At 50.2% G+C, this 71,272-nt stretch overlaps 1 protein-coding gene across 1 annotated transcript; it reads right to left on the reverse strand.

Moving 5' to 3' along the window:
- Nucleotides 1–9,480: 9,480 nt before the first annotated feature.
- Nucleotides 9,481–47,703, reverse strand: FAM78B (family with sequence similarity 78 member B). The gene is made up of 4 exons (XM_035009588.1): nucleotides 47,669–47,703; nucleotides 46,088–46,186; nucleotides 22,317–23,247; nucleotides 9,481–13,003 (listed from the first exon to the last, which is right to left on the reverse strand). Exons 1-3 carry the CDS (start codon nucleotides 47,701–47,703, stop codon nucleotides 22,725–22,727), a joined length of 657 nt encoding a protein of 218 aa, XP_034865479.1. The 3' UTR covers nucleotides 9,481–13,003; nucleotides 22,317–22,724.
- Nucleotides 47,704–71,272: the final 23,569 nt, after the last annotated feature.

Consider the following 71,272-nt stretch of genomic DNA (forward strand, 5'->3'; position numbering starts at 1 on the left):
CTGTGCGTGGAGCCTGCTTGAGATTCTCTCTCTCCCTCCCTCCCTCTGCCCCTCCCCCCCATGCATGCATGTGTGTGCGTGCATGTGTTCTCTCTCTCACTCTCAGAAAAAAAAAAAAAGAAAGAAAAAAGATGCAGAAAGGGGTCATGGACTGGAGGCAGACTGAAGCAATGAGGGAGCACAAGGCTTGGTGGAAAGAAGAGACCAGGGCAGACAAGGTTCATGACACCTACACCCCCCCAGTGAGTCAAGGCAGGGAGGTGGTCTGGATCAAGTGCGTTCTATCCTGGTGGCGGGGGGGTCGGGTGAGCAACACTAGTACTAGACGTTCGATGCTATCTGCCAGCAAACTGTCATAAAAATATAAAAAATCCCCTAGGATTATGATGTAAATGGCACCCCCAGAGCTATGTAGTATAGAGTATACAGCAGGCCCAGGGGAGTTGGGGAGGGGGCTTGTCACTTCTGCTGCAGGCTGCCCTTCCAGGGGCAAGTGTATTTGAATAGGATCAAAGCCTCATGCAAAAGGAAATCATGGCATTGCCCACTGATGGTAGGGACTAGGTATTTTTAGGGGGTCTCTTAGTCTGCTCTAACAAATTACTACAGGCTGGGTGGCTTATAAACAATAGTATTTATTTCTCATAGGTGGCTGGAAAGTCCCAGATCAGGGTGCTGGCAGACTCGGTGTCTGATGAGGGCTGATTCCTGCTTTATAGATAGCCATCTTGCTGTGGCCTCCCATCGTGGAAAGGACCAAGGAGCTCTGGGGGCCCCTTTCATAAGAGGACAGATCCTGCTCATGAGGCTCCACCCTCATGACCTAATTACCTCCCAAAGGCCCTAGCTCTTTTTCTTTTTTTAAGATTTATTTATTTATTTTAGAGAGAGAGCACAAGTGGGAGGGGCAGAGGGAGAGGGAGAGAGAATCTCAAGCAGACTCCCTGCTGAGCACAGAGCTCAATGTGGGGTTCGATCTCATGACCCTGAGATCACGATCTGAGCCAAAACCAAGAGTCGGATGCTTAACCAACTATGCACCCAGGTGCCCTGGCCCTACCTCTTAATACCATCACTTTGGGAGTTAGGATTTCAACATATGAATTTTGGGAGGATATAGACATTCCATCTATAGAGCAGGGAGTGGGGGTGTGTGTATGCTAACAGTGGGGTTCCCTGAGGCCCCTAAAGAAGACCGTGAATGTCACTAGGTGCCACCCACACAAGAATACAGCTGGGGGGATAGAGGTCTTTACTGGTGATCCAGTTCATTCATGCTGCTCATTGGACCAAGGGTCAATGCCAGTCTCTGAGTCTCAGTGTAGAACCAACATTCTGGTGTGAGAGTGTTGATTTCAAAGTGGGTATAGAACTCTGTGTGTGTATGTGTGTGTGTGTGTGTGTGAGAGAGAGAGAGAGAGAGAGAGAGAAGGAGAGAGAGAAAGAGGAATTGTGGTTGTAGCCTTGAATTAAGAGACACTTGAGCACCAAGGAGCTCATAGGAGGTGAGAATAGCTAATTGCTGTCTTGTCCACACAGTCTGGGAGACAACACTGAGCTCGTTATTGCTGAGACTTAGGAGAGGCAAACACCCCAGAAAAGGCAAGTTGGGAAAGAAAAAAATGTTTCCAGGCCAGAGGAGGGAGGAGATGTCCATTTCCTCATCATGCCTCTCAGCCAGTGTTCAACAGAACACCCTTCCTCCGGAGCTTTCTCCGCCATCCTTCAGGACGGGTACAGCAGGCAAGAAGGTGGCCCGGCCCACCCTGCAGTCAGATGGCTGTGAGTCCGGGGTGCGTTGCTCAGTGCCAGTGAGCCTTAGCTTCCTTGCCTGTAAAGTGGTCATTCCGTTACCTGGCGGGGTTGTCGTGAAGGCGAAATAAGGGGTGTCTCAGCACTCGGCACCTGGTGAGTCCACTAAGTGTATTTTTATTTCTTTCTTTTTTTTAAATGTTTTAATTATTTATTCATGAGAGTCAGAGAGAGAGAGAGAGAGAGACAGAGGCAGAGGGAGAAGCAGGCTCCCCGCCTAGCAGGGAGCCCGATGCGGGACTCGATCCCAGGACCCTGGGATCATGACCTGAGCCGAAGGCAGACGCCTAACCATCTGAGCCACCCAGGCGCCCGACTAAGTGTATTTTTCAATGCTTCTTGAAAAGGAAATACATAGCGATTGGATGAATATCAATGTAAAAGGTGGGAAAGTCTCTCTATATTAAATATGATGGATTAAAAACTTTTTGAAAAGCTATTACACATACATAGAAACAAAATAGGGCAAAAGGATATGTTGCAAAAAATAGGTTCCCCTCTTTCCCTCTTCTTAGTTCCCAGGTGCCTTCTCCCAAGAGATGATCAGGTTTCACCCTCTTGTCGAGAGGGCTGTGTTCCAGAGTCCCCTGACTTCCCCCCTTGTGCTTAAATCATCTCAGCCTCCAAGATTTTCTATGCAGCTTCACTTGCCTGGGAGCCAGCTTTGCAGAAAACAGGATTTGAAATGTCTAACACATAAATAAGCGTTCTGCACATTTGCTCTACAAAGGATTTGTTTTCTCACACCCTGGTGCCCTAGACCAATACATCTGCCGCGCTGGCACGGTGAATGGCCACTGGTGTGTTTCTGTGTGATGGCCAAGAGGCGGGAGCCAGCGCACCAGGTGTGGACAAACGCCCCTGGGGTGGAGGGGTGGAGGGGCCGGGAGGCGGGGGGCTGTGGCTACACCCTGGCCGCTGCCCCTTCTCATTGCGTTGTGACCCGCCCTGGGAATTGGTTCCTTCAAAGCAGCCTGTTGTGATGGGGGCATTTGTGGGTAAACCCTGGGCTTTTGAAGCAGTGACTACCACGGCTAAAGTCTCACTTTGGCAAAAAGATAGGCAAGCAAAGCCAGCAAAAATGACCTCTTTCCCCCTGGGCCCCCAAAATGGCATCGATGTAGATTCCTGCTTGGGTTTATCCTCAGGCACTTAGCGCCAGTCCTGGGACCCCCCCTCCCACCGCCCCCTCCCCACCAGGGAAGGGCCATGCCCTGTGACTCCTGCTGGGTCCTCACGAAGACTGGGAGCCAAGACTGGGAGCTGGGCTGTGTTCTGTGGATTCCAGCTCTGGGGAGACTCTGGCCCACCCCAAGGATCTCCAGTCCCAGGCCAATGGCGGATGGGATATGCAGGCCTGTGTGCCAGCTCACCAGCTCACCAGCTCGCAGATGCAGTGGGAGAGTCCGAAAAGGAACGGTTTTGCCCCAGTGTAGATGCTCCCTCCATGAGGCTGCAGTAACTGCCCTCAGAGCACTCGGTTCTAAGGAAGGCAATGATCCTAGAATCTCCTATTAATTCACCCAGTGACCCTCTCTTCTGAGGTCCTGGAATTATGGTATTGCTGCTGACCTCAAGAAACTCACAATAAGCGAACTGCCGAGCAGCCGAGGTGAGTACAGAAGTGCGTACCGGCAGCCGGAACAACTGAGCCCTGCAGCAGGAGCGGCGGCAAGGGGGGATGGGCCCTCGCACAGGGGCAGCTCATGCCCCGTTGCCAAGAGACTAGCAGGACCTGTTCACAGTCCACAGTCTTGCTGCAACCCCACGTGTCCTATACCTGCTTCTCCTTATTTCCTTCCTTCCTTTGCCCAGCACGAACTCACCTCCATCAAAGACCCAGGAACTACTGAAGAATTTTCATGGGGAAATTGGCTACCCAGCCAGGACATCCTCTCCTCTGATGGAAGACCAGTGGGCAGGGCCAGTTCAGACGCAGTAAGGCACTCAGATGAGTTCCTGGCAAGCTGGGTCTCAAAGACAAGGCTCATTCCACTCTAACCCCACTGGGCTTCTGTAGTTTCTCAATCATGTCCACTTCCTGTTCACTCCGGCCTCAGGGCCTTTGCACTGCTGGTTTCCTCTTCCTGATAAGCTCCTTCTCTAGGTATCCGCCTGACACCCACTTCTTTCAAGTCTATGTTTAAATGCTACCTTCTCCTGAACCTTTCCTGACCCTCCTGTTTGAAACCCATCAATCTATATTTTCATTTCCTGCTATATTCTCCTCCAGAGCACAGATCACTAACATAGCCTCTATTTTGGTTACTGATTTTACTATCTATCACTCTGCAGCCTCCAACTAGAATGTAAGCAGAGGTTTGCCTGCCTTGTTCACCACTGGGTCTCCCACCCCTAAAACAGTGCCTGGCACCAAGCAGGTGTGCCCGACATGTTTGTTGAGTAAATAATGAAGGAATGGGTATTTCTGGGGGCTGAATAATTGGACTGAAGGGAGGCTCATCTTGCACCTCTGCTGAGGGGTGCTGCCTGGCCCTTCCCTGGTTGTGGGCCACAGGAGAAATCACTGGGAAACTCCGCTGCTTGGTTTCCAAGCCCCTGCTCCCTGGACTCTGGGACCCCTGTCCTCTTTCATAGCAGATTCACGTCCCCCTACCAGACTCCAGTCACAGGCTTCCTCGTGGGCTCATCTGGGGGCTTGGTACTCAAGAGGTAGTGTCCTGCTCCTCTTCCCATCCCCCACATAGTAGGTACTCCTAGGAGGTTTGTTCAACTGAATGGGCCCCCTCCACTCCCTGTTTCTGAGGGGCCGCCTCATCACATGCAGTAGTTCCCTAGCATGAGTTGGCAACAGAGGTGTTCAACAGGGATATAAGAATGTCCTTGTTCACAGCCTCTGGTTTCTGCCTCTGTGAACTCACCAGCAGGGAGATCTCTCCCTAGAGGGGAGGAGGCAGTGCGGAGTTGGGGTCCCTAGTCGGCTTTGGTGCTGTTTCTTCCACTGCTTTGGGCGATGGCCTCCCTGCCCCTGGGATCCCAGGCTGTGTGGTTACTGAGCGACTCAGGGCCCCAGACCCATCACCCCCAACTTCTAATTCCTACTAAGGGGCACTGCTCCTCCTGGGGTGGGGGAAGCTCTCTTAAAGACATGGGATTTGGGGGGCGGTCCTTATAACCATCAATTTAATACACTGGAATTCAGAAGAAATAGCCCAAGTCAACTCAGAAATGCTCAGGGACAAACTCTCCAGCCTGCAGTGTTTGCTGCTGCCTTGTGGACCCCTCTGTTTGGGGTGGGAGAGGCATGTTAGGAAGGAAAGAATAGCTCCCCACCAAAGACCATTTTTCACTCTCTCAGAATCTTTTTTTTTTTTAAGATTTTATTTATTTATTTGAGAGAGTGAGAGAGAGAAAAAGAGTACATGAGAGGGAGGAGGGTCAGAGGGAGAAGCAGACTCCCCGCCGAGCAGGGAGCCCGATGCGGGACTCGATCCAGGGACTCCAGGATCATGACCTGAGCCGAAGGCAGTCGCTTAACCAACTGAGCCACCCGGGCGCCCCTCTCTCAGAATCTTAACAGAAGATCCCTACAGCTTCGGTTGGAGCCCATTTCTCTGTCTTTCCTCAGTGATAGGAAAATAATTGGTTCCCATCATCTTCAGTGTAGATGCTCTCACTAGAGTGAACAATTGCTACACCTCAGACGGCGCTGCTGGGTGGAGACACAGACACATTCCTGAACTTTGCGGATAGATTCTATTTAAACTATTTTGTGTCTTTGTCAAGCTATGCACATGAAGTTTTAGTTTGGAAACTATGACCATCGTGGTTCTAGCTTCTCCCACATGCTTCTTGCTTATTCCGGGATTTGTTTCATTTTCTGTCTTGGTTCATTCTCTATCCTTCCCTATGAAAATGAGGCTTGCCCGCTTCCTTCATGTTGACCCTGGGCTTATCAAGTATCTTTGTGTTTTGGGTGGTTTTGTCCCACTTCCCTTGGCATCTTGACAGTGAGGAACTGCAGAAGCAGGGAAGGGACACTTCTGCACACCCTCCAAGCTGGGAGGATGGCTGAAGAGGCTACTTACTGTCTTCCCTTGTTGTTCTAAAGTCTCTCACCCTGACCGTGGGGAGAGGAGAGCAGGCAACCTCTGGCAGCTCTACGAACCATTTCGGAAAAGAGAGTATGCTTCTTGTCTTAGTCAGTTGGGACTGCTATGAGAACACCATAAATTGGATTGCTTGACCAACAGACATTTCCTTCTCACAGTTCTGGAGGCTGGAAGTCCAAGATCAGGTGGCCGCATGGTGTGGTTCTAGTGAGGGAGCTCTTCCTGGTTTCCTCACTTGGGGGAGAAAGAGAGCGAACGAGTGAGAGCGAGAGCAAGAGAGCACAAGTGAGTGAGCTAGGGTCTTTTCATCCCTTTATAAGGGCACCACGCCCACCATGGAGGCTCCTTCCCCATGACCTCATCCAAACCTGATCACCTCTCCAAGACTAAAATACCCCCCAAACCTAATTACCTCCCAGTCTCCAAATACCATCACTGTGGGTGATATGCTTTCAACATAGGCATTTTGGGGGACACGCTCAGTGCATAGCAACTTCCTGCCTATAGTTTTTATCTTCTAAGCTTTCCCAGAAGCTGAATTCATTCTTACTTACTAGGTTAGACTGATGGGCGCAGGACCAGCTGCCTTTCAGACCAGCATGACACTTCTTTCTGCTCCATGGTGAGCATCCTCCAATGGCTGAGATAACAAAGGGAAGCCAGAGGCCTGGGATGGGACAATAAATCCAACTGCTTGTTTGTCGCCACACCCACACCCCTGGGATCCGTCACATGAATGTCCTTTTCTCCACACACAGGGCTCAGAAGCTCCTGGCAAGGACCATGTCCCAGTGCTTCTTCAGCACATTTTGTGTAGTTATGTGCATGCTTTCGTAGAGTACCTGCAAGTGGGCTTGCTCTGAATCCAGTTGGAATCAGATAATTAGTTTACAGACAGAAAATATATACTGTTTTAATTTTCCCAACTTGAGTAAGGATTGCTTTGGGAGTTGTGTGCAGCATGCTGTAAAAATAACTCTTTTTAATTATATTTATTTACTTAATGAATCACACCAATAGCAGGTAAGTGGGGTGTTGAGGCAGCCCGCGGAGTTGCCCAAAAGTGTCATTTGTCCCATGCCTTCTGATTTATAATGTAATTTCACATCCAGTCTTATCTTCTGTTTGCAGGGAACTTTTCTAGGTTGCGTACACCTAGTAAGAGGCAATGCTGGGTCTCAGTTTTGAATCTTTGGGCTTCATGTCTTGTGCTCTTTCCACGTTCATTGGGGACATCATACAAGGGAGTCAGGAGAGCCTGACTCTTAGTAGCCATGTGGCCCTCGGGGGCCACTTCACCTTGCTCAGCAGCAGTCAGTGAAGGCTCCACAAGTTGCCCGAGATAGGAGGTGATCAACCTGAGACTGCCTTGGAGAGTGTGAAGTGATCCTTCCGTGGCCCAGGGCACCTCCTGATGCATAGGTTAAATGGGAGAGGGCATGATTACTATTGTTCTTATTAGTAAATGCAATTGGCAGCTGCTTCTTGGCATATGGCCCAGATAGAAAAGCACCTGGAAGCTGATCTTCCTGAACTCTTGATCCCCCTTCTCTGTTCTTGTCCCCTCCCATTGAACCTCTCACCACATAACATACAATTTCCTTATTCATTATGTCTATCGCCTATCTCTCCCTCCACTAGAATGGCAGTTCCAGGAGGGATGGGTTTTTTGTCTGTGTGATCCTGAGGACTGCTCAGCATCTAGAATAGTGTCTGGTACATGCTGGTCACTTAATAAGTATTTGTTGAAATAAATAAATCTCTTGCTCTGCAGATCACTCCAGTGGTCTCCTTATTTATGCAAACAGGGGCTTCAGGGAGAGGGCAAGGCAGAAGTGGATCAGCTTGCCTAGGAGATCTGGGCCTTTCTGTAAGTCAGGGAATGAGACCCAATTCCCTTTCCTAGGTTTGAAGTTGGGACACCCGTGGGGATCTCCAAGGGACCCATACTTGGGCTCAGAGCAGGAAGAGTGCTAAGGTCACTGACTTGGGTGGGCGGACAGGGCTTTAGGTTGTTGAACTGGGTGTAACATAGAGGTTTAGAAAGTTGTGAGGAAGGTGGTTTCAGCACAACATGGGATGGATTTTAGAAGGGCCTCCGGTTCCCAGCACCCTTGGCATCGTTTCTCTTTGAGAACAGTGACTGAGCACAATATGGTGTCCAAAGCCGTACCAAGGTGATAACTTTTGTCCTGGGCATCCCAGCAACAGTGAACTGCTATCTTCCCTCAGCTGGTGGGAAGGGAAGGCAGCAATGGATGAACATGACCGTGTTCTTTCTGTTTGGTGTTTCGGCTCTCTTTGGGATGAGTTCAGGACACAGGGTTACTGAGAAATTGGGGGTGGGTGGGTTGAGGAGCCTCAAGAAGGGATTACTGAACTCTCTGCTAACAGGGCCTAAGAAAGTTCAGGTAATTAATTTGAAAAATAAAGCAAATGTGATCATATTTGTGCCATAAGTTGATTAGGCAGGTTGTACCATTTCTTCACATAGGTAGCAATAAATATATAGTTTTTGTTTGACTATTCTTTGTTCCCCCAAATTTCTTCTTTAAGTGTGTGTGTGTGTGTGTGTGTGTGTGTGTGTGTATATATATATATATTTTTTAAATCAAATACATCATTGTTTCCTCTTCTAAACCATTATGGAGTTTAACATAGAATTTTACAGTTTCTTTTAGCGAGAAAGAAATACCACTTATTTTCAAGTTTGCCTCAACTGTCACTATGTTCCCAACCCTCATTTATACGTTTGAGCTTTATACATGTACACACACAGACACACACACACACACACTCGGTGTGTTCAGCCATCACCAGGGCAGTGTTTATTTCTTAAAATAAATTAATTAGGAAAAAGTGCCAATTGCCCTTTCACACAGGATATACTTCAGATTATGCTTTTTACTGGAGAAGATGCAGGAATCCCATTTCCGAAATGTGCCTCTATGGCTGCTTCCCACAGAACTGTGCATGTCCTGCTTGGCTCACTTGGTGGGGGGGGGGGGGTGTCCTACTTATAAATACATATGTTTAAAACTGTACCGCCCCTCACCCCAGGAGAGGCATGATAGGTAACATTTCTTCCCCCTAGTGGAAACCACTATTTACCATTCTTTGAGTATCTGGGTCTCCTTCTTGCTTTTCCTCTTTTGAATGGTGAGAGAGAGAGAGAGAGAAAGAGAGAACAAATATGAATTTTTGACTCCTAGCCCTCTTAAAACTGCTGACCCCTTAAAAGGGTCCCATTTCTTGTGGCAAATAGCCATGATAGCTCTGAATAAAAGGTCCAATAGAAAGAACAGCTGTTAGCCCGATGACACCAAGCACTTGCCAGCCAGGAGCTTACTTCCAGCAGAAAAGCAGGGTGAGGAGGAGGCGGGAGAGGCAGGGGTGGGGTGCGGGGGTGGGTGCTGTGGCCGGCCAGGGCTGGAGAGCTGTGCTCCCCAGTTCCTTCCCATCTGCAGAGTGTTCAGAATCCACGTGCACGCCAAGATCTCCATCCCAACTACACTTCCCATTGTTGCCCAGATAGGTCTGACCATTAAAACACGTGACTCGAGGGAGAGAAGGCGATATCCCAGAAGCCTTAACTACCTTTGGGAGCTCAGACTCTTCACGTTATCTTGTTTAAGTAGAATCCTAGGTGGCAGGTGTTGAACTAAGGGGAAATCATTTAGCAAAGGCAAAGCAGAAACTGACCAAAGGGTGCTCTAAAGAGGAGTAGTGGTGGGGAGGGGATAAAGGGCAAGGTTTGCCCTCTTCTTTTCTAGAATGTTCTCCCCTCCCCAGTTTCACAGCACTAAGTTGGCCTTAGCCCACCAGTTGTCCTAGTGGGCAGGACTCTTGCATCTGCCCTCTGTACGTCCCAGAGCTGCTTATTCTGAGGCCTCCCCAAGGCTTTAAAAAAACAAAACAAAACAAAACCAGCCGCTGCATCTTTAATGACCAAATTAAAGAGAAAAGATACTTTGTTGTTGTTGAATACATACTGTATTTAACTTTTTTTAATCCCAGAGAAGTGAAATGCAACATCTGTTTGAGTTTATGTAACATCCAAAGACTGACGACTCAGAATTTCCTAATTGAAGTCATTTTTAAGGCACTCTGCAGAGCCAGCTTTCGTCTCTTCCTTGGGTGGCTTTTTCTCCAAACTGCAGCAGAATACCCGGTTTCTCTTTCTTCCAAGCGATACACACATGCTCATGCTTTTCACCTGCTCTTTGTCCAGACAACACCGAAAAACAGCACAATTCCAAACGGGAAACAGTGAAGGAAGGAAATACATCTGTTGGAGGGCACGGGGGGAGGGGGGCACAGAGAGGACACTTTTGAGTAAATTAACTGATGGGGTGGTAGCAGAAAAGAGAAGGAGCAGCAGGGAAATGGAACAGGGTGGGGTGGGCCAGGTGGCTGGCAGCCAGTGAAATATAGGCTACATTTCCCAGTGAGGTTTAAATTAATTTAGCTGTTCCTTCTTCTTTTTCTTCTTCTTCTTCTTTTTTTTTTTCATTTGTAAAATTCGGGCCAATATAAGGGAGGAGTGTCAACATTCTGGAAAGTGTACATAGGTAAGTGTGCTTGCTTGTGCTCATGTACTTATGAAGGGTTGATCTTAGAGATAAGTGTGGTTGGGGGGCTCTAAAAAGCTCCCCTGATAAAAAATAATCTCCCTTACTGGCCCACTGCTGTGCCTGAGATACCCACTGTTAGAGCCACTCCTTCGGATTAAGGCATTATCTGTAGCCCCAATTAAAACATGAATGTCACCTGGGAGGGGTAACCCTCAACTCTTTAGCACCCACTGACTGAACTGTCTGTCACCTATCAGAGAGTAGGACCCTGAGAGATGGGACATAGGGCAGGGACATTCTGACTAATGGGGAAAGAAGGCTTGGTGGTATGGAATGCAGGAGGGGACAGGCTGGGCAACGGAGGGTGTGTGTGAACTAGTACTCGCCCCAGGAAATTACTCAGATGGGGGAGATCAAGTACGAAAAAAACCTCTTCCCACATCCCAGGTTTCCCTGGACTGTGTGTGTGTGTGTGTAACAGTTTGTATATATTACAACATTCTTGTGTATATATCTAATATGGAATTCACCTAGGCCCATTTATGAACATGGTACATCTCTGTGGATCTCGGTTTGTATGCAGCTGATGCACATCACACACATACACACGTACACATCACACACATACACACGCATTTACTCACACTCAGTGGAGATCTTGTAAAGTGTGAAGGGGGAGATGTCTCTTCTCAGCCATTTGGGATTTGGATGCTGCACAACTGTTGGGGAAAGAACTGGCTTGGGGTAATGAGACTCCTTCCTCTGTTACCAGTTGACCCTCATTCAATTCAGGTGGCTCTGCAGAAATAGCCAAGCCTTGGGTTATCAAGACTCAGCACGGGCCTTCCCATCAGGATTGGGATTTGGAGACATAAATGTCACCCAAGTGCCCTTTAAACCTTTGGAGTTGGGGAGTCTGGGGCAGATGAAAAGAGAATCTGGTGGGGAGTGGGTTTCTATTCCTAGAAAAGCTGGACACCGTTTGAGAGCCCCCGGGCTGGGTGTAGGCACCAGCCTCAGGGTGCAAAATGGTGGGACCTGCCAACTCTCCAGGGATCCACTCAGGTTGGTTGACCTGATGGGTAAGGTTGAGTGAGGAGGAGGGGCTGGAGAAATGGGAAGAGAGTTCTCATTCCCCAGTGGCCACTCCCATTCTTGGCAAGGCAGAAAGCTCCGGAAATAGAGGATGAAGGATGTGGATGGGTGGGAGGGACGAAGGGAAAAAACACTAGAAGTGCTTCTCAACCCTAGCCTCACATTAGGATCATCTGGGGGTACTTTTAAAAACACCCATGCCCAGGCTCTATCCCCAGATTCCGCTGTAATGAGTTGGAGAGGGGACCGGGTATGGATGGTTTTTAAGCTCCTCAGGCATCTCTAATGTGCATGTGGACTTCAGAAGGCGGCACCAGAGCAGAAGGAAAAATCTAGATCCGAGGTGGCCAGGCTGCAGCTGACTGGCCCCCCCCCCCTCCCGCTCCGCCCCACGTGCACACAGAGCAGGGGAGGGGTTATGCTGTGAGGGGGAGGGGAGGGCAGGATGCTGGGAGCTTCTACTTGGACAGTTGACCCTCTTTCTGCTGATTCGTATGGCTTTATTGCCTCACTAGAGCTGGTGGTTTCTAACCCCACTTCTGGCTGAAAATCTGGTTGGGGTAGAAGTGTTTGGGCACAGAGAGAGAAATCCCCCCTCTGTTTTTTCTGTGGCTTCAGAGAGGAGTCACTCACTGTGCTCTCCAGGGCCAAGAAGACAGATTCCGGGGCTGGACGCCTCAAAGATGGGAGTGGGTTTTCTGCTGTATAATAAATACATATTTTATAAATGAATCAACCAGTAAGCAAGCCAACCAATAAACCAATAAATAAAACAATGCACACCATTTTTGCCCTCTTAGGGTGGCTCTCCCCTCCCCACATCGATCCTGCTGACATACACTTGCCCTTGGTCACCTGAAGACACCCAGCCTGGTCATGCCAGGGAAGCAGGACTGCTTTGGCCCTAGCTCCAAGGATCAGAGAAATCTCAAGAGCGTATCCACACTGGCCCCCCATGTGGAGAAGGGAGGAAAAGGGGAGATATGCATTCCCGCTGTTTCAGACCCAAAAGCGTAGGGAGGGAAGGCAAGAGTTTGGGAACCAAGGCTGGGCCATGTTAGGTGTCTGAAGTCCAGGCTGACCAGCTCTTCCTCCCTGGGCAGCTTCACTTTAGAGGGTCGGGGATGGACTTGAGATCAGGATGGACCCAATCTTTCCACACAAAAAGATACAGCAGACACAGCTCCCACTTCAGCACAGCCCGCCAAGAGCCGAGCCGAGCCCAGCCAGTCCATGGGGAGTGCTGCATGACCCGTGCTTTGGTAGGAGGGGGTACAGCTCACGGGATGGGAGGATGGCTAGGAGACAGGGAGAATGGCACTCGTTTTAATGGGAAATCAGCTGTCCAGGTCTTCAGCTTCTAGAACCACCAGCCATGGCTCATTTCCTCCTCTTTAGTCTCTGCCATGTGGTTCTGCTTGCTGGACGTGCCTTGTCCTACTAGGTGACCTGTATGTGGACATGGAAACATGTAAATAAGATGGGCATGAAGACAGTGACCAAAGAATGTCATTCCTTAAAAGCAGATGGTTATAATCTGGCTTTATAGATTTCAAGGGGACAACGACCCTGCAATTTTATGTGAAGTTATTGGGACTTATTTACATATGCATTTCTCTGTAAAGATGGTCTATAGTATTTATGTGGGTCTTAAAAAATGATTAAAAACTAAAATAATATTAAGGGATTCCAGATCATCCATAGGTGTTATCCACCAGCAAGGCACAAAGGGATCTAAAGAAATGGGTGGGAATTCCAGACCCCCCACCCCCCTGCCTTGTTTTTCAGCATCTGAAGGCACAAGGAGATTTGCAAGACTCGCTGATTCACCAGAACCCTGTGGCTTACCCCATATTCCTATGCCTGGGCGCACACTCCAACTGCACTAAAATTTCTCGAGTGTAGGTCTATACTACTCAACTTGAAGTTGTCAGTCAGTTTGTCTTTTTAAGACAAACTTGCTGCCACTATTTTTGTGTGTGTGTGGGTATTTGTATATATCACTTTAATAGTTATGGTCCTAAAGAAGGGGGCGAACTGAATCTTTCAAATAAAAAGAGTACTTTTGAATGCATGGAAGGAAGAGTTGCTCCGAGGTAAATCCAAGCACCAGGCATCCTCCTCTTTCTTCCCTGATCATTTTTTCTGCTTTGTGTCTTTGGATTTTTGATATACTGGCTCTGCTTACAGGGATGCACAGCAGAACGAGTTTTTCCAACAACAAATGAACACCATTGCATTTTCAGAATGTCTGCATGGTTTCAATTTCAAGAAGAAAACAAATCCCTGGTTCTTACAGAGGTTGTCAAATAAACTCGTTCCAGTTGTTTGAAGTTTGCAGACAACCACATTGTATGTACAAATGGGGACTTAATAGCCTATAAGCCATTCTAGAAACGGTTCCTCCATACACCCTGTACTCTAGCTGTTGTGCCCTAGTGTACCCAGTGCCTGTCCCCCGCCCCCTGCAGCGAGTGAGTGGTCAGAGGCACTGAGAGTGCTAGGCTCTGCTGGCCCTTGATATCTTGCATGGCACAGAATGACAGACATGGGGGATGATGGCGGAAGTTGGGACGTGACATGGGCACTCATGTGCAGAAGCCTTGAGACAACCTCGGAGGCTGTGCGCTGCTCATGGACCATACTGGAGAGAAGCCTGTGTGCAAATGTCACATCATTGTGACAACTGCTTTATATGACCATTATATTCATTATTATAATGTTCATATCTGTTAACTGTATTCAACTTACTATACAGTAAGGTTGCCTTTGGGTTAGCATAATTTTGGTACAGGAAATATTTTAACTGCATGGTTGAGTTTTATCTCTCAGTTTCCCCCAGGAAACTCTGCCAATGTGTTCTCACAAGCTTAAAAATTTCGGGGGGCTGACTGTGGCACTGAGAACAGGACTTCTTCCCATTTCACAGATGGAAACGTGAAGATGCCTTGCATGAGACCTGCATATTAAGGTCCATTCAAAAGGACCGGTCTCCTGGTCCCTGACACCATCCTGAGCATTTGAAGGAGGGAGCTGGCTTGGGAAGTGCCTCCTTCTTTCCTGAAGAGGAAAGGACAAGATCGTTTTGAATCCAACTGAGTTTAGAGCTGCTTATTTTCTCACAACAAAGGCCCCTATTTCCTTTCTGATGAATGTGCCCAAAAAAGGCATTTTCCTTTGTTTGATTTTGTGAGTGACTCTTGGGAACAGATTTTTTTTTTTTGCTGTTTTCAGAAGACCCATGACATTTTTCAGGTGAGACAGCAGATGAGTGTTCAACCCTAAGGCATGTGTGTATGTACGTGCATGTGCATATGTGTGCGTGTGTATGCATGTGCGTAGGTGTACATGCACATGTGTGTGCACGCAAATGTGCACATGCATGTACACGTGGGGTGTGCGTGTGTACATGCATGTGTGTGTATGTGTGCGTGTGTATGCACACGTGCACTGCACACGAAGAGCTAGGTGGTGTAGAGCCTAAGTCCCCGTTCATCTGATATGCATATGCAGGGCCCTTCTTTCTTTCCTAATTAATTAGAAGTAATAGCTTTCTATAGTTTCTGGTACGTGAGGGAGTGAAGTGGGAAATAATTTAATTGGCTGTCTTGCTTTCAAAGACCAGTTTAATGAAATAGTTCTCAGCCTGAAGTGCATGTATTATCTTTCCTGTTATTTTTCCAATTAACATTTCATTGGATCATGTCTGTGTGGAATATTCTAATTGGTTTGGAGGGTGGGGGTGAGGGGACAAGAGCAGATGGAGAGATAACCAGCTGTTTCTCCCATCACCAGAGCCTGTGTATGTGTGGATGAGGCTGTAGGCTCTCCCTAGTGCCTTTCCTTGGAAGAGATCAAACAACACGACAGAATGCTGCTTGTCTCCTCACCCGTCCTCACCAAGTCCTCGGGCCGGAAAGGCGTCTTCCCCTCACAGGCAGACTAAGGGAGCGCTTGTTAAACTTCTGGGCTTACTTGTGATGTATGGCACCAAAGGAGAGGATGAGTGGTGCCCAGAGCTTCCTGTGAGCATCGTCTCCCTCTGGGCAGGGGCTCTGTTTAGTCTGGCACATAGTAGATGCTCCGTATAAACACTTGCTGGGAGAATGAGTATCCCGAGGGATCTCACGGGAGCCACCCCTACCCTCCCTTCCTGTGAAGAAAGCAGCATGTAGATGGTGGCACAGAGCAGGGCTGGGAGCAGCGTGAGGGAAGCCAGGCATCCAGGGCAGACACCGCAGGGCGTTCGTGCTCAGCAAGTGCAGAGCCAGTCTTTGCACAAACCTGCATCGAGGGCCTTCTGAAATTTTTGCACCCTGGGCGCCTGGTTGGTTCACCCTCATCCTGAGCCGGGCCTGAGGCAAAGTATTCTGCCGTCCTTCCTGTCTCCTCCCTGTTCCCAGAGACATGGGGCATCAGCCAGCCTGAGACCAGCCCCCCATGTAGCCATCTTGCTGTTTGAATGCTTCGCATGCCCTGTCAGAGCCCCCCATGGTCCCCAGGGGTGTCCAAGGGCAGCTGGGCCACTGCTCTGGGTCTCGGCCTTCTCCCCTCAGCGCTGTAATGCCATAGCGTCTATTTTCCCTTCTCTCGGCATTTCTGACCCGCACTCAGCGGCTTTAAGGACTGAGCCACATGTTCTGGGTTAGCTAAGGACCCCTGGGAGCCCGGAGGCAGAGGAGAGGCTCCTGCGTGTGGCCATGTGGACTGCTGCCCAGAGGCCTGGCTTCATATTTATCCCGGTGAGAAGAGCGGGTGGTTTCTCTTCTGGACCACTCCCCAGCTGGGCCAGATTACCTCTCTCCTCAGAGGGCCCATGATGCTGGGTCTGGCTGGGGAGGGGTGCAGTGGGGTATGTGGGGCCAGGGGGCCTTGGGAAGCAGTCCTGAGGCAAGCTGCGTGGCTGGTCCAGGTGGGGCCATGTGGAATGGGGCCACAGCAGGCAGAGTGGGCAGAGAGGGACCATAACCACGTATGCCCGCCATGTGGTGGGACAGCCTGGGGGGTGGAACATTTGAAGAAACATATCCTTTTATTTGCATACTCAGAGCCAGATCTGTAATGCGACCTCCAAACTGTGGTGTCCTAGCCAAGATCTGGGGCATCAGAAACTGTGTAGAGACAGGACAGTGGGAGATCCCCACCCCCAACACTATATATATATTTTCCCCCTCTGTATCAGTGGAAATCCACAGAAAGGTGTATGTGTGTGTGTGTGTGTGTGTGTGTGTGTAAAATTATTATTATCACCATTTACTGCCTCTGTATCTCTTGCCTGAGCTCACAACAGGAAAAGGGCCCCTGCCCCTGGCTGGCTTCTCTAGGTGGCTTAAACCAGGCAAAGTGTGCTGGGATTTCAAGTTTGGCCCAGATCTGATGTTCAGCCTCCTTTCCTTTCCAAAGGCTTCTTGGAGTTGCAGCTACAAATTCTGCCCAGAGCTGCTTCCTACAGGGCTACGTAGTGGTCTCCTTTCTTTTCCTGACTGCCAGGGTCCAGGCCTCTCCAGCAAGGTGTTTGGGGGCAAGGGGGGGTTGGGGAGCTCAAACCCCACCACCCTCCACTGAGGCCAGGCTTACTTGGCGGGCAGAGTGGGTTTCCCTGAAATGGTTTTGGGCTTCCTAGTAGATGGAACTTGAAATCGTGCAATTAGCTCTGGGCCTTGTGATTCTACCAATGTGACAATACCTTACAACAGGCAGCATGTTAGACATTTTGGGAGTGTTTCCAGACATCATCCCCCTGTGTCTTCCTGACTGTGATGTTGGCTGGGTTGTATTAGTGGCTCAGTTAACAGAAGAGCAAATGGAAGCCCAGGTGAATTAAATGATTTGCTCAAGGTCTAGTTCACCAGCTGGATCGCAAGTCACGCTGAAGTCCTGGGCTCTGGCCTCCAACTTCAGAGCACCCAAAAGGGCCTCCCTTCCAATGAGGAATAGGAGAGAAATCACCTGAAGGCACAGAGCCTGGGATAGCTGAACCCAGACTCTTCCGGAGAGCTGATTCTGTCTTAAACTGCATCCAGGGATCAATCAAAAAGGATCAATTTCTGCATTCCTAAAAAGACACCCTCTCCTAGTTAGTCAGCCTTGCCCAAGGAACAGCAGTGGCTGGACAAACAGAGAAAAAATGCTTGCATTGAACGAAGGAGAGAATGTTCCATGAGAATGGAGTGCAGGTATGCAGCCAGAAGACCGAAGCTCAACTCCTCTGTGCACTACTAACATTAGGGTGACCTTGGACAGGTCACTTGACCTTTCTCCTCAAATCCTTCATCTGTAAAATAGGGACATAGGGCAGCTCTTACTGGATCATTGAGACAAAATGACAGAATCTCTGTGTCTGTGCTGTGTAAAGTGTAACATACCAAAGGGGAGTTGTTGTTGTTAATAATAAGGATAGAAAGATTAGGCCAATACTAAGATTTCCTCTCTTCAACAGAACTCTTTTTTACTCTATGTAAAGGACAGGAAAAACCCTTTGTGAACTGTAAAGCATGGTATGCCTGGAAGGAATCGTTAGCAGGACTGAGGTTAGCAGTAGGATGCATCGTGGAGGGAGCACGGCCCTGGCCCTCAGCTCCCCAGACACATTCCTGTAAAAGTGTTTGAGGATGGCCAAATAACCTTGGCTGTCCTCTGGCCACTGAGCTGGCAAGTCTCCTGTAGGCCTTCTAGAGGCAGATGTCCTACTGGGAAAACTGGAACCAGATGTACTCAAGATCTCAAAAGAAATTAATGGCAGTAAGACTCTGGGGTAAAAATATCTGTGTGCACTGAGCTTGCTCACTCAGCTCCCTTTCTATCTGAGGATCATTTAGGCTTAATTATAGAGTTCAGGCGTTCATTGGGTTTTTGATTAATTTTCTTTTCAGCTTGAGGAGTGTGTGAGTGTAGTGGGTCTGTGTGTGTGTGTGTGTGTGTGTGTGTTTACATCTTTCTTTGCAACGCAGTTGGGAGCTGGCTCTGGCAATGCCTAATTGTGCCCTCAGTTCTAACAAGAACGTTCGATGTGCCAACCAGAACTCCGAAAGCCGTTGTTTGCACTGCCTCCGCCCCAGGGGCCGCTCCTGCCACATGGAGGGATGGTGGCCGGCAGGGTCTCGCTCAGCTGGGACCTCAGCTGCGGAATGCATGCTTTCCTCCTCCTTTTGTGCTTATGGGTTGTTGAAGGGGCTCTGAGACCAGGAGAGCCGACTTCCTCCTCTACTAATGACCAGGGCTGTGCTGAGAGCTGCCAGATGACCGCAGCTCCCCCACCCTGCAGCCCCTGACAGGCATTCTTGGGGGGCTAGTCTCCCCGAGGATTACAAGGTTCTCTGCCTAAGAAAACACTGTTCGTCCTCTTATTTTTAATACGTCCACTCAGTAGTTGGTAGGGACTACGTGGCCGTGGAGGGGAACGTGGCATGCTTTCTCCCTTGCTTCCTTCTCTTTGGGTGCCCTCCAGGCAGGGAATGCGTGGGGAGGCTGCACAGTGCCGTGTCCTAGCATGGGATTTGGAGCCAAATGGCCCAGTTCGAATCCTAGCTCCTGACATTTCCTGTTTGTGTGCCCATGGATAAGTCACTTAACCCCTCTGGATCTCAATTTATGGTCTGTAAAATGGAGACAATAATATCAACAGCAAAAGTACACTCCCTGCAAGACTGTCTGGGGATGAGAAGAGGCATGTAGAAGCCTTTGGTAAAATACTCTATAAATCACAGTTCTCTTATTTTACTGCTCAGAATTGCTGCTCAGAATGCGATTTTGCCCTATGCCCTTATTCCTAGCACGAGGAGACGGGGTTGTAAAAAAGCCCAGGGAACGGGAGGTGGAGAGAGGACTAGCCTCCAACCTTCCATGGGCTGTGAACCAAAGCACTGACCTGGGAATACAAAGTCCATGCTGCCAAGGGCCCAGATTAAGAGTTCAATATCAAACAACTGTCATGGGTAAGAGGGAGTCTGGAATATTCATTTTTTTGACATAACAGTAACAAAGATTTCACCCTATTTTTAAAAGGGGAAATTCAATTGCCTCTAGTGCTGGAAGGGTGAATGGTTCAGGGCTAGACGCAGGAGAGGACAGTGGGTCTCAGGTAAGTGTGCCCATCTGTGCTATGAGATTTGGGAGACCCAGGCTCTGCTCTTGGCTCTGTTGCTAATTAGGTCTGTGACCCTGAACAGACGAACTAATTTAACTGGACCTCAATTTCCTTGAGATTGCGGAAGAAAAGATCTCAAAGGTGACTACATTCAAGATCTATTACCTGACAAAATGCTCTTTCCCACACGGAATTAAAAGGTCTTGTGCCACCAGAAACCATTGCATTATGTGTGTGTTCAGAGTTAAGTATAGTCTCTTAAGTATATAAGACCACCCAACTAAAACCTGATCAAGGCACTGAATGAGCCTCTCTAAACTGATGGCCTCTGGCATCAGACCCCAGGGGTTCTCAGGGGAAGAAAAGCCTGGTGGGAGGATGGGGTGACCCCAGTAGAGATTTCAAGGTGAATTCTCTCTTGCTGGAGAGCCTTTCATTTGGCAATATCCTGACTAAGCTGAAAGGTAATGATCTAAGGATCACAGAAAGAAAAGGGATTGTTTCCTTGCAAAACCACTTTAACTTCAAAATAATCAGCTGTGGGGCAATGGAGCATTCTGCCCAGCTCATTCCAGAACCTAGAGACCCAACTGCACAGCTCGCAATAGTATCACCAACAATAATCATAATGTATATTTTGCCCAAGGGATTTTAACTTTTATAAGCACTTTCCTCTCTATTTTTCTCATTATTACATAATTTTCCAGAAAACTGGCCAGGTCACTTCTTTTCAAACTCTGAAAAGTGCAACTTTTCAGCAGGAACAAATCTAACTATGTATGCTGCCCCTTGCTTTCTACAGATATGCCCTTGAAGAAGTTATGCTATACGTAAATGTGATTGTGGAAGTCATATCTTGTTTTAATGGATGGGCAAGGGGAATTTAAAAACAGAAATCTTGTACAGGATTTTGTAATTCAATGATCATTTCTCATTAATCAGTGGTTTGTTGCAATTTTGGAATTTTAAATATCAGGTTTTCTTAGGATAGGGCCACATGGGTTAGATTCCAGGATTGGTGTCCTGGCATCCCATCTAATTCAATCAGAGGGAGAGTTTGTTGTTTCAGATGTCAAAGTGGAAAATAGGCAGGTTTATTTCAGCCATGGAGCTCTTTGGAGCTCCGATAAAAAACAAGGAAGCCTGGGAAGGACAGTGGAATCCAAATGTAACCGCTGAATTATTTTTAAATGGAATGTCTCTAGGTCTTCTGTGAGTCACTGATGTGTCATTAATGTGCTGTTATAAATAGCTCAGTTTGCCATCAATAACTAATCTATAAGAGAATAGCTGGTGGTTGGGTGTGAGGTTAACACTACATGATTTCAAGTGGATCTGTTAACCCTCTCTTGTAAATAAGCACCATCCCCTGGGACTAGAACCTGAAAGAAATTAGACTTAATTGCATTTTAAATAAAAGTAATAAGAAAGTCCTCCTGCTTTTTCTTCTCCACTCTCAGACTGTGGTAGAAGACATCATTGAAGCCAACCATAGGACTGTAATAATTACTCTGAACTTCAACTCTTTCACCTCTGAGATTAGGCTGCCAGTATCCATCCACAAAATCTACAATGACTTTGTGACAGTTTTAAAATTATTTTGCTTGGGGGATTTTGAATGAAGAAACCGTGTGTGTGTGTGTGTGTGTGTGTGTATCACAATTTGCATGATTGAGAATAAAAGGAAAGGCTCTTTTCTGGGTGATGTAAGCTAGAAGAGCTGGGAAAGTCCTTATTGTAAAGACCGGAAACTCTCTAAAACATTTGATATTGGCCTGACTAAAGGAAATATGGTCTCTCATCCTTGATGGTTGGATCTCAGCCATATAGTCTTGCACAATGTGAGCAGCTCAGATTTTCTTTAAAAAGCTCTGAAGTTAAACATTATGAGGCACTTCCTCACAAGTGCTCATGCAGTTAAAGTTGAGCTTCTGTGAAATCAAGCTAAAGTAAACATATATAAAGTATATGTACTGGGCTACAAGGACATATGTAGGGACTGCTGGCACATGTGTTGGTCATGCTATCAGCATCCTGGTGTGTATGCTTGCATGTGTGCATGTATATACATGTGTGCATTCTGTATGTTCACATCATTCAGAAGCTAAAAAGACACCAAAAGAATGAAAATAGTATTCTTATTTGTTAAAATGTTCTCGAAATCCTACATGGATTCCATGGTTTATAAACAATTATGCTTTTGTAAATTTAGGGCTGGTAACAGGAACAGGATAAGCAGCTGTAAACAAAATCACAATTAATGTTTCACCAAAAAACATGGTGAAGTCCCCAAATATCATAGCTTCTGCAGAATACAGGAACTGTCTATCCAAATACTGTGATTAAGGATACTCAGAACAATCAGATTTTGGAAAGAGGTGGGTAGATGGAAGCATCGAGGCACCATCTGTCTGTCCACATCAGAACCCCGGACAGTTCCCAGGAGGCTCCCCTTCAGAATGGAGTGAATATCAATATATCTCTAGTTCTCTAAGTGTACCTTTCATTCCACTGAGTATGTTGAAGATCTGATTGTCTACTAATAAATTCGTAGGTATTAATTTGTAGTAACCACTTATTTCTCCTTCTCCCCATTCTCTTTACCGCCCGACTTTCATTCCACCCCCTTCCCCGAGCACCCTCCAGTCAGACAGTGGGACTCTCTGTCTTACAAACACCTGGTGTAGATGTTTTCACTCCCACTTCTAATTGGTTGGGAAGCAGCATTTGCCACAGGCACTGTTTAATTTTGTTTCCATCCCCTGCATCTCACAGGAAAGAAATGGTCAGTAGTTCAGATAAAAGAATCATCCTGGTCAGCTCCAAAATATGGCTACTTGCATGGTAATCACAGCAAGTCTGTCAAATCAGTGATTTCTTTATTCCTAAAAGGAAGGGACTTTTCCTAAGGATTATGGTTCTACCACCCAAGAAGCAGCCCTACTCTTCATAAGTGGCTGCAAATGCTGGCAAACCAAGTGGTCTGCTTTGGCTCAGAAACTCAGTTTGGCTCCTGCCACCCCTGGCAGCCTCACTGCGTGTCATAGCGTCATGTGCTCCACACACAGTCAGGCCAGTCTGCTTCTACTTAGGAGGGATCACAACCAGAGGTGGTCCTCGCTTGGGCCTCCACATGAGGACCTGGGCATCGTTGGCATTGGGTTTCACTAGTGCATTGGGGGGGATGGGTTCCATCCGGCTCAGGATCCGGGGCTGCTCCTGCTGAGTCCTGCCCACCAGCCGGGCCCTTTGCCCCAAGAGCTGAAGAGGGTCCACCTCAATGTCCACCCTCATCCTCCACTTGATGGTCTGTAGAATGATCTTCTCCTTCGTGGTGGTATTCATGGCCACCAGCCAGGTAGTGAAACTTTGGTCCCTCTTGATCCTTGTGAGCAGTGGCACATTGCTGTCACTCACTGGCACTGCCCACGTCACACTTGGGTAGAAGTTGTCATTCATGCTGACGGAGAACCTGGAGATCTTGTTGGTGGGACCAACCAGGGTCACAGTTTCTGTGGTGTTCCCGTACCAAGGGTAGCTCACCCCATCTGAGTCACTGATGGCTTTTACTCTCCCTTCCCTCAAGTCAGGTAGTTCCCAGCTTGACCTGGCAAAGCAGAAGAGATGCACAAGAAAAGAAGAGGCTGAATGAATTTTTCAAAAGCTGGAGAGGTGCCCACCACTTACTAACACTGTCAACTTGGGCAAAATGAGAAGTTCAGAGGGGAATTCAGGTCAAAGATCTATGCTGTGCTGCTTTGGGATTAAGTAGGGACAAATCAAAACAACACAAAGATTAAAAAGCAATACCAAAACAAGTTAAATAAAATCATAGCTGGTCCAACTGGAAACAGGAAGCTCAGAGAGGCATTTGTGAGCCCCACAGAGGCATCAACTAGTTGAGGTGGTGGAATTGTAATCAGCTGGTTAGAGGCATTCCATTGCAAGAGCCACTTTCTCGGGAAGTATGAGTTTGTAAGGTTTGTTTGTTAGGAAGAGGTGGTGACAATTTGATGTACTTAGAGGGAAGTATCAGGTGGAAAGGAGGGCAAAAGGAGGCAAACTTTCCCAGGAAATCACAGTAGTAGAATTTCTACTCAACAAAGAAAGTTGCTTAAATTCCAGTCATTGGCCAATCTAGCACTTGGCAAACAGACGTAGAAACTGATAACACAAGGAGATCATGGTCACCTTGGAAACCACCTCAATGTAAATGTTGTGCCATAGGCTGGCATACATAGTCTCTAATGTGCTGTTCTCCCACTGACTTCAGGTCCAGCCTGGAAGTCCAATTGCTTAGTTTAGCAAACCTGCCATTCTGGACACTTTGCTACTCCTCCTGGCTGCACCTGACTTTAGCCCATGTCTTAGCCCATGTCTCTCCCCTCTGCTCACCACTAACACCACCACCACCATCATCATCATACTGATACTTATTGAGCACTTGCTCTATTCCAACAGCTGTGCTAAGTACTTTAACTATGTTATCTCAGTTAACGTTCAACATATTCCACAAGATAAATGAATTTCTATTTCCATTTTACACAGGAGAGGGTGGAGTTTTAAAGATGTTAAACACCAAGGGTTCTACAGTTTGTAAGAGGTGGAATTGGGAATCATCTGCCTCCAGAGTCTATGCTTTTGACCACTATATTTTACCACCTCCTGGTTCTGGAGAAAGCCAGAGTGGAGGAGACTCGGGCTGTCCAGTGTGATTGCAGCTCCCAGAACAGCCACGGGGAGCTGGACTGAACCCAAATAGAAGTAGAAGTTTAGTCAGCAGAGCCTGGCTACACATTCTCCATATATCCATTGCTGGGACTGGGAATGAGTCTCAGTGGCAGTGCAGAAGAATTTAATAATTAAAAAAAAAATGAGATGCTCCACTCATCAGCTGAGACGTGGTAGCCTTGTTTGAGATAAAGTTCCTCCTCTTATGAAGTGACAGAAGATCCTACAGGGCTTTATACGAATGGCTTAAGAGAGAGTTGCATTGTCAAGTTGATGCTAAAATGTCTCAGCATCCTTTACCGTCACACGGGGACATGGAGACACTAATTGCTGCCCCTGGCTGGCCTCCACAGCTCCCCCTGTGCTAGTCAGTCCCAGTCTGAAGAGAAGGGAAGGCAGGGCTGCCTGGGGAGGAGGTGGGCCCACAGCTGCAAGAACCTTTTCTCTTGTCTCCATGCCCCTGGTAACTGCTGGGCATAACTGAAATGTATCCCGATTGGCAGAGATGAAGAAGAGGAAATGCCCTCATGTAGAAAGTCAGAGAGAGCCCACTTTGCTGCACATGCTCATTGTAGCTGTGCTGACCAGTAGCTCTCCGTGATAATGCTACAGCTCCCCAATAATGCTACAGCCATTACTTACTGTACAGAGGGGCATAAATGTTGTTTGAGTGGGATATAATCATATATGCATCGGAGGTCAGGTGAGACCCAATCTGCTTGTTGGGTTTATGAAATAGACACACTGGAGTCAGCTTCTTGCCCCCAGCCAAAGTGTGGAGACAATTATTAAGTCACCAGGCATTTACTTTCTGTGTTGCCTCAGCTCTGTTCTCCATTTAGGTTACAGTGACCAGGCCTGCTTTGGGTTCTTTTGGTTCCTTTGTGGGATGGGAGGACAAGCATTCTCAGCAGCAGAAAATTGTACTTGTTCTCCTGTCTAGGACACTGTGCCAACTGAGGCACATTGGTTGGGGAATTTTTCATTCTGGTTGATTCTTGGTTTTTGATTCTGTTGTAACACTGTCCTTTTCAGGACTCGCTATCTTGCTGGTCGATTAAGATATGTTGTCTACAGAGTCTTCACAGTTCATATTTTTGCCCTCACTTTCCTGCCTAGAGTTATGTGAGCAGACTTAAGCCCAGGGTTCTAGAGGTCAGTCATGTGAGAAATTTACAAAGCTTAGTTTGGTCCCAGATTTTCTGCAAACAGAGATAATACAATAAAGTTGCACTCTTGTGCCTGTCTTGGGAGAGAAGGAAGATACCCTTTTCTTGTAGGATTCTGTGGAATAGAGAAATAAAACAAGCTTCTTAATCATCACATCAAAACAAAGGCGCCTGGCTGAGTGTAGCCAATGGGCGTGGTGACCTTGGGAGGCTGTGTACTCATCCATCCACATTGCTGTGACTTCTGACACTGCTCTATTGGAAATCCTTTGGGTCTGAGGCATGTTCTCTCCCACAGCCCCAGGGACTGAAGGACTCCATCATTAAGGGAAGGTTTGATTTTGGGTAGCCCCAAATTCATTATGACGAAGTCTAGTGGATAGGTTTCTTTTTCAAAAATATCCTATCTTTATTTCTTTTTTCTTTCTTTCTTTTTTTTTTTTGCTTTCTAAGGTAGTGGCTCTTTTTCTTTTCCCCCAGGAAGAGTCATGCCTATACAACGCATGACTGGTTTATGTAGCTGATAAACTGGCTTTGGTAATGATTTTCTTTTTTTTTTTTTTTAAGAGTATTTATTTATTTACTTATTTGACACAGAGAGAGAGACAGACAGAGCACAAGCAGTGGGAGCAGCAGAGGGAGAGGGAGAAGCAGGCTCTCTGCTGTGCAGGGAGCCCAATGCAGGGCTCGATCCCAGGACCCTGGGATCATGACCTGAGCTGAAGGCAGACGCTTAACCACTGAGCCACCAGGTGCCCTGGTAATGGTTTTTAAAGAAGTCCCTGATAAATTCCAAGCGTGATAGTACCCTGGAGTCACTCTCTGACCATTTAAGAAGACTACTTTGAATGGGATGCTGGAGGCACTTCAAATTCCATATGTCCCAAAGTGAACGCACCACCTCCAGCATTCACTTGGCCCTTTCCCCCTTCTCTGCCAGGGGTGACCCACTGCTCACCCAGTCTTCTAGGCCAGAAGTAAGGGTTATCTTTGGCTCTTCCTATGCCCTCCCCTAGACTGTTTGAGCTATTGCATCACTGAGTCCTATGAGTTTTGCTCCATAAGTGATGCTTGAATTTATCTCCTTTTCTCCATCCAGCTGTCACTGCCCTCATTTAAAGCCAAGCCCTTAGCATCTCCCACCTGGTCTACAGGGAATGGCATAACTGCCCTCTCTGCTTCCAATCCTGATCCCTTTCAAATTGATCTTTTAGCTGCACTGGTGTTCAAACACACAGACATGATTCTGTCCTTTTTACACCTAACACCCTTCAAAAGCATCATTGGCATCACCCACATGATAGGATTCAAGTTCCTTAATATATGGCCCTCCATGGTCTGGCCTCCCTACCTCCACACACCATGCTGTTTTAACCTCTTCCTTTTTGCTCATGCCATGTCCGCTGCCTAAAGCACTCTTTCCCCTGCTACAGTCTCATTGGATCTAATCACTCATCCTTTGAGAATCATTACATGCATCACCTCCTTCAGGAAGCCTTCTTTTCCATGCTCCCATGGATATATCCAGCTCTTTACAGCTCTCAGGTTATATTATAATTATTTGTTTATATGTCTGTTTTCCCCATTAGATTATGATTTCCTTGAGGCTTGGGATTGTGACTTATTTTTGAATCATTAGTATCTCACACATTGTTGGCATATAGTAGATCTTAATACATTTTTGTTGAAGGAATAAATATTTTATTTGAATCACTTTCATGCCTATCTACCTGGAGCTTGGTAGAGCACAACAAAGTGCTTTATCACAGTTTTACCTTTTATATATTCCCTCACCTTTAAAAAAAGACTAACATCTACTATTCATGTATTCTATTATTAGAATAGCACCATGCTTAACACTGAAAGTTATTTATCCTTGAGGGGGAGGCAGACAAGCCACACACAAATAAAAATGAATGAACTGGTGAATATAAATGTATTTAGTGACTGTTCATGCCATTATATACCTACATACAAAAGTGAACGACACAGACTCCGAGTGATACAGGACGTTGGAGACATGGACATCCATGCTGGCTATAGGGGGAGAGCTTTGTGGAGGAAATGGGATATGAGCTGTGGAGAACAAAGAAAGACACACCCTGGTGGGAGGTTCCACCATGGGCAAACATGTAGCCTTAAGCATGAACATGGAGTGTCCAGGAAAGAGAGGGCACCTGGAAAGTAGAGACAAGGCTGGGTGGGCAGGGCAGAGTCAGTCTGTGAAGTAGCCTTTAATAATGGGCTTAGGCACTGGGCTTCATTCCAGGGGTGGCGGGACTTTTGAGCAGGAGAAGATGTGCCAGGAAGAAGGATGATGTAAGAAGGAGAATTAGAGGGCCAATGGGAGGGAACCTGGATGTTTAGGAGCTTTTGCAACACTGTAGGTGATCTTTAATGAGGCTTCCAGCTAGGCTGGAAGGAATGGAGGGGAGGGGCTACGTATGGGAGATGCTGCAAAAGTAGGTACTCTCTGGCTTGGTAACTGATTGCCTATCAGAGACAAAAAGAAGGGATAAAGTAAAATAACGAGAAGAGCCACATACAGTTGACTGGTGTGTGTGTCTGTGTGTGTGTCTCTGTGTGTGTGTGTAAAATCGTTCTCAGAAGTAACAAGGTGTGGTCTCACTGCTTCTGACATTCCACACCCATCCCTGGACCCACCCACAGTGGTATTTCAGGGTGCAAAGCCCTGACTCCTCCATGAGGGAGTAAAGATGGAGTCATGTTTGTCTTTGCATCTTTCCCCAGAACATGGTGGCTGGCACAGGGAGCACACACGTGACTCCTGTTGCCCCTTTTGTCTCATGAGCTCTTCCTCACCATCCTTTGCTGATTCTGCTTCATTTCGCAACCCTTTACCTTTGGAAGGCGCCAGGTCTCAGTCTTTGGTCCTCTTCTCCTTTCTATCTACTCACATTCCCTTGGTGAATCCAGTCTCATGGCTATTAAGTACCATCTAATCCTGACAACTTCCAAATTTCTATCTCCAATCTGAATTGCTTCCCCGAGCTCCAGATCCATAGACCCAACTGCCCACCTGCCAACAACTTTGGAGTCACTCTTGACCACACTCTCACATTCCACGCACTATTGGCAAATCCTCTTGATGCCATCAAAATCTATCCAGAATTCATCTCCTGGCCATCCATCACCTCCATTGCCACTACCCTGATCCACGCTAGAGATGTCTCTCCTGGATTGCTGCCCTAGCATCCTAGCCAGTCTCCTCCTTGCTAAAAACTCTGTTCTGCTGCCCTGGTCTATTTTCAACATGGCAGTCACAGTGATCTTGTGAAACAAATGTGAAATTATGTCCGTCCTCGACTCAAAATGATTCCACAGCTCCTAAGCCACTCAGGAAAAGCCCAAGTTCCTAAAAGGACCTATGTGGCCCTACATGATCTGGCTGTCCATTTCCTCTAGGCCACCATCAACTTTTCTCTCCTTCTTGCCCATTCTGGCCTCTGTGCTGCTCACTTATCTGAAGCATTCTTCCCTCAGGATCTTCAAGGCTTGCTGTCTTGCCTCCATTATTCCTGGCTCAAGTATCGTGTTCTCAGTGCAACCTTTCTTGTCAACCATATTTAAAATCACAACTTCCTGTCCTGGCACTCCCCATGCCCTGACTCTGCTTTATTTTTCTCCACTGTCTAATACACTATAGTACTTACTTTGCTTATGGTCTCTCTCCCTTCACCCTGCAACTCAAAGGTAACCCCAAAGAAGGCAGGGACTTACTTCCTGGTTTATTCACTGCCATATCTCCAGTACCTAGAACAGTGCCTGGCACATAGAAGGAGTTCAGAATCATTTGTTGAGTAGGTAAGTATTGAAATGATCTTAAGTGAAAGATAGGAAGAGATTGAGTTTCAACTGGGAGGTGCTGCTTTTGTGGAATTGCAGAGTTGGATCGAGAGCTTAGGAGAAAGTCAGGGCTAGAGGTGTAAATTTGGTAACTGTCTGCATGGAGAGGATTGGCTGATGGTGATGGTGAGACCACGGGGGATGAAAGAGACACCTTAGGAGGCTCGTTCAGATAGCCAAGAGACAAAGAGGAACGTACGAAGCAGAAGAGACAGCAAATGGGGACAACTCGCTTCCAGAGTCAAGAGAATTTCAGGAAGCCATCATTGCCAAAAGCCACATGAATTGAAGAAAGTGGGGTTAAGAAAAGACTATGAGATTTATTAATTATCAAGACAGCAGTGAAGATATGCTGGTGGAGGCCATCCTGTAAGGGGTTACGGAGGGAATGAGCAAGCACAAGAAAAAAACGGGAGTTCAGGTAATTCCTTCAAGAAGTTGGGCAACAAAGGGGAGGAGATGGAGAGCTGGTTGGGCAGAGGAGCCGAGAGCAGGATTTCTGGAGCCAGGCTGCCTCAGCTTGTAAACCGAGTGCTACCACCTACTGGCTGTGTCAGTTAGGCAAGTCACTTGCCCACTCTGTACCAGTTCCCCCACCTACAAAATAGGACACAGTGATAGGATTTACTTGATGTACTTGGTGTGGACATTAAATGAGGTAATGAATGCACAGTATGTAGCACTGCATGTGGTACAAGTGAGATCTGACTTTAGGTGTTAGTAAGAAAGAGCAATGGGGGCAGTGTTGGGAAAGAAGGAAACTTAACAGCCACTGATCCTTCCATGGGAAAGCACCCGACAGCAACCGTGTGAGGCAGATCTGATGATACGCAGGTCACACACAAGGAAAAGAAGCTCCAAGCAAACTGTGCAAAGTCCTACCAATGGGAAGGGCAGCACCAGAATCTGAAGTCAGGTCTCTCTGACCCCAAACCCTGCTTTCTCTCCTTCACCACACTTGTGGGAAAGCTCTTTAGTCTTAACCTTAACCTTAAATGAGTTCTTCATCTCATTTTTTCTCTTTGCACTCAGTGGTTTGGGTGTCAGTCCCAAGGTGACAGCTGGCTGGCCTCAGACAAGCTGCTCCTGTCAGCCTCAGGCTCCCCGTGGGTAAAATGGGAAGGAAAATAACTCCAGGCTCCTTACATATCAGAGCTGTTACAAGGATCAACTGGAGTGATGGAATGTGAGCAGACACTTTGTAAACTATAACAGGCTAGATCCACGTTAGTATCTCGTTCCCCTCCTTCTCCCACAACCCTCTCCTCACGGTGATAAACACAATGTTTTTATTTTAGACAATCAGTCTTTGACCCAAAGCTCACAGCTAATGGGCTCACCAATGGGGCTAATAATGAAAACATCGATTATTGCAACCGTCATGCTTTCTGCATCCCATTTTTAGAAGAAAAAGGCAAATCCCATTTAAAGAAGCTCATGTGAAGCATTTCATTCAAATAAGTGGTCCCTGGGTTGAGGTCCAGGTTCCAGCCAGTTCTCCCAGTGCCCACGAGGGGCAGAGCAACCTCTCTGAAGGAGCTGTACTTTGCTCCCCCGAAGCCTTGTGGTCACCAAGGGGATGGGGGGGCCAATAGCAGCATTCTTGAGGGCAGGGATAGGCCAGGTGTTCAGGGGCACTGCTGACACTGATGTCCCCTGATGGATGGGTGGTTTTAAGCCTGTTTCAAGCTCCCGGGGAGGCTTTGGGATCCAAGATGACACTGCCCCTCAGCCCAGGTGAGAGGAGCCCCTGCTTGTCCTTATGCTTTAAGGAACCCACTCTGGTATCTTCTGGCTATGCCATTTCACACTGAGCAAGGGGCCTGTGGGGCTAAGAAGACTTGCCCACCTGAAGGCTGTTCCCCTCCTTTTAGACCACAGTCTGGGTATCTGGGATCTCAGTATTCCCAGCCATATGGCCCCAAACGTGCCTCCAGGGTCAATGCAGGCCTTTTCCCTGTTCTGTCTTTCTAAGGGCAGTCTACTCCACCTGTGTGGGCCAAAGCTTGGCTGTTTGTTGGGGGTGCACATGGAGTTTGGACATATGTGTTAAGCATCCACACGCATATGTGTGATTATCTGTTATCTCTCAATATGGTAACAAGCCAAGGTGGGAAGAGGAGTGGGGCCAGCTGGGGGTCAGCTATTCTTGCGCTGCTACACTCTAGCACAGAATTTTGAGGAGTCCAGGAATTCTAAATCTGAACTTTGCTTTCTAGGTTGTTATAAAGGTGTAGATAGATCAGGGTAGGAGGGCAGAACTGATGTGATTTAGCACTTAGTCTGACTTACACCCTTAGCTTTCCATTAGTTGACTTAGAATTAAAATTAATATTTAGAAATATTTAGAAACTAATTAAAATTAATATGTGGGCCTTCATTTGTGTTCTCTCCTTGGACCCTACAAATGTTGGGGACAGGTGGAGATCTGGAGCCCCATGACTTCGGAACCCTGGACAGCCCCAAATCAGACTTCTCTTTTGGTTTGTGTGCTATTACTCACATCGTTCAGTCTTAACATTTACAAAGTACTCTCAGAAATAGCTTTGCACCCACTTCTTACATCAATCTCATGAAGTGGGTATCATTCTACTTTCCATTACACAATAGGGAACTTGCTCAAGGTCATATAGCTAGCAATGGGCAGAGCTGAGTTGCAAATCGAGGATCAGATTCAAAATCACATGCTTTCCTCACAGTGACTCCCTGGTACTAAATTAGTGGTCCAAAGGCTCTGAAAAAATAATGATAATAGTCATGGGTGATATTAGCTGACAGACACTTGCTATCACCATACCAGTTGTTAAAATATTGAAACATTTTTTTAAACAACTGCTAAACAGACACCCTCCACCCTTCCCTCCTCTCTAGCTATGCAGGTTCCTGCCTAGGGCCCCGGATCTCTCCAAAATCCACCAACCAAAGGGTTAATGCAGGCAGGACAGGGGACCTCGGAGACCCCCGCTCAAGCTCCAAGGCTGGATATCAGCCCTGATCATATCAACGGCACTGCTCTGAGAGTCTGTGGTCTGCCCACCTCGCTGAGCCTGCTCCTACAGGAAATTGGCTGCTGTGTTAACTTCACTGCATTCTGATGCTGAGAAGGGGCTCCCGCCTTCTCTCTTCATCTTCATCGCTCAAACTGATGGCATTACCACTGGGGAGTGTGGAAAATTAAAGAGAATGTCATGTTTTCTGAGGATTCAGGCTTTTCTCCATGTAGTACTGGGACGAGCAATCAGTGCCACATCCCAGAGAGTCTGCGGCTCAGGGTCACTTCTGATTTGGCAAACGCAGTGCCCGGCACCTTCGAGTCCCTGAAGCCCCTCCACACGAGTTGCTGGAAGCAATAGCCCATGGCCGGTGGGTGAAGGGAGATGAGAGGAGGAAGAGAAGCCCCCTTCTAGGAACAGGCAGGGGCAGGGCTCAGGGCTGGGGAGAGGGCTGTGGTGGGTGGTGGGGGGAAACAGGAATTCAAAGCCGCTGCCCTGTGTCACCTGGTGAGTCCGGACGCCCACGGCCTCTAGGCAGCCTCTCAGCCTGTTCAGACACCAATCCCAGCCCTGGTGTGGCTCCCGAGTCTCAGATGGTTTGCACCATGATTACAGAGTAAGTTTTAAAATTAGGTTTTTCCTCATTCTGCACTGTTTATGTCAGACTCCAAGAAGCCTCCCACCTCCTCCTCCGCCCCTTCCTTTCTGACCGCATCCTTTTTTCTTGGCACACAGGGAGGTATTTTTTCCCACAGCAGAAAAGACAATTTCCAGTGTTTTTAAAGAGCCTTCCATGTTGGGAGAGGCTCCATGTTGAAGTGAAAGGCTTCTCTCGCGGCCACACTCATGTTCTGTTTAGACTGGGTTTCACTAGCATTAGAGACGCCTTCTTATTACGTATTTATCCTTCACGACTGGGGAGTCAGTTTCTCTGGCGGACCCCCTAGCCCAGCACGGTTCTCAGAGGCCTCTGCTGGCTTGTTTATATTTGACATGCCTGAGGTCTTGGGTCAGTGGCCAGTTTTCCGGGTCATGTCTGAGGATGGTTCACCTCCGACTCCAATTCTGAGCTTCTCGGAGCAAAGCGCCCTTCCCCACAGACAGCTGCAGACCGGGGCAGCGGAAACAGCGAGTGTCCTCACTCACACGTGTGGGGCAGTCACGCAGGCCCAGGCTGTGTCCCGAGGGAGCACGGTGTCTGCTGTCCGGGCACAGGCTCTGTGCTAGGCCCGGTGGGCGTCTGTGCCCAGCCTCCAGGGGCTCACCACCTACCTGCACTCAGAGGCTCCTCACCTCCTCCTGTCTTTGGAATGAGGGTTCCAATCCTCCTCCCAAAGGCAGCTCTAAGGACACAGCCTTGAGTTGTGCTGTGGTGCTAAGACCATCTGGCTGGTTCACAGGCGCCAAGGTCCAGAGTTGCACAAAGGTCGGTGTGAACCCCCGTCCCCCGCACTGCCTCCCCAGGTCAACGGCAGCCACCCCTCAGCCTACTCAGCTCTGGTCCACAATGCTTCACACTCATGATTTGCAATCCTGTTACGTAACTCATCACTTCTTATTACAGAATAAATACAGTTTTTTTTTTTAAAGTAGTTCTCTACACCCAATGTGGGGCTTGAACTCACACCCCAAGGTCAAGAATCACATGCTTTTCCAACTGAGCCAGCCAGGTGCCCCCCAAATAATTATTTTTTAGAATAAGAACAAAATAAAAATAAAGGGAAAGACCCATAATCTTGTGATCATAGGTAACTACTTTTAACATTTTGGTGTATCCATCCAATATGGATGGATAAAATTTCTCAGTTTTAACAAAGCATCTATCTGTAGTAGCAAAATTCCTAAATGAGAGGAAGAAAACACATGTCCACCTTCCCCCTCCTCTTGTCCCTCATTTATCTGGCTTCTAGGGATGAAAGCAGACGATTCAGTTGACTACCATGGCTGGAGTGTGCAGCCCCACTCCCCCCCCGCCCCAGCACCTGGCCCTTCCAGCCTCTTCCAGTGCCTTGGGGCGGAGCTCATGGACGGTGCTGTCACATGGAGGCACTCGTGCTGATGGCTGGTGGGATTTTCAGGGCCTCAAGGGGGGAAGAAATCTGATTTCAGAAGAAAGAAGTGCAGTGGGTATTCGCTTAGGTTGAGCTGCTCCTCCCAGAACATAGGACCCCACCCAGTAGTTTTCCTGGGCCTCCAAAGACACTGTGAGGACTCAGGCTGGCTGCCCTGGATCTAAGCTGGGCCTGGGGCCCCATTCACTCTCCCCTCTAGGCTTCCGGCATCTTCCTGATTGAGTCTCTGGTACCACCTCCAGCTGGGGAGCCACCACGGCTCCTGACAGGTGGTTCTGATCTGCTGGTTGTCATGCTTCCAACCTGTGCATTTGGGGTGGAAGGAAACGTGGCTCCCGCCTTCACCCCGCCTGGTCCCAGCCCCAAGCCAGCCTTCCCAGGAGCTCCTATGCTCTAGAATCCAGCTCCTGTGGTGATGACAGCCCCCTGACCCTCCCAACTCTTTCTTTGCATTTGTTCCTCCCGTTCTGTCACTGACTGGGGGGAGGCGTGGCTGGCTTATTTCTTTTTGTACTATTCAAGTGAGATTCCTCCTTTGGAATCTTTTGGTGGGTCCCTGGAGGAGGACACCTTGGGGCCCTCCCATTTCCCCAGCCTCGGGGAACGGACCGCTTGGCACTGCATGCTCTGCAGTCTCACTGATTGTTAGCCCAGAACATGTGCAGCTTTTACTGTTGTTTATAAAGACACAGCTGGTTTTCTGGGGGCTGAATCTAATGATGGCACATTCCTCTGATAGAGACGGGGAATCCTGAGGATGGCTGGCGGGGGGCCCCAGGCAGCCCCCAGGAGGAGATAGCCTCTCTGCCGTCCCACACTGACCTCTGGACCTAATGCCGCTGGAGGCTGGGGCCGGAACTCCAGATTCTTCGTATTTGCTGGTCTAGGTAGTAGTTGTGATTTCTTCCCATCTGGTTTGGGAATCATTATGGGGGACAGTTCCTCAAGGTCAAGATCACATGATGGCTAAATCTTCCCCAAGATGAATAGGAAGTCACTAGATACTTACAATTGAATGAATGAATGAATGAATGAATGAACCAGAGCAGGAGTTCGGGGGCACCACCACCCACCAGAGTTGCCTGAGCCTCTCTGATCCCAGCCTGGGGAGGAGAGATTGCCACTTCCCAGTCCTGCCCACCCCATCAGCTAGCCCGACAGAACAGCCTACAGGGCTCAGGCCCCTTTGGGGGACCAGGACTGGGGAGGTAGGTAGAAAGGCCAACAGACCAGGGGAGAGGCTGAAAGACCCTGCTCTGGGCCACCAAGCCAAGGGTGGGACTCAGGAGTGACCCGAGGGTCTGGGTACCACGGGTGGGGGGTGTCAATGCAGGGTCTGGGGTGCAGGCTCCTTGGCCTCAGTGGTCTAGTGACTAGAAAATGAAGTCAAAGGTCTGTTTATTGGAGCAAGAACAAGACCAGAGGAGCCAGGCTGAGTGCAACAGCTATGGTGACAAGGCAGAAATCAAGGCAAACAGAGGGGACTCTCAAAAGTCAAGTATTAATACCTCTATTACCTGCAAGAGCGGCCGGTATTTACTGGGGGCTTCCTGTGTGCCAAACATTCTACTAGATACTTGATACAGCAACCTCAAAGTAGGCACATGTTACTCCCCTCCACTTTTTTTTTTTTAGGGCACTGAGGCTCAGGTTAAATCATTTGGTAAAGTCACCAAGCAAGCAGGCGGCCGACCTGATACGAGCCTGACTCTCCAGCACCTGTATCCACTTGTGGCTCAGAACCCGAGGCTGTTGGCAGCCAGTACTGACCTGAGCGCCCTAACCTGCTTCCCTCTCCCCCGCCCCCCGCAAGGCACCAGTTCTCTGTATGGGCGACACTCCAGCTGAGGCATCGCCCCAGGGAAGGCACGGCGGCAGGGGGAAATGACTGCCGGGTGCCGCCGGCCAGCTGCGGGGAGCACGCGTCTCTCACGGCACCGGGCAGGGTGTGGGAGGGAAGGCAGACAATGGGGACGTGCCCGTGCCCTTTCTCCCAGCTGCCAAGCGCTTCCGCTTCTTCTTCAGGGAGATCCCCATTGCCACCGGGTCATACCCAAGCAGGCAGCAGGGAGGGTGGGGAACGGTCAGGTTCCTGAAGCGCAGCAGAAGAGCGGGGTGCACACAGGGACACAGAAGGGGCGAGGCTGAGGACGGAAGCGGGGTGGGCTAGCGGCACCGACTCTTAAAATCGGAGTTTATTTTTTGCATTAACTTTCCACTGTGTGTTCCTCACAGGCCACATTTCACTGCACACGGAGCCGGGCGGCAGATGGGGGGGGTTACCAGCACAGCTACGCTGGGGGCAGACAACACGCGGCTGCTGCCGGCTCAGCGTGTGTCCTGGCGACAAGGCCATGAAAATGGTTTATTAGACAGGTCCCTGCTTAGCACACAGAAGGGGTGCCTGTCTGCAGGGAAGCGGAGGTGGACACATTTGTGAGCACAGAGGAATTCGCATAGGTATTACCAACCTAGAGGGGCAGAGAGATTCCAGAACGTGTTCCCCCACGCTCGGTCCGGGGGCTGGGAGGATGCCCTGCAGCTCTCAGCGAGGGACGTGCTTCACACACCTGCTCTCACTGCATCTGTAACAACGCTACCAGACGGCTTCTATTATCACCACCCCATTTTGCAGAGGAGGAAACCGAGGCACCGAGAGATGAAGTTACGCCGGGATCAGGCAGCTGGTAAACCATGGAGCCAGGATTCACGGCCCGGTCACCTCTATGGCCCCCAATTCTCCAGAGATGGGAGGAAACTACCATTTCTCAAGCTCCTACTATGCCTGCCATGCTTGGTACTTTCTTACGAGTCAACTCATTTGGTCTTCATCACCTCCTTGGGAAGGAGGCGTCAGCAGCCCTGACTTTCCAAGGTGCAACGCAGACCGAGAAGTCAAGAAGCTTGTCAGTATTCTCCCAGTTGGGAAGTGGCAGACCCCACACTCTTTCCCCTGCCCTGGGTGCCTCCCACTTGACCGTGTTGTGTTTTCAATTTTAAAAAGTTACCTTATTTATCTGCCCCACCCCGTCCCCCCATCTGCTTTCCTCGTTAATCGATTAACTCGTTTAACACATAATTTTTGAAGTTGTTCTGCATCCAAGGCCATGTGTGGGGAGGGGACACACCGCTGGCTGTGGCCTGGCTCCCGGTGTCCGCTATATGCACATGACCTCGGTGCAAGGAGGAAGGTGAGTAGTGCACTCAGGCCAGAGAACGTTCTGGGGTGCTGGGGATGCCGGAGAGCACCTGTTCCTCAGTATTTTAGTCTTTTTGATGCTCTTGTAAAATGGGCTGTTTTCCTAATTTCCTTTTGAGAGCGTTCGATACTCATGCTACCCAGAGACACAGCTCATTTAGGGAGTGCGTGTCAGCTGTCGCGTCCTGAGCTCTGGGGAAGGTGGCTCTGAAGTCAGCCTCCCCCGACGAGGGGTCCAGGCTGCAGACGCTTTGAGCCAAAGCTGCTCAAGCTGTTGGTCACCTCATCAAACCCCCAGGGGCCTGGCTTTTGCCCCTGGATGGATCATCTCTGCTCTGAAGATTCTGGCATCAGTCTGAGAGCCAGCAGGGGAGCTGACTCACAACAGAAAACTCTGGCACCTCACTCTCTTCAGATGTTAAGTTGAAATCTGGAGCTTCATGACTCTTCCTGTCTTTGGGAGCCCATCAGAGCTGTGTGAACTAGAAGGAGCAGTGGATCACCCCTGCACGCCGTGCCCCCCTCTGGTCTCACTCTCTTCCCGGGGGAATTTCCCTCTCCTCCGCAGACCCTGCTGGCGGGGTGTGAAAAGCACTGGACTTGACGTCGGAAGATCCGGGCCTGCATCCCGGTCTGTCCCTCAGCTGCACAAGCCCCCTGAGCAGCACCCTGGCTCCCCTCTCCCTGGGTTGCCTGAGCCATAAAATGCAGATAATAATGCCCCCTCACGGAGCCAGGAGCCACCGTGTGGGTTACACGGGAAGTCTGTGGACCGCTAGGTTTTATGCCCATTACAATTTCCTGGCTTTATCGAGTGACATCCAGCTGTGGCCAAGACATTTCCACCCCACAGTCCTCTGGGAGGTGCTTCTTGACCATCCTAGCGCACCTGGCTTCTGGAGGGCTGTGTCACCTTTTCCCCCAGCCCCCAGCCACCCAGATAGGGGGCAGAGGAGGCAGACCCTGGCTTGGCGGCCTCCCCAGCTTGCGACTGTTCCTATTACAGGTAGAATAAATCCCAAGCCCCTCACTTTCTCCACTCACCCTGCCTAATCCAGCCTCCGGCTCTCCCTGCAGCTTCCTCTCATACCACGCTCCCCTGTTCCATCCCCACGCGCTCCATCCCCACCCGCTTGCCTTGTAGTCCTGAAACATACCAGACTCTGCCCTGCACCAGGACCTTGGCACATGCCATCCAGGAAGCACTTTTCCCCCTATTTACGTGGGTAACTCGGAATAACCCTTAGCTCTAAGTGCCAGTGGTGTTTTCTCTGGGATCTTCCCTGATCTGCACACACCCTCCTTTCCCCAACGCTGAACTAAACTAGGTTTCTCTTCCAGAACCCTGTGCTTTTTCTGATTCACAGAATGTATCACCATTTGCAATTACATAAATGCATGAGTGTGACTGTGCTTTAACGTCCATGTCTTCATGTGGGCTAGAACACGCGGACTCTGGCTACCACCACAGACCGAGTACCTGCCACACTCGGGCACACGGTGGGATTTCATAAGCATGTGGGGTGGGGGGAGTGAATGTCTGCAGGAGGCAAGAGGATGGAGAGTACTAGAGAAGGAGTGGTAGGGCTGACTACTGAGAAGGGAGGAGGAGGAACGTGGTGGGATGGGCAGGGAGAAAGCAGAGGGCTCAAGAGATGAAGGAAGCCTAGTGGGAACACCTGAGAGTGACTGATTGAATTTAAGATTTTGGAAGAGCAGAGTGAAGGATGGTCTGTTTTAGGGCTCCCAGAAGGGGTAGGGGCTGCCTCCAGATGGGGTGCAGCTGGGGCATCCAGAGTGCCCAGGGAGCTAGGAAATGGACCCGGAAGGAGGACAGGGCTCCATGGAGGGGCCCGTGTTGCCCACGTCCCTGTGGCAGGGGTGGCCCTGCGCTCCAGGCGTCTGAGGGATACTTGGAATTTCATTGGATTCATTGAGAGCCCACCTCCTTGCATCAACCCGACCACACCATCGTCCCCTCCCACCTTGTCTTCCCTCACTCTTTTTTTTTTTTAGGATTTATTTATTTTATTTTAGAGAGAACAAGAGAGTGCAAGATGGTGGAGAATCCCTTGGATTCTGCAGGAGGCAGCTCTCTGGGAGGCACGGAGCTCTTTGCACATAACTGGTGGGAATTGAACAGCAGCTTTTCCTCATGGGCTGGAGCCCTGTGGTCAGCAGTGCTGCGTGGACTCAGCAAGACTCGGCTCCCACGGTTCCTGAGCCGCACTAGGGCTCTTGGTCCTCCTGGCAGCAAGGATAAAGCCAAACAGCAGAGGTAGCGATGGAAAGCCACACGGAAAGCTGCTAATAGCCACTTGCAGAAGTAGCTCTTTTTAAATACAAAGGTTCACACGAAGGTCAGTTATCCAAGGCTCCTCCTGTCCCTCCCAGACCCTCCCATTCCCAGTGCTTCCTTTCTGACCCCGTGCACTGCTGTGGGTTGAAAGATGTCAACGTGAAAACCGAGGGACTGAAAATCCTATCCCACATGCGCCACTGCTCAGGGCTCCATTTTCCAAGTCAGGACCCCACAGCCATCTGCCCATTTACTGATACACGAACCAGCCCAGCCCCTGGCCGGGCACATCAATGCCCAGCCAAGGAAACGGACCCCTTATTCAACAGGAAGACTGGGCTGAACAGTAGTCATAGGGGAAGTACGTGCCATGAGCCAAAGGAAGTGGCCGTGGCAATGATGACAACAGAAGAGCCTCCCAGCATCGCAGGTTAAGTCCATCCTTCTCCCACTACACCTAGCCCTGCTGAAGGAATGTTACCCCAATCAAAATCAATAAGAAAAACTGCCTCAAAGGTATGGCTCATTTTAAATTTAGTTCCATGATGTCTCGAGCACTTGCCCTGTGCCTGGCGCTGTCCCCGGTGCGGGGGACACCTACACTTAAGACAGGGCTGTTGACATCCCAGGCAATGTTGACGTTATTTGGGGAGGACAGGCTTAGTGGCAGATCACTTCAGTGCAGTGTGGGATATTTGGGGACAAAGACATGTCATCCTAGGGGAGGTAGGAGAAGCGTGAAGGCCAGCTGGGGAGAGAAGCAGGTGGTGATGGCATTGACAGCCAGTGCTGATCGAGGGCCTGCTCTGCATGGGCATCCTTCCCAGTGCTTCGCACACGTTCACTTGTTAATCCTCCCCACCACCCAGGGAGGTGGGAAGTAGCACTGTCCTGTTTTAAAGGGGACCGAGGTGTGGGAGGTTGATGACCTAGCCTGGGGTAATGTGCGGTTGGGACACGTCCCGCATGGGATTCCGGATGAAGACTGAGTGGCAGAGGAGGAGGGAGCATGGCCTGAGGAAGAGAGGGTGCAGGAGATAGCTTCTGAATGACTTGAACGTGGACGTGGGCTAAGAGTGAGGGAAGACCGGGGCACCTGGGTGGCTCAGTGGGTTAAGCGTTGGACTCTTGGTTTCGGCTCAGGTCATGATCTCAGGGTCCCGGGATCGAGCCCTGAGTCGGGCTCTGCCCTCAGAGGGAGTCTGCTTGGGATTCTCTCTCTCCCTCTTCCTCTGCCTCTCCACCATCTTGCACTCTCTTGTTCTCTCTAAAATAAAATAAATAAATCCTAAAAAGAAAAAAAGAGTGAGGGAAGGGAGGGGACGATAGTGTGGTCGGGTTGATGCAAGGAGGTGGGCTCCCAAACATAATTCTTTGTGGGTCTCCCACCTTCTGTTGCCACGGAGATGCTCTGCATCTGTGACTGACCCAGTGGGAAAATCACCAGAGCCAAATACTGGCTTAGCACTTTACACTTCACAAAATACTCCTTAATAACCCCATTTAATCCTCAAAATAATCCAGTGAAGTTGATGGTATGTCCTCCATTTTTGAGCCAAAGAAACCAAAGTTCAGAAAGGTTAAGTGATTTTTCTTAAGGTCCAGCAGTGAGTAAGTGACGGAGACTGGTCTCGAACCTCCACCTGCATTCTGTATGTTGTCTACCACACTCACCCTGCTCTCACAGAGGCAGGATAGATGGAGAACCCAGAAACTGGGGTCCACATGGTTGAGCTACCATTTTTTCTGAAACACAAAAAGGGTGGGAGCCTTATGTACCAAGATTCTATTTTTCTGATGAATTTTCCAGAACCTGGCTCTCAGGGAGAATATCTGTCCAAACTGCCTGTAATACACTTAGTAAACATGAGCCAGAAATAATTAGGTACTAAGCTGCCATCAATGCTAATTATCTGTGCCAATGGAGGTGAGCACTGGTGTGGAGAATAAAGAGCATTGGGCAAGTGTCCCTCTGATGGCGGGCACGGCCCCGCTCCTCCTCCCTGAAGGGGATCCCAGGCTGCCCTCGGTGCAGCCTGCACTCCCAAACCTGCCTGGTGCTCTCAATCCTCCCCAGCAGGCACCCCTCTAAAGGGACCCCTCGGGGTCGTAAGTGCTCTCCACCGCCCCTCTACCTTCTCCTTGCGCCCAGGTAGTCCTGCTCTGCCCCTCCTGTAGACCATCCATCATGGATTCAGGGCTGGTTCTCTGCCTATTCACTGCCTGTTGGTCTTCAAGCTTCAAGCTTCCTTAAGCCTGTCGTCTAGGACAGAGACCTTGGTTTTCCTTTACTCCATGCTCCTCCGCTGCAAGCCAGCCTTGCCCCCCTAGAAATCCAGTCCTGGCCCTTGGAGCCCCTGGGGAACAGGCTCCCCAAAGGGAGTTTTGGGTATGCAGCATAGCTTTGATTATAGCCCTAACCACCCCAAACATCCTCCCTTAAATTTGGTGCTGTCTGATTATTTTTGCTTGCTAAGGTGAGAGTGAAGAGGCCCTAAGAAAAGTCATTCTAATCCACATTTTTGACGAATGAAGGAATAAGTAACTTAATCCTCCAGTGATGCCCGTTTTACAGAGGAACACACTGGATCTCAGAGACCTTCTAACTTGCCACTAAGCAGCCATGCCAGGACTAAAGCCGGGCCGCTCCCGAGCCCCAGACCTACGCTCCTTCAGGTCCACTTGCAAACTTCAGCCGGAGTTAAAGATATGCCGAGAAACAAATATACTGGGGCAGCAACTCATTCAAGGAGCCTTGCAGAGAAGCATTTTGGAACCAAAAACTCTTGGTGTACAATACAAATGAGCACCCATTCATTTTTCCTATTTTACAAGTTTCTTTAAAAATAGATACTCCCGTTTTTTAAAGTGGGGCATGTCAGTTTGTAAGGAAAGACCCAGAAGAGGTATTGGGTGGAAAAGGGTGGTAGGAACACACAGCCAGGTGGTGCCTCAGGTCTAGTTAGTTGTATATGGCCGTTGTGAATGGCAGCACAAACATGCAGATGGTCATAAATTCTAATTTTTATGTACCTATTCCAAGTACTTGCCCTTCCCATTACTTTTACCAAGAGAAGAGGGGTCTGATCGTGCCCTTTTTTCCTGGGCCAAAAGCAGAAGGAAAAAACCAAAATATGACATGCCAGGCCCTATAGAACCCCCACGTAAAAGCAAAGGGCTTGCTTCCTTTTACATAAAATGTCTTTCTGTCCCTTCTCACATGCTAAGCCTCTAAGACATGAAATCTGTGCTAAATTAATGGAGGACACACATGAGAGGAAAGTGTGTCAGAGCAATTCTTTGCAAAATAAGGCAGTCCTGTTCAGCAGAGACCTCGCAGGGGCCGGGAGTCGGCAGGCAAGAGGGTCACAAGGAAAGTGTTCTTTATTATTTTGTTAAAGAAAGCAACAAAATTCGCAGACAAGATGAGGCACTGGAGGTGAGGCAGGCATTGATTTTTAGGGAAGAATTGATGCATCCTGATTGGCTGGGATGATACAAGGACAGGGCTGCTGGGAAGGGAAACTGACTAGTCCTGGGAACAATGGCAACTCCCTGGGGAGAGAAGGGGGCATGGGGACCAGGGGAGAGAGGTCCTCAGAGAGTGTGAACAAGTGTGTGTGTATGTGTGTGTGTGAGAGAGAGAGAGTTCTGAGGCCACACTTTACAGAGCCAGAGGCTGGAGAGGAGGCAGGAGGTCGGGATCAGGGCTGACCTCACACAGGAGGCTCTGAATGCAGCCGCAGAGAAGAAGCTTTCTGGGGGGGACAGTGCCGAGGAAAGTGCCTGTGGTCACAGCCAAGAGAAAAATGGTGGCGGCTGAAGAGCAGGACCAGGAGTGCCGCGACTCAAAGTCACGTGGGCCCCGATGGAGCCGGGAGCTGGGGGACAGAAGCAGAAGGCCCCCTGCCCTGCTGTGGAGGGCAGATGCGTCCTGTGCTCCCAGTAGGGACCCACCTCCATGCGGTGGCAGGACCTCCCCACCTGGGGGAGCGTGTCCACACGGGCATCTGCTCTCTGACAGAGCACGGCTGTGGGCATTTTCCGATCAAGGTGGACCCAGCAGAGCCCTTGGCCATGCTGCACTGGGGCTGAGAGTCTGGCCCCATGCTGTCCTGTCCTGAGCAGACTTCCCTCTGCTCCTGTCTGTACCTTCCTTAGAAGGCTGACAGTGCAGGGGGGTCCTGTAGATGTGGGGACCGAATGTGCCTTAATTCTTCTGCCGTGAACATGTTGGCCCTGTATGGATGCTGCTGTGAATCAAAATGGCTACGTATTCTGGAGGGAACCCTGAGGGTCGCCGAGGCCCGTTGGGGCCGGCAGAGGCTGACGGGTGCAGAGAGGGACAAGACTTCTGTTGCAGTGACAGCAATAACCACAGCAGTACTAGTTGCCGTGGCTTATGCACTAGGACGTGCCAGGCAGAGTAGGGCGTTGCATCCACAGCCACCCTTCTGCACATTTAATATATAAGAACACGAAAGCTAAAACCACCTGCCAAGGTGGCCGAACTGGCAGGCCGATCTGGCCGCCCAGACCCTCCGGGCCATCCTCAGTAGGCACGGCGCTCTCCATCCCCCTGCACCCGCCCTCGTGGGGCCTGCAGGAGCTAGCTGGCTGGCACGCAGGGCCGTAGGTGGCCGTGTTTCCCCCTTCCCAAACAGCTTGCCAGGCCCTGTGGGCAGGGCGGCTTCCCGGGGCAGGGGTGGGGGCAGCTTCCTTTCCTTTGAGCACGAACAACTTAATGACAGGCCCTCCGACTGCCCCAGTCCCATAAGAGGTGGCAGCCCAGGGCAGCTGGCGTGGCCAGGCCAGAGGGATGTGGGTAGAGGCACGCCCAGGCGTCACAGGTGCCGGCCCACGGTGTGGGCGCTCTCCCTGGCTTCCCAGCGCTGCGGCATGGGCTGTCAGAGCCACCGGGGGAGGGCTGCAGAGGGGCTGCCCCAGGAGGAGGGCCCCCACCACGGTTTTCCAGCGGAGCTATACAACCTGGACTTCCATGCACACTGTCGGGGCTGCCCTGCCCCTGGCCCAGGGCTCCTGAACCCCCAGGGACCGCCTCCCAGACCCCCTTAGTCATGCCTCTCCTCACCCCTGCTGAGAAGGGGGCGTGGGGAAATGAGCAGGGAACCGCCCAAGTGACAGATACAGTGAGTGATGCACAGACCCTCCCAGGCAGGAGACAGTCTCTGGGGCTGGAGCAGGGGAGCAAATTAGGAACCACTTTGGGAGGTGACACTCCCTGAGCCGAGAGGAGTAAGATGTGAACTCCTGAGGATCAGTGACAGTTAGAATCAACTCAGAGACGATCAGACCCTAAATGCAGCAAGCTGCAGTCAGAAATGAAATGCCCCAGCTGGGAATGGCAACACCTAAAAATACAGGCTGTGGTTCTCGTAGGAATGCTCAACGGCCCACGTTAAATGGAGAATGGCTTCTGGATTATGGGTTAGAGTAAATAAAGAAGATCATCTAAGTAGCATAACCATAGGTTTTTAGCTTAAAATGACATCTGGTACCAACATATTGTCTGTCTCTAAGAAACTCAAATTGCCAGTCGTCCTGGGAGCCTCTGTTGTTCTCAGCAAGTTTTCATCCTGAGTTGCTCTGCCTGGTAAGAAAGAGCACAGTGTGGACTTCCAGGCCTGCTTTGGGCCCCCGAGTCTCTGTGGCGACCCCAGAGCCGCTGCTGGGGACAGGCGGCCACCGAGAGCCCACCTGCTCCCACCTGTGGGCCGGGAGCCCACACGGCCCCCATGCGGGTCACGGCGCACCTGTCTCCTCTCCAAGGGAAACAGCTTCAAGCGCTCCCCTTCCCCATGGTTGGTCAGTGGCAGCGCTGGACACTTTCTCTGGAAGGAAGTTAAACCCGCCCCACCATCGATCTAATTCCTGGTTCTCCAGTGTCTGCGCCACGTGACCCAGGGCGAGTTACTTCCCCGATTTATGCCCGTTTCTTCATCTCAGATGGGGACTCAGGAGGAGAATATTTCCGGCCGCCTGACGTTGCCTGAGAGGCCTGCTTTCATGTTCTCCTGCTCCTGTCCTCGCCCGGGGGCCTCCCCCCACCCCCAATACCACTGTGGCGGGTCGGCCTGCACCCCACCGCACGCTGACCTTTGCCACGGGAAGTCAGCCCAGTTGCCAGGGAAACCAGGCTGGAGCCCTCGGATCCAGAGAAGATGAAGAGCTGTCTTCAGAAGGAAACGAGCAGGGCTTTATCACTGGCCCTGGCCCCGGGGGTCGTGAAATCCTGACTTCGCCTCCTCCTTCGGCACAGCTGGGCATCTCTGGAGAGTCGGGCGGGAAGAGACCGTGACTGCTCTCTTCCTTCGGCTGTTCTGGACACTGTTCATTATCTTCTCTTCCTGTGGCCGAGGCCAGGCAAGTGGTGAGAAATCACAGGCCTTATGCCGCTGCCCCAAGCCGAGCTCCTCATTAACGCCCCCACTCCTTTCTTGCTTGGCCACTGACGCGGTGAGCAGATGTCGCAGGCACATGGGCCGCTGGCTCGGCGGGCATCAGTCACCCCAGACTCCAGGACACTTGGAACCAAGTCCCACAGAAGACCCCAAGAGGGAGCCCCCAGTTGGGGAGAGCAAATTGCAGCCCCCAACTATGGGAGACATGGCTTCTGACACCTCACGTAGCAGGGCTCGGGGATACTGTGAAGACCCACTGGGATGACACTGTCCTAGGACAGGCGCAAGGTCCGAGGGCCTCTGCACGTAATACTGGGCATTCCTTGTAGGGTGAACGTGCACTAACACCATACAGTCATGCTTTGGAAGGTCCTGTGCCCCTGAAATGTGAGGAATGACAGAGAAACCTGCAAGGCCCCTGTTGAGCAGTGGAAAGGTCTCTTCAGCAGTGGAGAGAGACAAAGTCAGTGGTATGAACTGTTTGACGACCAAACCTGGAGGGTAGGGAGTTTTTTTTTTTTTTAAGATTTTATTTATTTATTTGACAGAGAGAGAATGAGAGAGAGAGCACATGAGAGTGGGGAGGATCAGAGGGAGAAGCAGGCTCCCTGCCGAGCAGGGAGCCCGATGCGGGACTCGATCCAGGGACTCCAGGATCATGACCTGAGCCGAAGGCAGTTGCTTAACCAACTGAGCCACCCAGGCGCCCCTGGAGGGTGGGGAGTTAAAGGCCTCCGTGGGAAGACCATTACAGGCCATTGTTGACAGGGTTCTCCTGACCCTCCCAGAAATGGTGGCCTGGACCTGATCCTTCTCTTTCATATGTCCCCTGGATCAAGCAACTGCAAGGTCCAGGTGGCTGGGATCTGTCCAAGGAGGGCCCTGCCCGGGGCACCTGCTGTTCTCTCTATCAAGAAGATCCCACATTTATGCAGTTTGTTAGAAGTAGGACTCTCTCTAAGACTGATGGGCAGGGAAAGGAAGGACAGGGTTATAATGGGTTCACGTTTGCTCTCTGCACCCCAGTAAATGGGCCTCTGCTTTCAGAGGTTGGCTGTCAAGTGGGGACACTTGATAAGAACGATCTCACCCCTGCAGAGAGATAGCCAGAGAGCTCAGACATGTCCAGGGCTACCTGTCACAGAGGCCCAAATAGCTGGCAGCCAGCAAGGACACACCGACTGTGAGGTTCATGTGCAGTGTCCCTGCTGCACCTATAGTCTGTTCTGGAAATGTACTAAGTCTCCTGCTTTCCTTACAGATAACTGGGACTCACTTCTTTTTGGCCACCTGCAGTGGGGGAAAATTCATGCTCACAAGGTCCAAGAAAATGTCTTTACATGTCAGACAACTATCAAGTGGTTCCTGGTCTGGGAAGCCTCCTGCCCAGAGCTTTTGAGGGGACCCAATGAATGCAGGTCATTAAAGTTTGCAGCCCAGCTCCTGGTACCTAATAACTACTCGGTAAATGTTCACTATTATCTAATTTCCGGTAATATTTGAAATAGAACCAGCCAGAGAGCAGGGCTCCTGGCTTCCCAGAGACTGGCTCATTACCTGTGGCTTACCATTCTTTATTGCTCTCTGGCTAAATTTCCACCCAGGTCATAGAGATTTTGCCTAAGAGAATATAAATTAAGTTCAGGAAGTTGCATGATCCAGGTTCTCACGGAGTTGATCAATGTCAGGAGACAGGGCTCAGTGGCCTGGCCTTCCCTGGCTATAACTGCTGTTCTGGGCCTCCTTGGCACTGTTCCTTCTGCCTCACTTCTTGGGGTGACTCTCTCCACTGCCTCTGCAATTTCCTTCCAGCTGAGTCATTCCCATCTTCGGAATGTATTCACGAGGGATTAGTTTTCTTAGTCACTGATCCCATTTCTATTACAATTGCATTCACAAGGCTGGTCCCTAGACAGACACAAAACAGAGGCAGGTCAAGGGAAAATACAGGTGGGACCCCAAAGCTGGGTTCTGTGGAGACCAGCCTGTTGCTTTGCTTCTCCTCCTCACCTCACTTCACCCAATTTCTAGAAAAGCACGGATCTGGTTTTTCGGACCCACAGTCTGAATTAGCCGAGGAGAGGAACTGCGGAGCCGGAAAGGGCACTTTTCCCGGAGAATCCTCCCCCTGCTGCAAGACCCAGCTCCCAACCCTCATGGCATCGCCTCCGCTGAGGGAGCTGAGGAAAGACTATGAGGGGGACCCTACGTCCTGGAGCTCGCTGATGAAGTGCCGACTAACCCCCCAGTCTGCACTGCCTGCTGCAGGCGCCCCCCTCTTCAAGGGGTGGCTACAATACACCAGCTTCCCTGTCCCCCAAGAGGCAGGCGTTCCCCAGCTCCTGCCCTCAAACCAAGCAGGACGGGGATGGGGCACCAAGGCCCCGGCCCACCCGCGGTTCCATGAGTGCTTCCCACGTGCCAGGCCCCATGCTTGGCACCCGGGACAGGCACCTCATCTGTCTTCGCAACAATCCTATCGAGTACATAGTAGCCTTACGCCCACTTCACAGATGTGGAAGCTGAGGCCCAGAGAGGCTATGTCATTCACCCACAGCCCTATCACTAACAGGTGCCAGAGCTGGACTCCAAGTCTGTATTCCTGGGAAGTCCATGTATTTATTTATTTACTTGCCTTTTTTTAAAAAAAAAATTTATTTATTTATTTTAGAGAGAGAGCATGTGTGTGCATGCAAGTGGGGGGAGGGGCAGAAGGAGAGGGAGAGAGAGAATCCCAAGCAGGCTCCCCGCTGAGCAGGGAGCCTGATGCAGGGGCTCGATCCCAGGACCCTGAGATCATGGGCTGAGCTGAAATCAAGAGTCAGACGCTCAACTGACTGAGCCACCCAGGCGCCCCTAGGAAATCCATTTAAAGTGCATTGTTAACCTGGCTAAGTTACAGAGATGAGAGATTAAAAAAAAATGTTTTCTACTTAATAACACCACAGAAACTAACTGTAGTGAACCAGGCTCAGCTGTGCCCCGTCTGAAGGCCTTTCAGGCCTCAGATGGTCAGCGGCCCTAGACCTGCCTGCCTTGTCCTGGCCACGGTTGGGAGGAAGGTGTGGGCACCAGGGCCACCGTGAACAGGCTGGCTGTCACCGTGGCCCTCTACCTGTTTTGCTGTCAGCAGCGAGATGCACCTGCAGTGGGCCCTGAGTTCACAGCCCTCCCCCAGCAGGTCCTGCCCCCACAGCCTTCCCAGGAGACTATGTAGGGCAGCCAAGGGAGACTCGCTCTGCAGCGTGAACAGACCTCCCTTACTTGTCGCTATATGCCCAGATGACGTCACTGCTCCAACCTCAGTCTCATGAGCTGTGAAATAGACCTAGAAGCTATATTGCAGAGTTACGAAGGTGAAATTAAATGTGTGATGACCAAAGCTATGTCAAAGCGTTATACACACTGGCAATTAAGTATGTAACTGAATTTATTTTCATCAGGGTGTGAAGGACCATTAGGATTTACCCTCCTGCTTTTTTTAAAAAGATTTATTTATTTATTTGAGAGAGGGAGAGAGAGTGTGAGTGGGGGAGGGAGAGGGAATGTCAAGCAGACGCCCTGATGAGCGTGGAGCCAGATGCGGGGCTCGATCCCACGACCCTGAGATCATGACCTGAGCTGAAGTCAAGAAGCAGATGCCCACCCGACTGAGCCACCCAGGCACCCCTACCCTCCTGCATTTTAAAAGAGGAATTTGATCAAAACAAATGACACTCCAATGAGTGGGTTGTGATGTGGCATCAGAAAATCCTTCCAGCAGGTGGGAGGACTGGACTCATCCTCCACCCCCGCCCCCCGGAGTCTCTGGCCCTGTCGTGCCATTCTAGCTGGCCTCCACTGCATGCTCACTCAGGTGCGCTCCCCTTAACAGCCCTGCACGGAAAGGAGCTGGTGTTTCCTGGCACAGAGGGCTGCTGGACGGGGGGGACAAGGAGATGGGCCCGTGTGCGGGTGGGCACGGCTGTGAAACCACATGCCAGGCCTTTGTCAGCTCTGCCACGCCACCTCCAGCAGGTGCACTGTCGGGATCCAAACTGGGGTGAAAGCATGAAGCCAAACAGTGGCCAAAAGGAGGCAGCCCAGCAGAGCTGGTGACGTGGTGCCCATGACGGGATCCACCAGCCTGCGGGTACTTGCTGGCATGCGAATTCTTTATAGAACAAGATAACTAAATCAAATAGACCCTATTTATCCCTTCCACATTAGCCACAGGCCTCCTCTGTGCACACTCTATGCCGGGCACCTTTGGGGGTACCACGTATGCTGATAAAAGGGCATTTCTCTTGCACATTAGAATTTGGGAAGTGCTCCCATCGGCGTGATCGAGCTGGATTCTTGAAACAGACCTGTACCAAACATAGTCTAATGCCCATCTAGTGGTCGGGAAAGTAAAGTTCAGGGAGGAAAGGTGTCCTGGGCCACAGTCAATGGCACAGTGAGGGTGACGAGCCACTGGTCCATTCGGTCACTCAGTCAGTCAGTCACAGAGTAGTTGGAATTTTTTGGAATTGATTTTGGCACAGATCTGTCACCTTTTAGAAAAAAGTCTGGCCATTGAGGCAGAGGGTCCAGGGCTCTGAGAGACGTGCGGCCTCCCCAAGGAGATATGGAAGGTAGAAAAGGGAACTTTTACCCCCTTCAGACTGGTTGTCTCCCTTCTGCTCAGCACCTAGTAGTCTGGGGCCTGCTCACACTGGGCACTGGGGAAACTGAGGCAGCCTGGTAGCCGTCAATCACCCCGGCAGTGAGCTGCCACCCGATACTCTCATCTCACCTCTGTGACAGCCCTGTGAGGGGGTGCCAACACCTCCCGCTGCACAAAAGGTGAAAGCAGGAGGGGAGCGGGAGGCTGAGTCCCGCTCCCTGCGCGGCTCTGCGGTCGCCAGGAGCGCGGCCGGCTCGGGGCTCTGCCCACCGTGCAGCCCCTCCCTCCTGTCCACATTCCCCCCGTCAGCGCTCTGGCTCACCGAGACCCCGGTTTCCTGTCTCATGCAACACTGCAGTCGTTCCGTTTGACATTTGTTAAAAATACATACGTCTATGTATGTATTTTGTGAGCACCAGCAGTGGTCGGGGCTCTGTGCTGGGCCCCGGGGAAGAATGACGAGCATGACCCAGGGCCTGGCATGCTGGTTTGGAACAGGACAGGAGGACAGCCATCCCTACCTCGCAGGGGCGAGCGCTTCACTCAGTGAGCAGCCCAGCTGCAGCGGGAGCGCATGGGAGATGCACCTGGCCCAGCGGGGGGAGGCGGGGGCCGCGGTGTTCAGGGGTCAAGGGAGGCGCGGGACCTCCGTGACGAGTTCAAGCCAACCAATGTCCTGATGACCCCTGTTGAAAATGAAAATCCAACCAAACCACGCCTCTTCTCAAAACCTTTCCGTGGCTCCCTATCACTGACAGAAGGAAGGACGGGCTCCTTAGCAGGCCCACCAAGTTCTCCCACTCTGCCTATATATATACCTGTCTCCTCCATGATGGAAGCACCCAGAAGGCAGGGCCTGGGTCCAGTTTAGCTCTTCAAATCCAGGGCCCGAACAGGGCTGCTAGATAAGAGGTGCCTGAGGAATTTATTACAAAAGAAAGAATCATTCCTGAGGTCTGAGTCATGGTCCCCAGGGAGAAGGCCAATTCCGCTTTCCCTTGGGTCTCATGGTAGGAAGGGCCCAAGCCCCCTGTAATTTTGATCAGTGAGGGGAGAAGAGGAGGGTAACAAGGGATGAGATGCAACTTCGGCCCCTCTATTTTCTGTGGAGAACCCTAGGAGGCCTGTGGACCGTTCTTCCTACCTCTTGACACAGAGGGGTCAGTTTATAGGTCCTCTGAGTGCAGAGTCCGAGGAAACTTCTCTGTGTGAACTGCCCCTCCCCCCACTCCTTCACATTCCCTCCCTAGGAGCCCCCAGCCCCAGTGCTCTGCACACACCAAGCATTTAACAAGTTTCTGTGTGAAGGGTGAGCCCTCTGCACTTCCCACCAGGATGGGGTTTATAACAGAGACAAATTCCCCTATACTAATTTTCAAGGAGAAAAGAAATGCACTTCCAGCAAGAAAATTGGGTATCTGGGAAGGTTTCCAGCCAGGAGATTTCCAGCAGGACTTGAAAAAACCTAGTCCATCCTGCATTACAACAGATTGGGGGTGGGGAGGTGACCTTTACTCATCCTTTCCCCAGCTCTGTGCTAGTCCCCTCCGAGGACACAGAAGAGGCGACATGGAGTCTGCCCAGGAGAACAGAACAATGTGGATTCCTTCTCTCCTAACTATAGTGTAGCTTTTTTGCTTTTTCCTCCCCAAACTCCATGTCGGCCAACATCTTAACAGTTAACACTGTGTGCCTGACCCACGTCTATACAAGGGGCTCCTGACTCCCAGGGAGATAGTCTGGTTTTGTACCAATGGTTCCCTTCAGCCTTCTTCATTTGATAGCATAGAGATGGTAATTTTTAAATTTGGGGAGGAAGGATGAGGAGTGAAAGATTTAGGAGGGGTACGCAGTACCACCCTCCTCTCGAGATGTAGCCAAAAGCAGCTTTTGGTGCCTTACCATGATGCACATGGATTGTTCATTCATTCCACAAATGGTTACTGAGTGGCAGAGACTGTTCCATCTCAGTGACAGAAGCTCCAGGGGTCCGGACAAGCCTGGCCACCACACACTGCCATCTGTCCGTGTCCACGAGGGGGGGCGCTGTGCCCACAGAAGCCAGGCGAGGCTCTGACCATAGCCGTGTTTGTCTGTGGCAAGAGGCACTTAGCTGGGGAAAGAGAAGAGCCAGCACTCTCTATAAAGAAGGTCCATTTGGGAGGGAATTGCCATCAGCAGATGGGCACGGTCATAGTTGAACACCAAACGAGCTGCCATGAAGTTAGAATGAAGTGCATGCCACGTGCCCTGTTCCCGGGTTAAAAAGCTCCTCATCTCCAGGTCCCTTTAGGAAGAGGAGTGTCCTTTCACTAAGCCCACGGCTTGACGTATTTCATCCCCGGTGTGTGTTCTCTGCTGAGTTGTCCTGCGGTAAGCTCCCCTCCTCACCTGGATCACCCATACCTGACTTATGGGTCAAATACTGCTTTTGTTCTATCACCCTGAGCACCCCTTGGGCCTCAAGACTATCTGGAGAAAGGGGGGGTGAGAACAGTGGACCCCAAGGTCCCATGACCCTTCGTTTCTAATGGGCGCACCCTGCCATCTCTCCTGGCTGAGGATCTACCGTGCCCCTTGGATTGTATCTTGACCTCTGCCTTTCTGTGCTCTCCTTCTGCCTCCCTCCCCAGTTTAGGGAAAGACACATGTCCCTGGGTAGGATTTTTGCCTAATTTTGCATTTTGTGAAGCCTGCAACTTGCTCCTGGGGCTCCATAATACAAACAGAATAACAGACCCCCAAATCGCAAGTTTGTCTTTGTTCCTTTAGATGATGAGCCCTTGCGGTCTCGGCACCCCCAACACCACATTTCCTGGTCAGCGCAAGCGGCTGCTTCTGCCATGTGCTAATAACATAAGTATCCATTTACTCCCACCTGAGAAGTGCAGTTCCAAGGGCCTGTTTCATCCCAGTCTCAATGGCACTGATTTTTCTATGGATATATGCCTTCATGAGCATAGATTTCTGTCGAGAAGTCAGCAGTTTTATTCGTGGCAGGAATGGCTGAACTGTAGGTAAATAGGTAGGTCGAAGGCACGGGGGTTCTGATTGGTCTGGAAAAGAGATTTAAAGTACCTCAGGGGTTCTCATATATTCTAAACTTTCTTCTTAGATGAATGGGGGCAGGGGCTGGACCAGGGCAGAGCTTCTGGATGTCTGGGTAGGTCATGGGGTGGGGGGGTGTTGAGCCAAATGGGGTCCAAGAGAGTCAAAAGTGCAGCTGGGATGGAAAGCTAGGCAGGCAGCCCCACGGGAGCGTTCACTGCCAAAGGCTGGCCGGGCTGAGCTGGCAGGGCTAGGGAGGGGTGGGGGCCCAGGGACGCCAGGCCAGGAAGGCCCTGGAGGGAAGGGGGCAGAGCTGAATGAGTCCTCGGAGGCAAGCGTGCTGGGCTCTGCAGCTCATTATGGGGACAAGGGGAGGAAGAGAAGGAGAAGGAAGGAGCGTATACCAGTAGGGCTGGTGGGTGAGGCTACAAGGACGCAGAGTCTGACTTCACCGCTGGAGGGGCTTGGGTAGAGGGAGCTGCTGTCTGAGATGACCAGCCCTTTGCAGGCTACGGATCAACAGGGCTCAGGAAGGGGGAGAGGGGCTTCCAGCATGCGGGGCGGGGGCACTCTGTGATCCCGAACATCCCTTCGAGCACTAAGAGTCTGACATTCTATGCAATTCTTTTTTTTTTTTTTTAAGATTTTATTTATTTGAGAGAGAGCACATGAGAGTGAGGAGGGTCAGAGGGAGAAGCAAACTCCCTGCTGAGGAGGGAGCCCGACGTGGGACTTGATCCCAGGACTCCAGGATCATGACCTGAGCCGAAGGCAGTCGCTTAACCAACTGAGGCACCCAGGCTCCCTCTATGAAATTCTTATCAAGTATATCCCAAGATAGTCATCTAAAGTATAATTTCAGTTAATCACACAGCAAATAAAAGAACCAACAATTTCATATTCTAATGGGTTTTATGCCTTCATTAGATAAAACATATAACTTTATTAAGTTAGAAAAAAGCTTATTGGATATGTTTACTACCTTGATTGTGGCGATGGTTCATTTTCATGAGTGCGTGCAGATGTCCAAACTCAGCAAATGAAATATGAAATAGGTGCAGTTTTTAATATGTCAGTTATATCTCAAAAAATTGTTAATTATCTTTAAAAAAAAGAAATATTGTGAATTAAAAAAAAAGAAAATCTTAAAAAAAAAAAAGAAAGAGGGGTGCCTGGGTGGCTCAGTCATTAAGCGTCTGCCTTCAGCTCAGGTCACGATCCCAGCATCCTGGGATCGAGCCCTGCATCGGGCTCCCTGCTCCGTGGGAAGCCTGCTTCTCCCTCTCCCACTCCCCCTGCTTGTGTTCCCTCTCTCACTGTCTCTCTCTCTATCAGATAAATAAATAAAATCTTAAAAAAAAAAAAAAAGAAAGAGATATTCTACCTCCCAGTTTCAAACCTACAAATCCTACCAAAAAAAAAATTAAGAAAAAAAAAAAAGAATCTCATTGGTTCTCTAATCCAGGACCTAGGGCAAATAAACAAATAAAGTTTTCATTTACATATCATCTTTGGCTGTTTTCATGCCACAACGGCAGACTGGAGTAGTTATGGCAGTGACCAAATGGCCCGTGAAGCCCTATATACTTGTGATCTGTTTGCCACCCTTCTATCTAATCCAATCCCCCAATTTATAGGTAAGAAATCTGAGACTGACAGAGTTCAGTGACTTCCTTTAGGTTGAGCGAATCGGCTGAGAAGGAACAAGAACCACAACCTCATGCCAGGTGCTCATTTTACAGATACAAGGCCCGAGGACGGAGGTGAACTCTTGGGCCCAGGATCACTCCCACCACCTGGCCACAGGACGGGGCTGACTCTCTGAGTTCTGATTCCACAGGGCTGGCTCCCAAAGACTGTTCCAAGACGGCTGAGGCCTTGGAGGGCAGAGAGAGCTTCCAAGACAAGAACTCATCGGCTCCCCAATTCCCTCTCAGCATTAGCATTCACCTTCTATTAGCTAACAAAAGGACACATTTACAATTGTCTTGACTTCAACTTGAAAACCCTTTTCACAGGTTTCCAGGGAAATTACTCCAAGCGGCCCTGATGGGTTAAAATGATTTTAACACACCAGTTGCTTTCAGTTCCTTCCATGCCATCTGCTACAAACAGCAAACACATGAGTACCTGATATTTATCTTCTTTTGAAATAGGAGATTCCAAACGAGAGAATGCATGGGGGAAAACCACCCTATCTGCCCACAATCATATTTAAAAGAACAAACAGCCAGTCGGAGGCCCAGGTTGGGCCTCTGTGTTCTGTGTGGGAGACTTCTCAGAGCTACGAGATCAATCGACCGCTCGGATGATCTACGTTTGTCCAGGAGAGTATCAGTTGGAAGCTGACCCTCCCTATCTCCTTTCTCCCAGCTGCGTGCGTCCCCTCAGAGGGCTGTTTTCCTCCTCTTTACCATTTCCAAGTCTTTACATTGTCCGCATTTACACTTCTATCACACATCTCTCCTGGACAGAGAGTGATGAATATTCCTGGGAGAGATTAAAGAACATCAGCATTCTCAACATAAGTGGTCAAGAGAATAAAGTGCGTGCTGTCAACAGCCATGAGAGACCCCCCAAAGCCTTGCCAAGGGGATACATTTCACAGGTGCATGGTTCCCTGGGCCCACAGAGCTCCTGACCAGCGCAGACACGAGCTTAAATTTCAAGGGTGCCATTTTGCAGCCAAGGGAGGAAAGCCAAGAACCAGAGGGAAGCCAGTCACCAGAGGCAGCTTTGCGTGGGGTTCAGCCAGTGCATCCCCTGTTACTCATGGCTCTGAACTCAGCCTGCCCTTCTCAGTGGAGTCAGCTCCTCAGGGCTTACCGAAGACAACAACCGACGAGTGTCACACCAGGCACTGGGGGCGGTGCTGACAATCAGAGATGGAGAAGGTCATTGTCTTTACATTTTTTGAGAACTCTGCTGGGGCTTTACCCGTGCTGCCTGTTTCAATCCTCACACAACTCAAACGGTCCGCATCATTATCCGCGTTTTATACACGCAGCATCCCCAGCTCTGAGAAGCTAAGCAGCTGGTCTGAAGATGCACAGAAAGGAAGTGCGGGAGCTGGGCTTTGAACTCATGTGTGTCCGTGTGCCTTCCATCCTACCATGCCACCTCCAAAGTCTGGGGACTGTCTATCTCTGCGGCTGCTGGCCAACGGTGCCGCACCCCCTCAGCTGGGTGCCCGGCGGCCGCAGGAACATAGTGGAGACACAGGTGCATTGGATGTGGTGCATATCGTGTTGAAATGAGGGTAAGTTGGAATGGCGAAGGTCATTGGAGAGGAGAGGCAGACGAGGGAAACAAGGGAAGAACAAACCGGATTTGTTGGAAATACAATTGTGTATGTTGGTGTGAATTATTGGGCTTGATCTTGCTCAACTGTGCTCACTCAGGCCCTGGGGGCTCCTGACGAGGGGGGCACATCCCCGAGGGCCGCGGCAAGGGCTGCCGAAGACAGCAAGAATGCAAGATTCCTGCAGCACCTGGAGTGAGGTGGGTGGGTAAAAACAGGAACTGAGAGCTGTTTCCAAGAAGAGGGGCGGGCGGTGAGCGGAGGACCTCCACCGGGAGCTCGCAGGTAACCCGGATGAGTGGAAGCACGCTCCAGGCAGAGGGGTCAGCCTGGTTCCGGAACCCCCAGCCACATCTGCAAACACCACTTATCTTGTTCCTTACAGCTAAGTCTCCAATACCTCTGCCTTCCATCTATTTGGCCACAGTTAGTGGAGGGAGGAAGCGAGGATGGAAATCAATACAGCAAGGTAGACACATCCCAGAGCTTCAGCTCTGAGTAACTGCTCTTGAACTCACGCCTCACCATGGTTATCACCACCAGGCCCACCGCAAAAACATTCAGGGTCTGGGGCAAGAATAAAAAAGCCCACACACCATATGAGTAAATATTTAAAAGTTATCAATCAAGCCTACAAACTGCTAGGTAAAAGAGATGCTGTTCTCCTACCTTGGCTACTATATGTTGTCCTATCTGGAAGATCAGATTCCAACTCAGAGTTTTCAGACTCCATAGAGTTCTGTGTTGGACCATGGTGGCAAGGGATGACACACCCGTGGACATGGACCTCACGGTCAGGGAGGGGCCAAATCCACATGGTGGGAGAGCGAAGCCCAGAGTCCAGGCTCCACCCACAACTTCACCTTCATGCACCGGGGGCCTCTGAGGATTCCCAAGGCAGTGGAGGCCACCCACAGGAGGCTGACCTGGGGCGAAAAGCTCCTCATGGGTCCTGGAAGCAGTTTGAGGCTGTTTTAGCAGGGAATTCTGGGGTCCTGGGTCCCTGAAGCATGGCCTAGAAGGAGGAGTACGGACGCGTATGTCTCCTTGGCCATTCAGAACTCCATGCCCTGTGGAGTGCAGGGCCCTCTAAAGCATGGGGCCCAGGACCCAAGCGTGGTAATGATCTTCATTGACTCCCACCAAGTTCCACCTACTAACACATGTTCCAAGCATTTTACATGGGCTAATTTATTTAATTCTCACAACTCCAGGAGGTAGGCACTATTCTTGTCACCATCCCACAGCTGAGGAACCTGCGACACGCAGCAGGAAGCCACGTGCCCAGGGTGACAAGTGATGGATGGAGCCAGGTTGTCTGGCTGCGCTATCGACTACCCCGCGTCCCCTCCTCACATGGCCGGGTTCACCTGCGGTGCAGGTGAGGCTCACGCAGTGGCCCCTTAGAGAGACACAGAGCCCTCAGGACAACTGCCAATCAGGCACGATAGAGCGCCTCCTGTATGCGCGTGGCCAGAACGTTTGTGACGACTCTCTGCCACGTCCCCATCTCTCTGACTGCTTTGCTGAATCAGATTAATTCCCAGATCTGGGAGGTAGATTTGCTGAGGCATCACTGTGAAGACCGGGAAGTGAGGTAGGCAGTGGGTTCGTGTGTGTGCCTCAGCCAGGAATAAGGAATGGAACCATCCCTAAGGGAGAGGGTAAGCCCAGTCCGAGGGCATCTGTGGGCTGATGCCATAGCTGATCTAACCGGGAGAAGGTTGCTCTGTCAGGACACAGATCCGCCCGTAGCGTGAGCGATGGAAGGCACGGTGGATGAGCGAGGTTTCCAGCAGCGGGGGATGGTAGCTGCCCTTGAACTGGGGGAAGGTCCAAGCCAAAGAAAAGGAAGCTACTGCATCTCATCTTAGAAGCCCAACCCACCTCTACCCGAATCAGATAATAAAGGGGAAGAAAAAACCCCAGGAGCGTGGTATTTACAGATATTTGTAAGGTGTGTCGTCCCACATTACGTCGGCAGGCTCCCCATCTTAGGTACTAACAGACGTCAGAACAGAGACAGCTGGGACCCACTGACAAATGGTTAAAAAATCGGTCCGGAGGTGAGAATCATCACAGATCTGGATTCAAATCCTCCTTCTCTCCCTTAGTGGCTGTGTGCTCTCGTGTGTGTCATCACACCTTCCTGAGCCCTGGCATTCTCCCCTGTAAAATGGTGACAAAGGACCTACCAGGATTACTGTGAAAATTCACTGAACCAACATTGCTAAAGCCTCTGGGACATAGAAGGTACTTGGGCAAAATGCCATTTCCCCCTTGAGGCCGTCCTGGGAGCCTCTGTCCCCTGCTGTGTGCAGGAGTCCGGGCGCAGGCTGGTCCCAGCTGCGGGAGGCCCTCTTCTGCACAGGGTATCCGAGGTCCGGCCCAGAGCCCTGGGAGGAAGGTACAGAAACAGCAGAGGGCAAGGTCTGCTTTGATCAGGAGCTGCTCTGAAGGAAGGTGGGAACCCAGACAAACACATTTAAAGGAAATCCCTCCATGGCCGTGACCGCAGAGCCGTGGGGGCCGCGCCCAGCCCCGCAGTGACAGTGAGCACAGCCCACAGGGTCAGCTGCGCGGCGAGGGGGTGCGGGGTGGGACACGGTGCCTCTCACCCCCTCTGCTGGCTGCCCGCCTCCTGTTTTCAGGCCTTGACTTTCGAGGCCAGGCTAGGCCTTGCACACACCCTAGGCCGGTCCAGGGACCTCGGGAGGCCCGGACTCATGGGCGGAGACAGCTGACAGGCTGCTCTTGGTCACCTCGGTGTTTCTGGGATCGGTCTGCCTCCTCTGTTCTGACTTCAAGTCATCTTGACACCCAACGTGGGGCTCAAACTCACGACCCCAAGATCAAGAGCCGCATGCTCTTCTGACTGAGCCAGCCAGGCCCCATACTTCTCTCCCGGACTCAGGCGGCCCCTAAGCGTGTCCTCTCTCGACTCTTTTTCTAAGTCACCTTCCACGGTGCTGTCAGCGTGGCATCTCTCAAATGCACAGCCGACCCCAATTTGACACCTTCAATAGCTCCTTCGCTGCTCAGCCTCCTTAGTGTGGCCTATTAGTCAGGCCTGTTTCATTTGCAAATGTCACAAACCAGCTTGAGAAAGCTTGGATTTTTTTTTTTTTAAGGGTTTATTGGCAGGATACTGGGAAGTTCACAGCACAAAAGGAAGAACTATAGGAACCTAGGCAGTTCCTGGGATCTCAGGGGCCAGGACTGGGGACTCCCCCATGGGGTGGGGCCTTCAGGCGCCCCGGAACCACACGTCTCCAGCCACACACAGCTCGAGGGGCAAGCTGGACTCTCCCAGCCCGGCTCTGGCTTCATTGGAAATCCCAGGGGCGCATTATGATTGGCCAGCTTGGGTCACGTGGACACCCCTCGCTCACTCTGGCCCGTGGGATGCGGGGGAGGTGACTAGTGCTTGAGCTCCACTCCCAGGCCTACCAAACTGGGGAGAAGAGTGGGATCTGTGCTAAAAGAAGTCAGGAGGAGGGCGCCTGGGTGGCTCAGTTGGTTAAGCGACTGCCTTCGGCTCAGGTTATGATCCTGGAGTCCCGGGATCGAGTCCCGCATCGGGCTCCCTGCTCAGCAGGGAGTCTGCTTCTCCCTCTGACCCTCCTCCCTCTCATGCTCTCTGTCTCTCATTCTCTCTCTCTCAAATAAGTAAATAAAATCTTAAAAAAAAAAAAAAAGTCAGGAGGGTAAAGTCAAAAGCCCCCCATGATCTGACCTCATGGTCAGCTTAGCACCTCACTACTCGGTGTCCCACCTGGAACCTTACATCATAGCAACACCAGTCTCCTTGCACTTTCTAGCACACGCCATTATGTCTTGCTCATGGTTTTCAACACCCCTTTCCTGGGACGTCTATACCTTCTTTGCTTGGATAATGCCTACTCATCCTGCTAGATTCAGTTCTTTGTCACCTCTTCCAAGAATCCTTCCTAGAGCCTTAGGTTAGATCATATGTCTCTTTCTGAGCACCTAGCACACCTGCGCATCTTTATTGTACTTAGGATACAAGGACACTACCCAATAATAATGATGGTAATGAAGACAAACACATACAATGTTTACCATGTGCCAGGCATTGTTCTAGGCAGCTGACACACTTGAATTCAGTTGCTCCTCACCACAACCCGACGAGGCAGGCACATTACTGGTCCCCATTTTATGAAGCAAAGAAACCGAGGCACAGAAGCTAGACTGCAAAGCTAGCAATCAGCAGAGCTGTGTTCAAACCCAGCACCCACAGCTCTGAGTCTGTGCTCCTAACTACTGTGTCCAGAAATGGCTCGAAGGGCCGCGGTCTGCCCTGCTGGGCTGTGAGCCCTCAAGGGCTGGGACAGTGAGAGTCACCCTCACATTCCAGGCGATGACAGAGTCCGCACTCACAAAATACTGTCTGACAGAATCGAATCGAACTATCTCCGTGGGGTGGCAGGAGGACGAAGAGGGAAGGAGAAAAGACTCCTTGAGCTGGATTTTGCAGACCTGCGGAAGGCATGCGGTCAGAGGCCAAGCTACCCGTGTCCCGGCAGACCACACAAGGTGGCCAGAGCCCTGCTGCCCACCGGCCCTTTCTGCAAAATGCCTCTGGCTAACTCAGCCACGCTTCCTTTCTCCATATTCTGGAAGCAAACTTGGCTTTCTCTGTGGTTAACTGAGACTTGCATCGTGGCACAAAAGGAGGCTTCTACACTGAGCTCTCACAGATGCGGTTTTTTCCAACATTACGTGATAAAGCCAACACTGGGGTGCGCAGCGCTGGGGTGATTCTCACCTGGAGCTGCGGCATTCCTCGGTGTAGCTTTGCTTTCCTTCAGTTGCTGGCCCAGTGGGCAGGCAGACCTCTGACTCACCGCCTTTCCTAAATGAGCTATCAAACGTTCCCTGACTTGATTTCTCCAGTTGTGTATTGAAGCTGACTCTAATAACCCGCCTCAGTGGGCCACGGGGCTCAATAAAAGGGCCTATTTGTTTCCACTAGGAAGGCGGGTGGCAAGGAGGGACTGCAACCGTCGTGGACGGGTCATTAAACATGGCCCGTGTTTCCCTCCAGTAGGACCCGAACCCAAACTACACCCCAGCAGCAAATTAATCAATATTAAAGTCAGATACGACGAGAGCGGGCTTTTATTGGGTCCTTCCTATGGGTCAGGCTTTGAGCTAAACTATTAACAACTCCTATCTAATTTAATCCTCATAAATCTGTGTCGATCCTTTCAACAGTATGACGGGCACCCGTTTATGCCAGACTCTGTAGTGGGTCCCTGGGACACAGCAGTGAACAAAACAGACAAAGATCTTTGACTTGTATACAGACAGCAAGCAGTAGACATAATACACAAGTACACTACAAGGTGAACCACAAAGTAGGTTGGGGAAAAGATGGGTAGAATAGTAGAGCAGGTGAGCGGCTGGGCGCGCTGGGGGGATGGTCCCCGTTGAGAAGGTGCTATTTGAGCAAAAATTAATTGGAAGTGAGGGAGTCAGCCATGTGGCTATCTGGGAGAAGATCATTCTGGGCAAAGGGAATGGCCAGTGAGAGTGGCCCCAAGGCAGGACCGTGCCAGGGGTGCTCAGGGAGGGGTGAGGAGGCGGGAGAGGCGGGGGAGGGGTGAGAACAGGGAAGATGAGCAGGAGAGGCAGCGAGGGGCCACATCGGGCAGGCCCTCGCAGGTCACAATACAAGTAGCTTTACAGAAGAGGAAACTGAGGCAGAGCAAGGTGATGCCCAAGGGGACGTGACCTGTAAGTATCAGAGCTGGGACTGACCCCAGGGGCCCTGCATCAGAGCCTAGGTGTACATCCTGATGCTAGGTACCCCCTCCCCCTATACACGGCAAACCAAAGCTGTGGCTGCTTCTCTCTCGTGTTGTTTTTTAAGATTTATTTATGTGCGAAAGGGAGGGCACTCGTGTGCATCTGAGTGGGGGGCGGGGCAGAGGGAGAGAATCTTCCGCAGACTCCCCGTGGAGCATGGTGCCCGACGCAGGGCTCGATCTCACGACCCTGAGATCATGGCCCGAACTGAAACCATGAGTCAGACACTTAACAGACTGAGCCACTCAGGCGCGCCAAACCAAAGCTTCTTGATGTCCTCCCAGGTCAACCAACTTAGGTCTGGTGGGATCCAAGACTCAGACATTTCTGATAAGTTCTGACAGTTTCTCTTTCCCGTCCTACCTCCTTCCCCAGCTTCTTGGAGCTACAGTCATTGACAACCCATCTCTGAGCTCAGTCCTGCCCCAGATGGGGACAGGATATGTACCAGTAGGCTCCACTCAATCGCTACCAATCCAGGGCGGAGCTGGGAATTTTCCCGGGACTGTGGAGCGTCACCCCCTCATCTGTTCCCACACACGGCAAGTCCACTTTCCACGCAGGGGGCCAGGATCTGGTGCCCTGGGTGTCCCCAACCTTGAGTTTCTACTGTTCCTCTTTCATCGGCTGGGGCCCCACTGGATGCGCTCAGAGCTCCACTTAAAGCATTAGACACACGTTAGGTGCTCAGTGAATGGTTGTCACTGTTGTTACTAATAGTACAATGGGATTTGCTGCCCCCCAAAATGTATTGGACAAGTCATGCACCACTGTGCACCCCAGTCTTCCCTGCAATATGGGGTTAATACCCATGCTAGTTTCCGTCATGGCAACTGCCTGGGCTACTATGGATGAAAAAACTGGATCATTTGTGAAAAGCTATACACACGGAAGCCACTGTTTTTAGGCATCAGCTGGAGGACAGAGAGGAGAAGGTTTCAAGCTGGATCCCACTGCCCACATCCACAAGCCAGAGCCTGGGGGACCTGGTCCTTGCGCCTCTCCTCCCACTTTCCCACTGGGAGCAAACCAGGCACAGGGCTGTCAGCCAGAGTGGCCGAGGCAGGACCGCCTTCTTTCCTGTGGTGGCCCCAGAGAGGCACGCAGCATCCCTCTGGCTGGTTAGCAGATAAATATTAATGACTAAATATGTATGTAGGGTGGAAGATGGATGGGTGTCCTGGGAGCCATCGCTTTGATTGTCCCTTCTTAGATGCATTTAAGGATCGCAACGTGGTAATTGTAGAGAGCTGGAACGAAATAATGAAAAGCGTGGCAGGGAGGTAAAGCAAGGTCTAAGGGTGGGAAAATAAAGCCGTTGGGTCACCTGCTGAGAGGACACGATGCAAATGTGACTGGTGGCCCTGGGAGGGCAGAAACCTTTGGTGGGGATACCCTCTCGTGCTCCAACAGTCCCGGCTCCGCTTTCCTGCTGGGGGTGTGAGCAATGGCAGGAAGCCCAGGGGTACCAATTCGGGCTCAGAGCCCCTGGTGCGGGCACACGCCAGTGTATATAGACTCAGAGCGTCCTGGTGTATTGTTAGAATATTCGGAAAAAACAGCATATGGCATATGCTTCGCATGCAATTCTGCTCCTGCTGTTAACTTAGTTAATTCCAAACTCGGATTCTCTCTGCTTATAAAAAGGTGCTTTGCACAGGGACTAAGGCCCCAGACTGAGCTTCTTTTCTTCTTTCTCACTGAATGTTATCTTTTGAGGGTCACATAGATCGTCCCTTAAAAAATTATAAATAGATCTGAGAAGCCTGTCCGCACTGAAAAAACAAAGCATTGAGCAAACGAGTGCGTGTCTTTTCCCACAGGAAGTGTGGGAGACCGGCCCAGGCATGGGCGTGGAAGCCTCTGGGAAACCCGCACGTTTAATGCTTTTCCTGGGCCCCCCTCCAGGGCCCAAGGTTCCTGATTCCTGGTCCCTCCTCGGCTCCTCCTGTTGCATTAATGGCCACGTCTTTCTCAGGGATTCAGATTCCACATTTTTGTCCCTCCGCCTCCTCCTTGTCCTCCTTCACCCCTCACCAGTCCTGCTGCCTCTCGGCACCTCTTCCTTCATCCACCCTGTGCTCCCCACTCCCACGGCCGTCACTCTCATTCAGGCCCCCAGACGCCTTGCACTGGCTTCCCTTCACTCCAATCCACTCCAGACACTACCACCAAACAACCCTTTAAACACGGCTCTGACCACGGCACTCTACTGCTCAGATACCTCCCATGGCTCCCCATTGCCAACATTAAGGGCAACTGGCACAGCTGACATTCAGAGCCTTCAGAAACCGGCCACCAGGTCTTATCTCTGGCTAGCTTGTCCTCTCAAACTATGTCCTTCTCTGCCCTCCATCACACTGCTCCCTCTGCTCAGACCACCTGCAGAGGCGGCTTCTGCCAGCTGGAATCCTATTCAGCCCCTGCGGGCCTATCCCCAGCATCGGCTCTCCCAGAAAGCGTTTCCTCTGGGCCACCTCTTCGCGCTCTCAGGTATGCGCGCCCTGCATTCCAGTCCTTTCTGTGCTGAAAGATTCCTCCCACTAGAATTTATCACCCATGAAAACAGGCACTGCTACTCATCTTTTTGGCTCTTCGCTTCACACATAGTAGATATTAAACACATTAAAAGAAAGACACTTGGATTGCGCAAAGTGAAAGCACAGACATATCGAGTTTCCTGCTGGATCACATAGGGGTCTGGTTTAGAATACGCTGTTTCTTTCCGCTTCTGCATAATTATGGTCAGATCGGAGGAGACCCAAATGCTGAAGGATGCTGACGGTGGCCGCCATGGTGTGTCCTGCCTGTGCGCACATGGTTATTCTGTGTGTTCTTGTAATCCTAGGGGTTCATGTAATCCTAGCTGCGGGGGGGGGGGGGGGGGAATTTTGCCCCCCAGGGGACATTGGGCAAAGTCTGGAGATACTTTTGGTTGTCACGATGGGGAGGTGCTGCTAGCATCTAGTGGGCAGAGACCCAGGATGCTGCTTGCCATCCTACAATTCACAAGAGAGCCCCCACAACAAAGAATTATTCAAGCCAAAGTGTCAATAATGCTCCTGTGGAGAAACCCCGAATTATTGTAAAATCGGCATGATTAACCCCGTGACTGGGCCAAAGAAACCGAGGTACAAACAAGTTGGGTGACTTCCCCAAGATAACACAGCTATTTCAGTGGCAGAGATAGGCCTGCCCCAGGTTCCCTGATTCCCAGCTGTGTCCCTTCCCCTAGCTTATGCTTCCACCTGCATAGACACACACCATGGCAGCAACTCAAAAGACACCAGGCCCGACTGAGATCGCTGTTATTAAGCCTGGTGGATGTTCAAGTGACCCCAAGGGCGTGGGTCGAGGTAAAATAATTTGGTCTCTCAACCACTCTCCTGAGCTGGGATGCTTTCCCAGAGTCCCTCCAAATTAAACAAGCCAGTGGGAAGCAAAAGCAGAGAACCCCCATCCATGGATAACTAAGTCCTCCAGGACACGGTGGCTTTGCTGAGACCCAAGAGCATCAAGGCTGGCTTTCTCTGCTCCAAGCGCCACTGTGATGAAGCCCAGGAAGCAGCCCAAGGCGAGCCACGCTGGGAAACCCAACACCACCTCGGTTCCTGGATTCCTTGACTCCAGAGAGCAGAAGGGCAGCATGCTGGCATGGAGGGGGAGGAGGGGCCCGACAGACACAGATGCCACTTTTTCTGAGCATTTGGGCCCGTGTCCCAGAACCCACCATCTGCAGGAGAGAAACGGGCTGAAGAAGACTGACAGGCAGAGGGCACTTGGGGGCGCGAGCGTTTCCTCAAGTGACTACAGGGCCACCATGCAAGAAGATGCTCTTGGTGCTGTAGGGGGTGGAGAAGACACCATGTGGCAGATTTGGGCGCCATGTGAGGAAGAATAGGGACAACGGTATAACATCATATGAGGTTCCAAGTCGCCAGGATCCAGGGTAAGTGGTTGAAGAAGTTCCTAACTGGATACCTCCCAAATCCTGTATGTTTGATGGAGGAAAATGCAAGCATGGTGGCCGGGTGCTAACTGTAGGGCTGGAGCCTGTGGCCTCGGCAGCACGGCTGTCTAGGACGGGGGGCGGGACCTGAAGAAGCCCAGCGCCACGGAGCAGGAGATGTTCAGCTGAATGCAGACCTGTCTCATGGTGACAGGGACTCACAGGCTTCGCTGTTGCTCGGATCAGAGCCGTTGACTTCAGTTGAGAAGGTTTCCGCTCCAATCCGAGGCTGAAAATCAGGAAGGCCATAAAAACTCCTCTAAGCACAGCTTTCTCCAATTTTTAAAATTTGTCAGCAGATGTCTCTACAGTAAGAGCAACAAGCTATGAAGACCGGGCACGGAGTAGCTGTCGCCGGGAAGTAAAGCTCACAAAATGAATATGGTACATTCAGCGGTATCATTGCTTCTGTGTTACATGGGGGTGAAGCAGTGCTTGGCTTTTCCGTTCTCACTTTGCTCTTAGAGGGGTGACTCCAGACCTCTCCTCTTCCCCCAACACTCACAAGGTGAGGACGGTGACACCGGCATTGACTGACATTCAAAATCTGGCACTGCCACTGAAGTGTGACCTTGGCCAAGTCACGGAAATTTCACATTGCGGCTCCCTCATCTGTCAGATGGGGACACTACTACTGCTATTACTACCTCTACTTACCTTTACAGGGTAATTGTTGAGGATGCAATGAGGTGTGTGTAACGTGCACGAAGCAGGGAACGTGCACGGTAAGTGGCTGGTGAATGTCAGCCCTCATTACAAAGGGCTTCCCCATATGTCATCTCTTTCCCCCTTGTACCACCATAAGGTGTGGCAGCAGGAGGCTCCCCATCCCTCCAGTGCCTGATTCTCCACCCAACGGTTGCTGTGCCATCTTGCCAAATCATTCTACCTAATTAGGCAAAGACTCTCATGTTAGGATGAAGGCACCAAGTTCTTGCTTCCAGTCGCTTTCTCTAAAGGAACTACTATAATATATAAATAAATATATATATTGCATCAACTACGTGACCCAGTAAGGTCAGCTTTGTTGCTAACCACCCAGAAATATTATGAGATAAGCAGTGGCTTGAGTTACAACGCCAGCTCATTAATGCGATCAAACAATGCGTCGCGGTATCTGTGGGCTTCCCAACATGACCCCTAACGAAAGTGGTAAGAGCAGTTTGTAGGGGTGTCCACAGTGCTACTTATGCCTTCTGGGAGGATATGGAAACAGTCTCTGGGGCCAATGTCAGGTCACCAGCAGTGCTGGGAATTTGTTGGAGAACTTGCACTTCCAACAATGACGGAAGGTATGGATGGTTTGTTAAACTGGCAGGATCTTGGCAGGACAGGAGGCATTGCTGACTCTGGGGGTGGCCAAGTGGCCCTCCTCTTCGCTTTGAGAATAGATATCTGCCGGAGGCTGCACCTGTGTTCTTTTCTTGGCTTTATGTATGGGGGCCAAGGGCAGAGCTCTGCAGAGCTGACTGATCCAGCAGCTACATGCGGTGCCTGAAACCCCTAAAAATGCCCCCTTTGGTCTTCTGCAAAGGCAGGTTATGAGAACTCTAGGGAGAGGATGCTTGTTATTTCAGAATTCTAGGTTTAGAGAATTCTGAACTTTCCCAAAGATGCCTGTTAGAGGAACAAGGTCTTTAATGAAACAAAAGAACCTGCAATTTGCATATTTTGCCAGCAGGTGACAGCCGTGTGACCCAGACTCGAGTGCGGGATCTTTCCCCAAACTCTGCAGGTGCGCTACTGCTATTTCCACAGATTTAGTAGAACGCATACTACTTTAAAGCAATATGAATCCACCAAGCTGAGAAATCTTAAAGAAGAAAAAGAACTGGGGATATAATGGGGGATGCCGAATCTGATCTTTATTGGTTAGAAATGGTTTCTGAGGCAAACCTCATACCTATCTAATTGGAGTGGATTTTGTACAGCTGCAGGCTGCTCCTTCTTCGAGCTTGCCACCCTAGTCACCCTGGTTCAGAACCCCTGCCTCCCTTCTGTGCACACTGTGATGTACTGAGCACTCACTTTCTACCAGGAGCTGGACAAGACTTCCTGCCGTTCACTGCTGCCTCGCCACAATCCCATGAGCTCCACATTATCATCTTCGTCTTACCAATGAGGGACGGACTCAGCTGGTGACAGAGCCACATCCAAACTCAGACTTGCCGGACCCCCACACACTGGGCTCTCCCCTGCATGTCGCTCACTTCCTCTACCAGGTTGGAAGAAAAGGAAGATACCAGGGTTTCCCTATGATGACAGTTCTTTCCTGACACTGTCCGTTCATTTCCTATCTGAAGGGGGAAGTCCTCTACTTTATCCTTCCTGAAAAATAAGGCAAAGCAAAAGAACAAATAATCTAATCAAGAAATGGGCAGAAGACATGAACAGACATTTCTCCAAAGAAGACGTCCAAATGGCCAAAGGACACATGAAAAAATGCTCAACATCACTCGGCATCAGGGAAATACACATCAAGACCACAATGAGATACCACCTCACACCAGTCAGAATGGCTAAAATTAACAAGTCAGGAAAGAACAGATGTTGGCGGGGATGCAGAAAAAGGGGAACCCTCCTACACTGTTGGTGGGAATGCAAGCTGGTGCAGCTACTCTGGAAAACAGTATGGAGGTTCCTCAAAAAGCTGAAAATAGAGCTACCCTATGACCCAGCAATTGCACTACTGGGTATTTACCCCAAAGATACAAATGTAGTGATCCGAAGGGGCACCTGCACCCCAATGTTTATAGCAGCAATGTCCACAATAGCCAAACTATGGAAAGAGCCCAGATGTCCATTGACAAATGAATGGATAAAGAAGATGTGGTATATATATGCAATGAAACACTACTCAGCCATAAAAAAAATGGAATCTTGCCATTTACAACGACATGGATGGAACTAAAGGTATTATGCTAAGTGAAATCAGAGAAACACAATTATATGATCTTACTGATATGTGGAATTTAAGAAACAAGGCAGAAGATCATAGGGGAAGAGAGGAAAAAATAAAACAATACAAAACCAGAGAGGGAGACAAACCGTAAGAGACTCTTAATCATAGGAAACAAACTGAGGGTTGCTGGAGGGGTGGGGGTGGGGGGATGGAGTAACTGGGTGATGGACATTAAGGAGGGCACGTGATGTAATGAGCACTGGGTGTTATATAAGACTGATGAATCACTGACCTCTACCTCTGAAACCAATAATACATTATATGCTAATTAATTGAATTTAAATTAAAAAATGGAAAAAAATAAGGCAAAGCAGTCTCTCATTTTCTTTCTTTCCAGGCACTCTCTGAATGAGTGTGCATATCGTATTTATTTATAGGTTCCTAGAATTTTCCCACCTGTGGGACCTCAGGGGAGCTTTCATCCAACTCCCTCTCTTTGTGATATGGAAAATGAGGCAAGAGAGGGGCAGCGACACCCCAGGGTCAAGCAACTAGTTGGCAGAGAGGTAGGATCGGAGCCCAGGGGTTTCCTGTCTTATGGCTGGGTTGTAGGACCCCCTACGTTTTCCAAATCATTTCAGAGAGTTCTGAATAAGTGGCCAATTGAAAGAGACCAGAACATCAAAATAATAATAGTAGAGATTAAACTGGTTAAACTGGCTTAATAAGAGTGGAGCATGAGAATTTAAAACACCTCAGTAGGTCAGACCAGCATTCACCCCACCTTACAAGGCACCCCTGACAGTGGTATCGCAGAGGGTCATGGGAGAATATGGGAGATGAATCTAGAATGTTAACATTAAGCATTTTGGAAATGTCCCCGAAGTTCCATTTAATAACCCCATTTATATCTGTCATCCACGACTCTCTGAGAGTTCATTCCTGGAATCTATTTATAATTTCAGCCCATACTGTTTCTCGGAGTAACGATTTTTGCACATTTACTACCTGCAGCGTAAAGTACTACTTCCTTTTATTTGGCCTAAAACTATCAAGCTCTCTGGCTCTGCTCAGCAGGGCAGGACGAGAAGTCATTAACATCTTTCACCTGAAGAATTATTTTTAAAGAAGCTAATTAAG

This window comes from Mirounga leonina, unplaced genomic scaffold, assembly GCF_011800145.1.
Source record: "Mirounga leonina isolate KUSES-001 unplaced genomic scaffold, KU_Mleo_1.0 Mir_154, whole genome shotgun sequence".
NCBI classification, from domain to species: domain Eukaryota; kingdom Metazoa; phylum Chordata; class Mammalia; order Carnivora; family Phocidae; genus Mirounga; species Mirounga leonina.

What these genes read in the sequence shown, in the direction of transcription:
- FAM78B (XM_035009588.1), bottom strand. Translation starts at nt 47,703, where the DNA reads ATGAATTTTCCCCCACTGCAGGTGGCCAAAAAGAA. An exon ending in CTGCAGGTGGCCAAAAAGAA is followed by an intron (nt 46,187 to 47,668) that starts GTGAGTCCCAGT and finishes CCAGTGATAAAG; the next exon opens with CCCTGCTCGTTTCCTTCTGA. An exon ending in GCTGACTTCCCGTGGCAAAG is followed by an intron (nt 23,248 to 46,087) that starts GTCAGCGTGCGG and finishes CTGCTTTGCCAG; the next exon opens with GTCAAGCTGGGAACTACCTG.